General features: G+C 44.0%; 1 protein-coding gene and 2 long non-coding RNA genes across 4 annotated transcripts; 1 reads left to right on the top strand and 2 right to left on the bottom strand.

The window, feature by feature from the left end:
• Positions 1-5,073: 5,073 nt before the first annotated feature.
• Positions 5,074-8,483, bottom strand: LOC121654871. The gene is made up of 3 exons (XR_006013039.1): positions 8,442-8,483; positions 8,257-8,338; positions 5,074-5,085 (listed from the first exon to the last, which is right to left on the bottom strand). It is a non-coding gene; the product is annotated as an uncharacterized LOC121654871 (long non-coding RNA).
• Positions 8,484-24,168: 15,685 nt separating this feature from the next.
• LOC121654608 (arf-GAP with Rho-GAP domain, ANK repeat and PH domain-containing protein 1) lies at positions 24,169-52,529 on the bottom strand. Of its 2 annotated transcripts, none has more exons than XM_042008824.1 (26): positions 52,405-52,529; positions 51,221-51,294; positions 51,088-51,146; positions 49,102-49,554; positions 47,833-47,931; positions 47,570-47,756; positions 47,386-47,490; positions 46,466-46,570; positions 46,210-46,270; positions 45,904-46,024; positions 45,473-45,737; positions 45,195-45,394; positions 44,251-44,336; positions 35,985-36,167; positions 34,696-34,764; positions 34,506-34,605; positions 33,515-33,571; positions 29,175-29,304; positions 28,216-28,315; positions 27,886-28,087; positions 27,494-27,539; positions 27,194-27,408; positions 26,516-26,725; positions 25,701-25,806; positions 25,476-25,617; positions 24,169-24,381 (listed from the first exon to the last, which is right to left on the bottom strand). In XM_042008824.1, exons 2-26 carry the CDS (start codon positions 51,292-51,294, stop codon positions 24,328-24,330), a joined length of 3,429 nt encoding a protein of 1,142 aa, XP_041864758.1. In that variant the 5' UTR covers positions 52,405-52,529; the 3' UTR covers positions 24,169-24,327. The 2 variants fall into 2 exon arrangements, with proteins under 2 accessions (XP_041864758.1, XP_041864759.1); XM_042008825.1 differs by having other exon boundaries at positions 49,102-49,551.
• A 17,128-nt stretch (positions 52,530-69,657) lies between these two features.
• LOC121654609 lies at positions 69,658-70,391 on the top strand. The gene is made up of 3 exons (XR_006012975.1): positions 69,658-69,742; positions 69,825-69,868; positions 70,317-70,391. It is a non-coding gene; the product is annotated as an uncharacterized LOC121654609 (long non-coding RNA).
• Positions 70,392-72,089: the final 1,698 nt, after the last annotated feature.

Genomic DNA, 72,089 nt, shown 5'->3' with positions numbered 1-72,089 from the left:
GACACAGTTTCAGATGGGAGCAGATTTTAGCATCTATGCAGGGTGGATTCTGCAGGGATCTTGGAAAGAATGGCACATTTAGGCTGTGTTGTTAGAAGAGTATATACCCTGTCAGAGGTCCCCACTCACCGTGGCTACAAACCATGAACTAAGCAGGTATGCTTCGTACACAGTGAGCCTTCATATTTGTTAGCAGTTGTGAATTCTGTGTAGGGATGCACTGATACCACATTTATTCAAACCAAGTACAAGTACTTACATTTGAGTACTTGCCAATACAGAGTACCAATAAGAGTACTAATAAATCCTTTTACAGTTCACTGGTAAGGAAATGGGTCATCCTGCCATCCTCTAAACAGAAAGGTTGAAAACTGTCAGAAGTGTCTCAAATAAGGAGGGTGAAGTGGTTTTTGGTGGATTATATTCACCACAGTCACCACAAGGCACCTACATGTCAAAATAATAGGGGCGGCAGTGGCTCAGGCGGTAGAGCAGGTCGTCCAATGATCGGAAGGTTGGCGGTTCGATTCCCACTCCCGCAGTCATCTGTCGTTGTGTCCTTGGGCAAGACACTTAACCCTCCTTGCCTCCAGTGTTGGCATCGCTGGTGTATGAATGTGTGGATGAATGTTCGGTGATGGTCGGAGAGGCCGTAGGCGCAGACTGGCAGCCACGTTTCCGTCAGCCTGCCCAGGGCAGCTGTGGCTACACACGTAGCTTACCATCACCAGGTATGAGTGAGGAGTGGATGAATAATGGATTCACAATGTAAAGCGCTTTGGGTGCCTTGAAAAGCGCTATATAAATCTAATCCATTATTATTACATGTTAAAATAAGCTTCTCTCGCCCAGATAAAGCCAAATTTAGTAATAACTTTGTTTTTCAATGCATAAAAATACTCATTAATTCAACAGATGTGTTCATTTTGGCAGAGCTAGTTTTTTCACATTGGTATCAGGTATCTGTAGTAATGGAATACTTATGAATACAAGTACACGCACATACTGTTGGACCGATACCTGATACTGATTTTGGTGCATCCATAACTGCATGGGTTGGAAAGTATAAAATGACTTAATGAAAGAAACAATTGCTGTAAGCAGTGATGGTCAGTTACCTTAAAACTCAGCTGAAAAAAGTTGAATTAGTTCTGTGGGTACAATGTAGTGGATGATTTTAATTAAACATACCTGCACAGCAAGAAACAGGAGAAAAAAAGAATTATGAAACGGTTAAAAAACTGCAACATTTATGAAAAATTGTGAAGATAGGCCTGGATATGGTCTGGTTTTACTATATTATGTTCAGCTCTTTGTTCTCAGGCTTGTGGTTGTTTGTCTGTTAAATGTGACAAAGCACTTTGAGTTCCTTGCAACTGTTTTTTCCAATGTGGTTTCCTTCTGCAAATGGCAAATAAACTAAACTAAACTAAACTTAGGCCCAATCCCATTTCACCCCTTGGCCCTACCCTTTGCCCCTTACCCCTTAAAATGGAGCTAGAAGGGGTAGGGCTGAAAAGTCCACCCCTACGAATTGGGACACCCCTTCAACAGTCACATACGTCATCAGTAGTCACTAAAGAACATTTTACACAGGAACTGGAAGAAACTTTAAATAAAAAAAAAACAATAAATATATTAAAAAATATTAAACATGGGGCTCAAACAGGAAAAACCAGCAAAACTGCCGGCTGTATTTAAAAAAACTAGGAAAAACTATATTGTGCATCGTTGCTGTTTGTGAAGCTGAAAGTGAGCGAACGCTGCGTCTTTTTGACATATACGCCGGGACACCGGCACAAAAGTAATGCGGCCCACTGGGAATCCTCTAGAACCTCTCCATTAGCCGGCATTGCTCTTAAAGTGTATTCCAGCGTGAGAAATCAGAGGTTTAGCGTGAGAGTGTAAGAAGCCACTCAAATGCACGAGTCTAACGGCCGATGCGTGAGAGTAGCCCTGTAAACAAATGCAGCGTACCGGCTCGCACAGGTTAGTGGTTCACCACGGTCTCGTGCTGCTACATGCTGCTGTCAAACATGACATGAGAGAGATCACTCCACAAGAAAGTTCAGTCCAGATACTGCATAGTGAAACCTGTTGTCATACACAGTCTATGGTGCAGTAAGATGGGGGGCTAATGAAAACTATCGCGGCGGCAAACTTGTTGCGCTCATTTTTTCGTTACCGTGCAATTAATTGACTTATTGCTTATCGACAGGCATATGTGGGACGTAATGTACGTATTTTGCATGCCATTAAAATTAATTGTGTGTGCTGGTATACTCTCTTTTCTCTGTGGCTTTTTTTTTTTTTTTTTTTTTAGCGCGAGTGTGTGTTGTCCTGCACCTCAAGAAAGCGTGATGTGCGTAGAAACACTTGCTTTCTCATATAGAACAGGAAATTTTTCATACCCCTCCGTTTCAAGTGGGCCTCTGAAAAATCTTCGTTTGAAGGGGTATATAGCCCTACCCCTTACCCCTACCCCTCTGTCCTAAAAGGAATTGGGACACCCCTACCTCTACATGTGACCGCGCAAAACGAAGGGGAAGGGCCAAGGGGTGAAATGGGATTCACCCTAAGACATTACTTTTTTTAAAACTGAATATTTATCTAATATAATCAAACAAATACCATTCTAAAGTTTTTTGTTTGTTTGTTTTCTGTTGATACCCTTAATCTTGCAGGGTTGAGCGCTTGTGGCGTGATGTCTGGATGTTTATTACGAGCTGCTTCACAGCTTTGAAGAAGGCTGCTCTTATTCTGTGCCCAGTACGTTTTTGTGGAACGCCTTCAGAAAGACTGAGACATCTTTTCTGATGGGTGGGATAATCATCCACTGTGCACAGAACAAAACCTGACTCCTAACCAGCTTTGGACCAGAGGATTTCTTCTTCTCCTCCTATCAAAGCTTCTGTTCCATGAAATATTAATGGTTTGAGGTTTTTCAACATAATTTATCCCTCCTTCGGGACATTCAGGAACATGCAATCTTGGACCTTGACTGCTTGAGAGCAGAGTGCTGGTGGGGTGATCCTGCCACCAGTCCAGTGCCCTTTGGTACCACAGACCATGGCAAGACCGAGGGCGGCCATTAATCCACCTTCCCTCGACAATGGAGGGGACCTCCACCAAGCTGTACTAAACTATGTAATGTCACATCCAGAAACACATCATGACACACTCTCTGTAGCGTAAGCGAGGTGCTTAGTAAATGCTTTTATTTGTGTTAAATGTTTTAACAGTGCAGTATAGAAACAAGAAAGTCCTCTTGGAAGAGATGTTTGCCTTTCAAAAGCTGTAGGAGTGTTCATGTAGTATTAAGTATTTTTCTTGTTTGTTATAGAGAATTGCATGCACAAGTATTTAAAATGTCATCAAATATCCTTAGCACATGAATTATGTAATATTCACACATCCTGTTGGAGAGGCATTCATGATTTTGTAATTTGAAAGAATTTAACATGTTTGAAATGTCATGTCTTAAATGCTCAAATCAATTTACTGGCATCCTTTCAAAAGTGAAATACTCTTTTATTCAACTGCAACCATGTTTTTCACTTCAACAACAAAAGTTCTGACGCTCTGACACAGGACATAAAATTTCTGGTCGTGGAAAAATACTATTACAACATGTCAGAAAATGTTTGAGATTTTGAAACCTCTCATAAACAATGGTATTTGAAAAAAAAGTCCTCAATAGGATTTTTCAAAAGTGATCAGAAAACAAACAGAAGCTGTTCTTGTACAAATCAAACTTTAACTGTAACATCAGCTGCATCAGTAATTTTCTGTAAATCAAAAAAATATTAAATGTCATGAATGAACTCATCAGTGTTAGTTAATATGTTCATGAACTACTTTCTCAGTATTCTGTTAAAGTCCTGTAAGACTTTTATTTACTTACCCAAGAAATCTACAGCATTACTCCGGATTACTGCGCGGGATTTGGTTGGTTCTAACTATCAACCCTACACTCGGCCAAACTCTAAACATTGTGATTGCTACCGCCATGATACCATTAAACTCGGTGCATGTATTCATGTGTGCAGCAGGAAAAGCGACTGTATTTGTGCAGGCACTTACAAGTGGGTAACAGATGTGGGGTCCAGGTGTTCAAATCTAACGTGTATTTTAAAATCTGCTCTCTCTGATGGAAGACAGGGTTTGTGTCTTTGTCCAGTCAGCCATTGCATGACTGCTGGGACAGACATTTCTGAGTGACTGGATTTGCTGTCCCAATGTCCTTCTTGGTTGTTCTTCTGTAGTCCCAGGTCCACGTCCGTCTTTGTCTTCATCTTGACCTGGTCAATAAAAACATATTAAATGGCTCATAACATTGCCAGAGGCCAACATTGTCTATGACTAAGTCATCCTTATTCTAACTGCCTGATTAATTCTAACCCTTTTATTTAGAATACATTATATAAAACATTTCACAGCACAAAAGCAGATATTCTAACAGCTTTTAGTTCTTTCAGTGTTTATTATCTCAGTGTTCAATCGCTTGTTTCAGTTCAGTTTGTTGGGAAGTGTATTCTGGTTTGTGCATTTTGTTTAGAAAAAATATCAAATGACATGTAAAAAGGTTGTTTTATGTGAGTCAAAGGAGGAAATTTTTAACTACTACTGTCGTAGAATCTGTTAAGAATCTGTTTCTAAGTGGCGGTTTATCTGTTGTTTGCACTGACAATAATCCGTCACCAGCAGTAACAGGAATGGATTGACTTTTCAAACCTGATGCTTCAATATTTTGCAGGAAGTCTTGAAAGAAGTTGATGATGTCATTTTCTTTGGCGTGCCTTGAAATAGAGATGGGATTTATGGCTCTTTCAAGGGAGCCGGATCTTGAGGAGCTTTTCCTTTCAAAGAGCCGTTCAAAAGACTGGCTCGTTCTCACAATATCTCACAAAATTTTACAATATATAAGAATGACAATCAAAATATGTACCTATATAAAATCTACTATACAAGATTAAAGAACTATAGGAAAAATATAGATAAAAAAGGAGAAACCTGAGCAGTCAGTGTAAATTCTAGTAAATGTTTTGGATAGAACTCACAGTATTTGTTTCCAAACAATTCTCTCTGTCCACAGATGCTTCACATGAACGGAGCGTGTTGGACATCACATGTCACATGTTATTTATTTTATTTTCATGTTACTCAACTGTACTACTTCTTATTTACTTATTTATTCATTCAGTCATTTTTAGCTGAAGGGGGGGTTGGGCTTGGCATGTGTGTGTGTGTGTGTGTATACGTATGTGTGTGACTGTGTGAAAGATTTCATTGAGTGTTTTTATTCTTATGTTTTTAATCATGTAAAGAACTTTGTGTTGCCGATGGCATGAAAAGAGCTTTTTAAATAAAGTTTAATTTGATTTGATTTGATGAAGGCAGTGTCAAAAATTAGTATATAAAATGAACGGCTCACAGCTGTGAATCGGTTCCCATCGTTCATTTAAAAGAGTCGTTTAAAAGAATCAATTCGTTCATGAACGTCACATCTCTACCTTGAACTCAGCTCAGGTTCAAGGATGTTCATTATTATTCAGCATCCAGCTAAAATGAGAAAAAGGAAAAAGAGCAACAACCAGTTACTACTGGAGGACATTGTTGAAAAAAGCCAACAGTTCAGTATTTATATTAACTGACAGAAATATATATAAAAGTAGTTGTTTCAAAATCAGAAAAGTAAGGAAATAAAGTTAGAAACAAAAAAGACATTGATGTACAGATACCATTACATCATACAGTTTCATAGCTACTTTTTTTTTAGATCCTAGCTAAAGAGATCACAAAATGTTCAACATTCTTACCCCATCATCATCTTCACTGGGAAATGTTCAGCATTCTTACCCCATCATCATCTTCACTGGGAAATGTTCAACATTCTTACCCCATCATCATCTTCACTGGGAAATATTCAACATTCTTACCCCATCATCATCTTCACTGGGAAATGTTCAACATTCTTACCCCATCATCATCTTCACTGGGAAATATTCAACATTCTTACCCCATCATCATCTTCACTGGGAAATATTCAACATTCTTACCCCATCATCATCTTCACTGGGAAATATTCAACATTCTTACCCCATCATCATCTTCACTGGGAAATGTTCAGCATTCTTACCCCATCATCATCTTCACTGGGAAATGTTCAACATTCTTACCCCATCATCATCTTCACTGGGAAATGTTCAGCATTCTTACCCCATCATCATCTTCACTGGGAAATGTTCAACATTCTTACCCCATCATCATCTTCACTGGGAAATATTCAACATTCTTACCCCATCATCATCTTCACTGGGAAATGTTCAGCATTCTTACCCCATCATCATCTTCACTGGGAAATGTTCAACATTCTTACCCCATCATCATCTTCACTGGGAAATGTTCAGCATTCTTACCCCATCATCATCTTCACTGGGAAATATTCAACATTCTTACCCCATCATCATCTTCACTGGGAAATGTTCAACATTCTTACCCCATCATCATCTTCACTGGGAAATGTTCAGCATTCTTACCCCATCATCATCTTCACTGGGAAATGTTCAACATTCTTACCCCATCATCATCTTCACTGGGAAATATTCAACATTCTTACCCCATCATCATCTTCACTGGGAAATATTCAACATTCTTACCCCATCATCATCTTCACTGGGAAATATTCAACATTCTTACCCCATCATCATCTTCACTGGGAAATGTTCAGCATTCTTACCCCATCATCATCTTCACTGGGAAATGTTCAACATTCTTACCCCATCATCATCTTCACTGGGAAATATTCAACATTCTTACCCCATCATCATCTTCACTGGGAAATATTCAACATTCTTACCCCATCATCATCTTCACTGGGAAATGTTCAACATTCTTACCCCATCATCATCTTCACTGGGAAATGTTCAACATTCTTACCCCATCATCATCTTCACTGGGAAATGTTCAACATTCTTACCCCATCATCATCTTCACTGGGAAATGTTCAACATTCTTACCCCATCATCATCTTCATTGGGAAATGTTCAGCATTCTTACCCCATCATCATCTTCACTGGGAAATATTCAACATTCTTACCCCATCATCATCTTCACTGGGAAATGTTCAGCATTCTTACCCCATCATCATCTTCACTGGGAAATGTTCAACATTCTTACCCCATCATCATCTTCACTGGGAAATGTTCAACATTCTTACCCCATCATCATCTTCACTGGGAAATGTTCAACATTCTTACCCCATCATCATCTTCACTGGGAAATGTTCAACATTCTTACCCCATCATCATCTTCACTGGGAAATGTTCAACATTCTTACCCCATCATCATCTTCACTGGGAAATGTTCAACATTCTTACCCCATCATCATCTTCACTGGGAAATGTTCAACATTCTTACCCCATCATCATCTTCACTGGGAAATGTTCAACATTCTTACCCCATCATCATCTTCACTGGGAAATGTTCAGCATTCTTACCCCATCATCATCTTCACTGGGAAATGTTCAACATTCTTACCCCATCATCATCTTCACTGGGAAATGTTCAACATTCTTACCCCATCATCATCTTCACTGGGAAATGTTCAACATTCTTACCCCATCATCATCTTCACTGGGAAATGTTCAACATTCTTACCCCATCATCATCTTCACTGGGAAATGTTCAACATTCTTACCCCATCATCATCTTCACTGGGAAATGTTCAACATTCTTACCCCATCATCATCTTCACTGGGAAATGTTCAACATTCTTACCCCATCATCATCTTCACTGGGAAATGTTCAACATTCTTACCCCATCATCATCTTCACTGGGAAATGTTCAACATTCTTACCCCATCATCATCTTCACTGGGAAATGTTCAACATTCTTACCCCATCATCATCTTCACTGGGAAATGTTCAACATTCTTACCCCTACAAAAGCATTGTAGCATGCAGAACAATCGCTCTGTTAAGAAAAGGAAACATGACATAGTGATAAAAATTATTTGCTTTTTTACTGGGACTGTAGACTCAGTACAAAACTTTCATACCAAATGCAGCCTTAAAATCTTTTACAATGTTCATATAGTCACATGAAAATGTGACCATGTTACCAGATTATATGGTCCTTTCTTTCGAGTTTGAGAAGTCCTGTGTAAAAATAAATTACAATTTCTTCAGAATGTTGAAAAACTGGCAAAAAAAAAAAACAAAAAAAGGAAAAAAATGTAAACCTGTAGAAACCACAGGTCACTAATGGAGTCGACTGGACATTTTCCCTTTTTGGCACAGCCCTCAAACAGTCGTCTCTCGGTACCATGCATCATTTCTAAACACAAAACAAGATGATAGGTAATACAAGTCAATAATTTACACAGAACTGATTCATTACTGTTCAGTGTCTGAGCTTGTTACAAGTTACATGACATTACCAGTCAAAAACTCTTTGCTTAAAGCACCAGTGTCAATTCCAGCCGCTTGGATCACAGTCACATGGAGTTTGTTAGCTGGGAGCCCTTCTTCTGACTGAAGGAAGCCTCTCTGAACAAGGTCGTCTCTGGTGATGCAAACCTTAAAATTTCTGCTTGTCCTGCAAGCCACTGGAGCACATCATCTTCACTAATGAAAACATTCAAGTTGCTAAACTTGAAAGTAAGCAATAGTAATAGAAGAAAACACTTTGAGGACCATAGTGTGCGCTGGGGTTTATGCAAATCTGAAACACATTGCGTGAAGATATTAAGCCATTTTAGTATTTTTTGACTGAGAAAGCTGAAAAATATTTCATTTATAAGCCTCAAGTATAACATGTAACTCAGCAGTAACAAGCCTTACATTTCTCTGTCACTAAATAAACCAAAGAATGAGAAGAAATTACACATTATATATAAATTAATTTCACTCCAGTAACGACTATATAGAGAAAAGAGAATAGAGCTGCAACATGCAGGAAACCAGCTGAAAACTGCTGAGAGAACTTTTCTAATCTCACAATCTCACTCCATGGAAAACTGCAAAGACAAACCGGGCGTTCCCTCCCGTCCTGCAGACGTCATACCGTACAACATTTTTAATGAACTGCAAAGAAAATGGAAATATATGAAACTGCAGGATGATGGAGATATTTGATAATACCTGTTCCAGGCTACTGGACTCTTTGTTCACAAATGATGAGTTAATGACCGACATCACTCTGCCAGTCCTAGAACGTACACATAATATAAAATAACACATACTGTTATTATTAATAAAGTATAACTATGAAATTTTGTGACTGTTGCATGGCTGAGATGAATGACATTTCTTTAAAAACACAATTAACTTTGACAGACAATGTTAAGCCTTACACGTTTTCTTCTTTAGACTTAATTGTGTTTTTCTGTGTGATAAAAATGTTCTGTGGTTGTTAAAGCCATTGCTCAAATATTAAAATGCATACATGATCTTTATAATAATACATTTTGTTTTTAAAAACCTGTCAGTCAAGTCAGAAAAATGTACAGAATTATATCCAGTACCAGTCAAAGGTTTGGACACATCTACCCATGTTCTTTGAATGAGTAGATCGAAACCTTTAACTGTACTATTTGGGTAATTGTGTATTATGTATGTGAAGTAGAAACATGGACAAAACACTGATTGAGCTATGTTGTGAATTGCACTTTAAAGCCCAGGTATGTGTATAAACAGTCATTAACACACGTTTCACATTATAAGAGGTATGGATTCACCTCATCCTCCTCCTCCGGTGTAGATGGATGCTCCATGCAGTCCTCGACATGAAGAGCTAGAATATGTAAAGGCATGCTCTCTTTGCAGACTTGGCACGCAGCTTTTGGCATATTTTTAACCCTAGGATGCATGTTGGGGTCTTTTTTGACCCCGAGAGGTCTTTCTCTTGCAATATCTTTGAAATGGAAAAATTGTGTTGTTTCATACTCCAGCTAATCCTCAAATGACATGTTTTTTATACTAATCAATTGAACATTCTAAATTATCCCTTGAATGCATGTAGGGGTCTTTTTTAGCAACTTTGGTTGTGAGTCTCACAGCTCATCAGAATGTCATAGTTAGATTTCACAAGAATGCTTTTATGTCTGAAAAATGTTTATTTTAAATTCTCTTATACACTCAACAATTGGAAGTGAGTAATTTCCTTGAAAAAGAACAATGTTACACAGAATATTTGTAACATGCGTGTTTGTATGTACGGTTGTGTCACAGGTAATTCAATAGAACAAAACCAATGTTACACAGAACATGACAAAGAACAAACATACTGTATGTGTGATAACTTTGTTTGTAACAGGTGACAGACATAGGATACCCCGTGTGTGTGTGTCAGTCAGTCTCCTCACGCTTCACATTTCTGACAGACAACTGTTTTCTGGCTGTGATCCTTACACACTGCTGTATCGCACTTCTTACATCTAGTGCTGACTTTGTTATCTTTGTCTCGTGGGCAGAGCTGACACCTCTTTCTCTTCAATGGTTGTCCTCTGTCCTGCTGCGGTGTGACTCTTGCCACCCCACACCTTTGCATTGCATCAATGATTGTGCTGTTCAGGGATCCATTGCCTTCAAGTCGCCGTTGCATCTGTGGGAGGATGAGCTCCCTTGAGAGCTCTCTCAGAAAGAGCCGTCGTTCAGGGATCCCTCCCTTGTCATTAGGGTGCTGGGCTTTGAATATGCTGTATGCATTCAGGGTGGCGACATCGAGCATATTGTACCACAGTACCATGGGCCACCTCTGGGTTTGGCGTTTGCAGGTGTAGGTGCCAACCATCTGGTCGACAAGGTCAACACCTCCTTTGCTTTTGTTGTAGAAGGTGATGATTTCTGGTTTCTTTTTTTCACTGTTTTCGTCCAGCATTTTGTTGTGGTGCATTGTGCTCAGGAGGACAACAACCTTTCCTTTCTTTCTCACATAGCTGGCCATGGTGACGTTGCCATTGAAACCAAATTCTGTGCTGTAGAGCTTTCGGGTCCTTGAAGCCTTCATCACAGCTGGGATGTCTGGTTTGTTCTGACGAAGAGTCCCCACAATTGTGAGACCACTTTCGAGGAGCTCCTGTGCAAGAGGTATAGTGGTGAAAAAGTTGTCCATCGTTATGTTGCGGCCAGTGTGTCGGAGTGCACTGCACAACTCTTTTACAATTTTTTCTCCCAGATTCTTTTGCACTTCATCTCCTGGTTGACGCCCTGTATAAACCTTTGCATCGATAGCGTAGGGGACGCGGGCATCACAAACCCAAAAAATTTTGATGCCATACTTGGCGGGCTTGCTTGGCATATACTACAAAAACTTGCACCTCCCCCTGAATGGGACAAGCTGTTCATCCACAGTCACACAATCATTTGGGATGAATCGCCGCCTGCAGTTGACCAAGAACATCTCCCATATATCCCGAAAGGCTGCCATGTGGTCGGTTGCCAGCCGTGCGGGTCTGGTCCTCTTGTCATCGAATCGCAGGGCACGGCGGATATCTTCAAACCGATTGATTGACATGGTGGCTTTGTACATGGGATTCTGGAAAGGACTTCCAAACAGCTCACGAACAGCCACATCCCAGCTCTTCTCACTTCCAGAGAGAATGCAGAGTCCAATCCAAGCTTTTAGTTCAAGTTGGTCAACTTTTAGCCATGCCTTCCCTCTAGTGTCGGCGATTCTCTGGCCCTCCACATTTGTGCCTTTTATCACCTGTAGAAGTATTTCCTCACTGAGGAAGAGCTCCCATGCTTCTCTGGGTGATGTCGTGGTCACCCCCCGTGCTGGGCCTGGTCGGGTTATGAGCAAATTGTGGCTTGGTGTTCTAGTCTGAGGGGGAGGATTCTCACTCCAGTAGGAGCCCTTCTTGCTCATCCGGTTGGTACTTTGGACCTCATTTTCTTCTTCTTCTGAAGAGTCAGGGGATTCCCCTGTGTCTGATGATTGAGGTTGAATGGCTGGTGGCTGGTAGTCTGGGTCCTCGTCGTCAGAGAGTTCTGATCCTGAGTCTTTTTTTTTTTTTTTTTTTTTTTTTTTTTTTTTTTTTTTTTTAAACCTGTCTTGTCCAGCGTCGTTGCAAACAGAATGATTGTCTGGCTGCCGTCTGGTGCTGGGCAATTTTACTCTATCAAGCAGGGATTTATACTACATGTATAAAGTCCCTCTTGATGACATGAGAAACTTTATTAAATCAGACTCTTAATGCTGGACTCGACCGGAGGGGACAGAGAGAGAGAGAGAGAAAAGAAAGTAGAGAGAAGAGGGAGGGGAGAGAGAGGGACAGAAAGGGTGTGGGGAGTGCGGGTGGGGACTTAAAACATTATACAGAAAACCATGTAATCCATACTACTTGCAACATATATAGCTAAGATCATCCTGGCCAGTAGGTCATTACACAACTAGTTGATAATAGTAACAATAATAATAATAAGAGTAAGAGTAATAATAATAATAATAAGAACAGAAATAATAAAAAAAAGAAAAAAAATATGATAATAGATATAAGTGAAACTGCTGTATTCAAGAACACGCGCAGAGAAACCTGTGTGGATGTGTTGGAGAACTCGGCCACACGGCGACGCAAAGACTGTGTGGAGATGTTCAGGAAGGAGTGACCATGCAGAGTGATCATGCAGATGCCACCTCACTTGAACAGAGGCCAGAGTCAGGCCAGCGGTCCCGAGACCCAGGCCACCAGCCCCCCCCGCAGACCCCAGCAGGAGCCGCCCCGCGGACACAGGGCACCGGCCCCGGCAGGCCGAGGCCAGCAGTCCCCGACCCCCCCGGGCACCGGCCGCCCGGGACAGACGGGGCAGAGGGCCCGGGCCCAGGAGTGCAGGGACCCCCCCCCCCCCCCCAACAGGCCGAGGGCCAGCACGCCACCCGGGGGGACCCGGCCCGCCCAGACGGCCACCACCAGAGGCCAGCCCCACACCCCAGCGCCCAGCCGCACACCCCGAGAACCAGTCCTGCCCCCCCCCAGACCAACACACACACACACCATCCTCCCTCCCATACACCATCCATCCTCCCACACACTCCCCCATCCCTGCACCATACATTCTCCCACACATACCCCATCCTCCCACACATACATCATCCCTCCACCATTCATCCTCCCACACCCACACCACCCCCCCTCCCACACACCACGCATCCACCTCCACACACCCCACCCTCCCACACACCATCCCTCCACCACCCATCCCCCCACACCCACACCACTCTCCCACCCACACACCACCCCCCCCAACACACACACACCACCCCTCCTTCACCCACTCTCCCAAACATACACCACTCCCCCACACACACACCATCCTCCCTCCCATACACCATCCATCCTCCCGCACACACACCATCCTTCCACCATCCATCCTCCCACACACTCCCCCATCCCTGCACCATACATTCTCCCACACATACCCCATCCTCCCACACATACATCATCCCTCCACCATCCATCCTCCCACACCCACACCACCCCCCCTCCCACACACCACGCATCCACCTCCACACACCCCACCCTCCCACACACCATCCCTCCACCACCCATCCCCCCACACCCACACCACTCTCCCTCCCACACACCATCCCCCCACCACCATCCTCCCGCCACCCCACGCCACGGGGGGACAGCCCCAGCCAGGAGGCGAGGAGACACGAGCCAGGCCCCCACCCCCCCACCCCGCCCCCGCCCCCCCACTCCCCACCCCCAAAACAGCACCTTCCAGCCAAAACCCCCCGGGACAGCCCGCCTACGCCCCGGGCCAACGCGACATGCCACCCGGCCCGCCCTGCCCCCGGGCCATCCATGGAGACAGGGGCGCTTGAAGACCCCATCCCCCCTCCCTCCCCCACTAGTGATGGAATATATTATGTGCTGTTTGCAATTAAAAAAAGAGGGTTAAAATTGGGGGGCAGTAACTGCATTGAGGAGGGGGCGGGGCCACCTGAGCAGTCCCACCCACCTGACCTCGCATGTTCCACCCCCCAAAACGTGTTCGTATGTTGCAAATGTTATTTGTGCTCAGTGACTAAGTGGAATTAAAAGCTGGGAGGCATGCTGCCGCTCGGTGAAGCAACGGGGCCACTATGATGACCCCCCTGCCCCGCCCAGCGCAACAAGCACACCTCCCACAGCCCTACCTGTGTATGTAGTGAAGAGTGGGGGAGGGGAGGGGTCAGGAGATGTAGGTCCAGAGGGGAGTAAGCCTCCCCCCTGGAAGACGACCAGCCAGTGGCTTAGGGCGCCCCCGTCCCCCGCCGGCCCCGAAGGGCGTCACAGGCCCGGAGCAGGCACCCCAACCCAGGCACGCCACGAACCCCCCCAGGGGCCAGCCACCAGCCCAAGGGGCCACTTTCCTCTTTCTGAGTGGGAGGGGGGCGAGGCAAAGGAAGGGAACCCCAGGCCCACGCCCCCAACACCCGGCCAGGGCGCCCCCCAGAGGACACGTCCTAACCCCCTGCAAACACACACACACTCTTTTTTTTTTTTTTTTTTTTTTTTTTCCCCCAGCCACTCACACACCCTCTCACACACCTCTATACACCAACACCTCAATACGTGCACATACCTCCACACACACACTTCACGCACATACCTATAAACACACACACCGGTGCCCACATACACACACACTCTCATACCCCTCCATACACATACACCACTACACACGCACTCACATACATACCTGCATATACACACAAGCACCTCCATACATACTTACGCCTCCACCCACTCCTTCACTCCTCCACACACACCTCGACCTCCACGTGCACACACTCATATATACACACCTTCACACACACCCACACACACATCCCACATAGACCTCCACACACACACCCGCACACCACTCACACACACATACACGCACACACCTAGACCTTCATACACACTCACACACACATACAGCACACACATCCCTCTACACCCACCCACACACCAGCATACCTACGGACACACACACACACACACCCACCTATATACAAACACACCCCCACCCAGGTTCCGGGGCTGCGACCAAGCACCAGGGCACGGACCAACCCCCGGCACGGCACATCCGGACGGGCCCAGCCCCCCCCAGCAGCGGCAGACCCCCCACCCCCAGGAGAGGGGGGAGACCTGACACCCCAGAGCCCGGGGCCCCCACCCGGCCCACCCCGGGCCCGACCGGCCACCCGGCCAGGGGCCGACGGACACCGACCCAGGCACCCCGGCAGCCACCCCCCACCGCCACGAGGCAGCCCCACCCCGGGGCCCACCCAATGCCGCCCGCCCAGACCGGAACCCCCAGCCAACCCAGCAGCGGAGCAGCCGAGATCCCCACCCAGGAGACAACCGGAGACCCGAAGCCACCAGGGACCCCCCACCCATATCCACCCCCATCCAAGCGAAGCCGCAATCCTCCACCTACATTAGGTGATGTAGCCAGTCACAGGGGACCAGAGGGAATGAAAGTCATCTGATTGGTTCCTGGAGGAGGCAGACATTGTCTCAATGCTGATGTGATCTAACAGGAGATTTCTAAACTGCTGGATAGACAAATTATTCTTATCTTTCCAGTTCACAAGAATAGTTTTCTTTGCGATGCATAAGACTGCGAGGACCAAGTTTATGGAGTGTATTCCTATGTTAGTGTCACCCAGGTCGCCCAGTAGGCAAAGTGTGGGGTTTGCAGAAAAACTGGTTTTAAACCATTTTGAGAGATCTTCACACACCTTAATCCAGAACCTTTGGACAGGTGTGCAGGACCACAGCGCATGGATGTAGCTATCAGAAGTGTTCTCAGAGCAGTGTGGGCAGATATCTGATGGTGAAAGGCCCATCCTGAACATCCTGTGTCCTGTATAATGAGTTCGATGGAGAATTTTGAATTGTATTAGTTGTATATTTGAATTCTGAGTCATTTTAAACGTGTTTAAACATATTTGTGACCATCTTTTCTGATCAAAGTTATTAGATAAATCATCTTCCCATTTTGAAGTTGGGAGAGATATCCTGTCTTCTAGCTTTGCAAGTAATCTATATATTTTTGATAATAATTTTGGAGTATTAAGATTCAAGAATTCTGCTATTCTGACAGGAAGCTGCAAGTCTAACTGTACAGGGGTATACTTCTTACATATAATTGATTTTAGTTGGTGGTACTCTAAGAATTTATTGCTGTTGATTCCATACTGTGAGACAATTGTGTTGAAAGATACAAAGTTTCCATTTTCTATTATCTGTCCTAACTGTTGTATTCCTTTAGTCTTCCATTGAGTGAAGTTTATCATCTTTTTGTTCTGCAGGATGTCAGGGTTGTTCCAGATGGGTGTAAGTCTACATGGAAAGAGGGAAGATCTGGTTATCTTACAGAATTCCCACCAAGCCATTAAGGAAAAACGGATGTTAAGGCTTTTAAAGCACTTATATGGTTTAATGGTTGAGCTGATGAACGGCAGGTCAGAGATGACTAAGTCCTCACACAAAGCCTGCTCCCCATCTAGCCACGGCTCATCCAGATAACTGGGTTTGAGCCACTTTGAGATGTACTGCAGCCTGTTAGCTATAAAGTAGTGATTAAAGTTTGGTAGATCCAGTCCTCCTCTATCTTTAGTCTGCTGTAAGGTTTTAAGACTGATACGTGACGGCTTGTTTTTCCAAAGAAACTTGGATATGAAAGAGTCCAGAGATTTAAACCAACTGGTGGAGGGTTTAGTGGGTATCACTGAAAATAAATAATTAACTTTAGGTAGAATCATCATCTTAATGGTGGCAACTCTCCCCATTAGTGAGATGGGTAAGCGCCTCCACCGTAAGAGATCATCTTCTATTGTTTTTAGTAGCTGAACATAGTTTAATTTTGTTAAATCTGATAATCTGGGGGAAATATTTATACCTAAATATCTAATGTTTCCTGTCTGTATTTTGATATTAGGGATGTTTTGTAGGTCACAGTTGATGGACATGGCTGTAGTCTTAGACCAGTTAATAGAATAATCAGATATTGATGAGAACTTATTAATAACTGTGATTGTCTCAGAGAGTGATGTTTGTGAGTTCTGAAGGAAGAGTAATACATCATCTGCATAAAGACTTATTTTATGTTCTATATTTTTGCCCTGGATTCCTTTAATTTCTATATTTTGTCTAATAGCAGCTGCTAACGGCTCTATGAAAATGGCAAAAAGTGAGGGGGAGAGTGGACAGCCCTGTCTGGTGCCTCTCTGTAAGCGGAAGCTTGGAGAAGTTTGATCGTTGGTTTTCACACATGCATTTGGGTTATTATATAATATTTTAATCCACTCTATGAAAGCAGATCCAAACCCAAATTTGTCTAGTGTTGCAAATAGAAACTTCCAGTTTACCCTGTCGAAGGCTTTTTCTGCATCTAGAGAAATGATTGTGGATTCTAGATTATGTAAAGTAGAGTAATCTATGAGGTTAATTAGTCTACGCATGTTAGTAGATGAATGTCGACCTTTTATAAAACCTGTCTGGTCCGGATGTATTATAAGAGGGGTTATTTTTTCTATCCTTCTGGCAAGAGCTTTACTAATTATTTTCAGGTCTACATTTATCAAAGATATGGGACGGTAACTGGATGGAAGTGTGGGGTCTTTGCCTGGTTTTAGCAATAGTGTTATATTAGCTAATTTCATATTTTGCGGTATTTTTAGTTTTTCCTGTATTTCTAACAACATATTATAAAATGTAGGAGCTAACGTTGTCCAGAATTCCTTGTAAAATTCTGCTGAGTAACCATCTGGACCCGGGGCTTTATTGTTGGGCATATGTTGGAGAGCTTCGTGGAGTTCATCTACAGTAATAGGTGCATCTAAATTTATTTTATTTTCATTTTTTAGTTTTGGTAGATTAATGTTGTTTAAAAATTGTTCAATATGTTCATCTGTTGGATTAATCTGTGATTCATATAATGTTTTATAGAAGCTTCTAAACGTGTCATTTATCTTGTCTGGGTCATGGCTGATGTTTCCGTCTTGATCTTTAACAGAGGAGATTGTTGTTTTCTCCTTGTTTGTTTTTAGTTGATTTGCTAAAAACTTTCCAGATTTGTTACTATGTTCAAAGTTCTCCAAGCGAAGTCTTTGCACTAAAAACTGTGTTTTTTTATCTATAATTTCTTTAAGCTGCAATTTAGTTTTCCTTATATTATTCATTGTGTGCTCTTCGGGGGAAATGCGGTAAGCCTCCTCCAATGATTTAATCCTGAGTTCTAATTCTAAAACTCTTGCTGTTTCCTTCTTCTTCTTATGTGAGGAGAAGGAAATTATTTTCCCTCGCATTACTGCTTTTCCTGCTTCCCAAAGAAGACACGCTGAAGTTTCAGGCATGTCATTTTTTTCTATATAAATTGACCATTCTTTTTTAAAATAATCAATAAACTCAGGATCTTTCAATAAAGAGGTGTTAAATCTCCAGCTTTTACCAATGGGTTTATTATTTTTGTTTCTCAGACTGAATGAAACTGGTGCGTGATCGCTGATGCTGATTGGATGTATCTGAGTCTCTGAAATGTCGCCCATTAGTGAGTTACTATTTAAAATATAATCTATTCTAGAGAAGGAGTGGTGAACTGAAGAGAAGAAGGTGTATTCTCTTAGTTTAGGATGGTGAGAGTGCCAAGCATCGCAAAGACCAAAATCCTTCATGTACTGTTTGATAGTTTCTGACGACTGCCAGACTCGATGACTGTCTGATGTGCTGCAGCGATCTTGTTCAGTCAAGACTACATTAAAATCACCAGCTAGCACTATTCTGTTATCTGAATAATTCTGGAGTGTAGCAAACAGGGAGTGGAAGAAGGAGGGATCATCTGCATTGGGGCCGTACACATTGGTAATACATAATTTGATATTACAAATAGATAATAAAGTTATCAGAAATCTGCCTTCCGGATCCACTACTGTGCTATCTATGTCAAAATTTAGTCTCTTATTAATAAGAGTAGCTACTCCTCTCTGCCTAGAATTATAACAAGCTGAGTAAACATGAGGAAACTGAGCTGTTTGAAGAAGGTCTATGGTTGAGTTTGTTAAATGAGTCTCTTGTAGTAAGACAATGTCAGCCTGCAGCTCCTGTAATTTATTAAAGATCTTCAACCTCTTCTCCCTGGAACCGGCTCCATGTACATTCCAACAGACGATTTTTAACATGGTTATTGTGAATGGTTTAATGCTTCATGCGTGTTACTGACGCGTGTGTCTTTGTGCTCCCCTTTTGCGTGTTCGCGCGTGTTTGCATGCAGCCTGATTGCGCGCGTTTGTCCGTATGTTAAATGTCCGTATATGTAGTCTACCTTAATGCGTGTTCTCTCATACATAAAACGCGAGTGTTTATATGTATCATGTATGGTGCGGCTGTGCGTCCTGACGGTGTTCGACCGGCTGCATGCGCTGCTGATATTACGAGCTGGATTACAATTAACAGTGAAGACGTGAAATAGAAAGATAGTGAAAAGTGAAAAGTGAGAAGAGTGGTGAAACAGAAAAAAATACATCGATCTAGGTGTAGAGGCTGTGGTGAGACGAGCAGTGTGTTCTACTGTCAGTGATCTATAATGGCGAGTTAAGAGTGATCATTTGGAGAGATTGACTTACAGCACCTGGGATCAGAAGAGCCACGGAGTGATGTCCGGGTCGCGGTACAGTTGTCCATTAATAAACAGTTTATCCACCGCGATGACAGCGCGAGCGCCATCGGCGATCGATTTCCTCCTGATGGGAAACAGGACTCTCCGTCAGTCCAGAATCTCTCTCTGATATTGGTCGTTTACTCCGAAGTTAGTCCCCTTCAGTTCGCGGCCCTGGTTCTTCACCTGCTCCTTCTGTTTGAAGCTGACGAACTTCGCTACTATGGGTCTTGGTCTGCTGGACCCGGGTTTCCTCCCGCCGAGCCGATGGACTCTGTGAAAGGAGATGTTTTTCACCGTTTCCTCCGGGAGCTTCAGGTGGGTTTTGATGAAGTTTTTCACCGTGGTCTCGGGGTCCTCCTCCGTCTGCTCTGGAATCCCTGCAAACACCAGGTTCTCTCTCATGCTCCGCGCCTGCAGATCGATCACCGTTTCCTTAATCTTCTTATTATCCTCCGAGAGACGGGTCAAGCCCTCGGTGAGGGATTTTACCCTCTCTCTGAGACCAGCATTTTCTACAGCCAGAGTTTCCACCTGCTTCTGGCTGAATTCTAATGATTCACGTAGCGCCTGGAACTCCTTGTGGAGAATTTCTACCAGACTCAAACGCGCATCAAAACTACTGAGTTTCTTATCTATAGAGATCAGAACATCTGTTGAGTCGTTCCCCGGTGGTGAAATAGCTCCAGGTGAATCCTCATTTCGCTGTCTCTTGGATTTAGATGAGGTGGAGGGGGTGGACGTGTTGTTCGGTTTCCCCATGACGATTCTGTCGTAACAACGATCTATAAAATCTGTCAGGCTGGCCAAATCCTCCCCGCTGTGCTCCAGAGTGTACCTTTTAAAGACACTATAGTCCTACTTTAAAGAATATTTTGATTAAGTTGGCACAAAATACAATCGAATGAAAGTAGAAATGTTTGGGCGCGCCTAGTTTGAATCTGCCGTCTCCCCCGGAACTACGTCACCTACAGCATTAGCGTCACTTACCTGCCACCAGCGTCACCTACCTGTCACCTCTCCTTACCTGTCACCTCTCTTCCTGAGTCTAACCCCATAACAGCCTGTCCATCGTCTCTATCTAGCACCATTTGGCGGGCCTCTTCAACAGTGAACCTTGCAGCCATGACACCGTAGATGAGAAAATCTAAAAGGGATATTTTGTTATTTGGTATTGTCATAGCACAGGATTGCTAGACATGTTTTATATATTCACACAATAGTCAATAGTCAGGTCTTCTGAATATTCCAATAGATTTTTCTGAGGGTTTCAGCACATGGTAAGGCTACCTAGCTAGCTATAGCAGCTAGCTATAGCTAGCTTAGCTACCTAGCTAGCTTAGTTAGCTACTTACCTAGCTAGGTAGCTTAGTTGTTAGCTAGCTAACAAGCTTAGCTAAGCCGATGACACATAGAATTATAAATGAATTATAATATAATACAGTACTTACATGATTATCAGGTCTTGCTGTGGAAAAAATCTTCCTGAGTGACTTCTGTCTCTCTGACTCTGACAGTGACGTCTGTCACTGGTCTTCTGTGCACTTGTAATATATTCCTGACAGCCTCAACTGCATCATCAGGTGTATCTGATGATTTATACCTGATTATGTATTCAGGTTCCTGTTCCTGAACGAGACTTACTTTGTTTGGGGTAAAAAAAGACCCCCATGTGAAAAGCGGGGTAGTAAGACAATTATCTCAATTTATTAACAAGTATAAAAAAACTAAATCAAAATTGTAAATGAAATGACATATAACATGTTTGTTTAGCTATAGGTGAAATGTCAAATGATATCAACCCTCCAGGACAAAGATATTGCAACCCTAACAACCCTGTTGGATCAGTTTCCATAGGAAATGAATTGGGGTCAAAAAAGACCCCAGAACATAAGAGAACCAAGTCAGTTGGTCATGCATCCTAGGGTTAAATTCAGTTGCATTAGAAGGCAGTGGAGTTAGATCAAGGTCCCACTGAAGGGGAACAACGTACAAGAGGGTCTTCCCAGCACCTGAAACGCTGTGAATTAGTCTTCCAGTATAGAATCTACATCAGGAGGAATTGCAACCAGTTTCCTTCGACCATGGCCACCTAATAAATGAATCTTTTTATACATTGTGCAGCTCAAAGTGCTGTACAACAACATACAAAACATACATAGTGAGCATGTTTCAGCACAATCCAGGCAAAAACCAAACAAAAAAACAAAAAAGACCTAAGCAACAACCAACCCTCCACACCCTCCATGTTGGGACATCCTTCAATAATTATTTTGTTTATCTAAAACCATCACATTAGAGAATAATGTAGTTAAAGTCCAAAGAATTGTAACCATTTTGGAACATATTCACATTTCAGCACCTTTAGTTAAGCCCACCATCACAATTTGACACTGAAAAGGGTTTACAAACGTGCATGCAATAGCTCTAAAGTAAATTATGATTCATTTCAATGTATAATATATTGGTTACAGTACCACTGTAGCCCCTCAAACCAGCCCCCTCCACCCACAACCAGTGATAGAGTCCAAACTGAAAATCACATCATTGAAAGACAACTGAGCGTAAAGAAATGATGTTAACTAGTAAAAACAGTCAACTGTTTGAATTGAAATGCTAATTTTTCATCCTAATGTAACGCCAGTTTTCCTATTTTATTTTAAATATAAATTTCTCAAAGCCAAATTTTATTTTCAGTACCAATAGGAGCTGTCATCGTTATAACCCCATACTTTACTACCTACGACGTTTTCAGCTTAACTTTATTTATAGAGAACTTTAACAGTTGAACGAAGTGCTGAACAGCATAGAATCACAAATTTTAAAATGAAAGAAAATACAAAGTAAAAACTGAAAGAAAGCAGTAAAACCATGAAAATTAAAACACTAAAAACAACAATAAAAACAAGAAAGCCAGAGTCTGGTGCCAGATCATAAAAACTGGGTCTTCACAGTTTAGAAGCAGCAACCTCGAAAGTTCAATCCTCTCTCCCGCCGAGTCCTCCTCTAAAAGGAGCTGATCAGTCGGTCTGCTGTGTTTCAAGGTTTCAGCAGAAAATTGTAATTATAGTTTCTGCTGAGAGAGACAGAGTAGAGGAAACTCATCCTAACAGCTGCTACAACAATGGTGATCATTAACATCTAATACTGTCCAGCAGGTGTGGCGGGACCAGAGGTCCGGATGGTGCTTGTTGGGAAAACTGGATCTGGAAAGAGTGCAACAGGAAACACCATCTTAGGGAAGAAAGCTTTCAGCCTGGTGGCTTCTTCAGAGAGAGAATATCTGTAATGTGTGGAAGTACGTTTGCTGCATATGGTAATCACTTATATATACTAATACTTATATATAATAATCACACGTCCATTTCCTTTATTCATTTATTATTGTTAACCCACACACATCTTCATATTGTGTGTTCTCATTTTTTACGCATTCCAGACTCGGTCATTTTTCTACAACAATTTGGCGTTGTCGGCAGGACAGTGACCACGGAGAAGCTCCGAGACGGTGTGTCTGATCAACCTGAATTCCATTTAACCTCCAGTTTGAAAGGACCCGGACAAAGACTCTGACCTGGACCTGGACAAGGACAAAGACTCTGATCTGGACCCGGACAAAGACTCTGACCTGGACCTGGACAAAGACTCTGACCTGGACAAGGACAAAGACTCTGATCTGGACCCAGACAAAGACTCTGACCTGGACCTGGAAAAAGACTCTGACCTGGACCCGGACAAAGACTCTGTCTAAGAAATTTAAACCAAAATAACTTCGAAACAAGAAGACGCAGATGATCTTCGATCCATCGCCGGCCTCCTGCTTAATGGCTGAGAAACAGTGACCTTCATCAAACCTTGTCTGAAGGGAAGACAGTCTAACATCTGTCTGGACGAGGTGGAGCTCCATGCTGCTCCTGAAAGGAAGTTCCCTGCTGTTGTTTTAGATCCTACACCCAATCACCCCCACCCCCATATAATCTAGTAAAACCTAGTCTTTTTTCATCTTCTGAACTTCTGAAACCTTCATTTATTCTAGGATTTTGTACGTCTCATTACCCAACCAGTCTCTTACATGTCCCACATCTCATACCTGTCCCACAACTATTACCTGTCCCACATCTCATACCTGTCCCACAACTATTACCTGTCCCACAACTCTCAACCCCATGGACGGGTTTTATAAAAGAAAAGAGAAAACTGCATCTTTTCTTTGTTTCATTGTTTCAAGCAGAAGTTTTGGAGTTTTTCTAACCGGATTAATTTAAAAACACTTGGTTTAATGAGGAAATGAACGTTATGCTTCAATCCTTCATGTTTACTCATATTTTATTAAAATTTATTAGCCTGCAGGGTCCAAATACATAAACTGGAGAAAAAAAATTCAGAAAACTGAATCTTATTTCTCAGCTAGAACCAAATCCCAGTTGGGTCCAAACTGGAACCAGGAGAACAACATGTGTGTCTTTTCTGGCTGAAGAACCTCAGTAGTAATAAAGAACCAGATGCACAGCCACCAGCAGGGGGCGCCAGTACCACAGAAAACACCAAAACCTCATTTATTGATCTTAAGAATAAAGGCAATCATTTCAGTTTGGATCAGAACCAATACCCAGAACCAGAGGCAGCCTGAAGGAAGTAAAAAGTTCTACAATCAGCTCAAGGAGACCAGGAACCACAAGTCCATCTTCATCAGAGGACGGTGACCTCCTCATCATCGTCCTTCCTCTGCTCTCCTTCTGGTGTCTGCAGGCAAACAAAGGGATCAGAACCACAGAGTCCACCTTCATCCTCATCTTCATCACAGCAAGTCAGAGAGAAAACGGTTTCACCAGGATGGAGACCCAAACCACAGGTAGAACTGGACCTTTATCATGGTCCAGCTAGAACTAGACACTGATAAAACTAGATCCAGGAAGAACTGGACTCTGGCAGAACTGGACACAACTAAATCTGGATCCTCATAGAACTGGACCCTGATTAAACTGGACCAGGTAGAACCTGACCCTGAAAAAACTAGATCAGGTACAACTGAATCCTGTTATATCGCAGAACCATGTAGAACCTGACCCTGATAAAGCTGGATCAGGTAGAACCTGACCCTGATAAAACTGGATCAGGTAGAACCTGACCCTGATAAAACTGGATCAGGTACAACTGAATCCTGATATAGCTGGACCATGTAGACCCTGACCCTGATAAAGCTGGATCAGGTAGAACCTCACCCTGATAAAACTGGACCAGGTAGAACCGGACCCTGATAAAACTGAATCCAGGTAGAACCGGACCCTGAAAAAACTGGACCAGGTACAACTGAATCCTGATATAGCTGGACCAGGTAGAACCTGACCCTGATAAAACTGGACCAGGTAGAACTGAATCCTGATATAGCTGGACCAGGTAGAACCTGACCCTGATAAAACTGGACCAGGTAGAACCGGACACTGATAAAACTGGACTATGTAGAACTGAATCCTGATATAGCTGGACCAGGTAGAACTAGACACTGATAAAACTGGACCAGGTAGAACTGAATCCTGATATAGCTGGACCAGGTAGAACCTGACCCTGATAAAACTGGACCAGGTAGAACCGGACACTAATAAAACTGGACTATGTAGAACTGGATCCTGATATAGCTGGACCAGGTAGAACCGGACACTAATAAAACTGGACTATGTAGAACTGGATCCTGATATAGCTGGACCAGGTAGAACCTGACCCTGATAAAACTGGACCAGGTAGAACCGGACACTGATAAAACTGGACTATGTAGAACCTCACCCTGATAAAACTGGACTACGTAAAACCTGACCCACACCGCAGGTGTGCTCACTCACCAGGAACAGCAGCGTGTGGTGGATGATGAACTCTTTAGTGAGTTGGATCAGGTCCTGGTTCATCAACTGGAAGACAGACGGAACCAGAACCACAGCCAGGTTGTGAGCCGACATCTTGTTTACCTGAGAGAACACTTGAATCCTGAGACAGAGGGGGCGGAGTCAATTGACAGGTGATTATCATGCTGAATGTTGGTGTGTAAAACGTGTGTGTGTGTTCATTACATGTAGAAGTGTCCAAACAGAGCATTCAGCGTAGCTCTGTTGTCATCAGGAAGTTGCCGTAGCAACCGTCTGTATTCTTTAAACCTGCTGCGTTCATCCGGAATCCCTGAGAGAGAAAAAGGCAGACTGGAACATTTAGAACGTGTGAAAATTTAGAAGAGCTAGAACATCTGGAACATCCAGAATATCAGGAAGTTCTGGAACATTGAGAACATCTGGAAAAACTAAAACATCTGAAACACCCAGAACATCTGGAACACTGAGAACATCAGGAAAATCTGGAAAATCTACAACAGCTAGACATAATAAAACAGCTCAAACATCTAGAAGATCTAGTACATTTGAAACATTGAAGATCCAGAACAGCTAGAACATTTGGAACATCTAGAATATCTAACATACAGAGAAGATAAAAAATATCTGGAAAACTGAGAACATCCAGAACTTAAAACACCTAGAACCTCTGAATTATTATTATTATTAACATCTGGAACATCTATAATATCAGGAACATCAGGACATTCAAGAATATCTGGAACATTGAGAGCATCTGAAAAATCTGGAAGTCTAAAAACATCTGAAACTTTAAACATCCAGAAAATCTAGAACATCTAAAACATTTGGAACATCTAGAATATCTAAAACATCAAGAACATCCAGAACATTGCACTTCTAGAACAGTTAAAACATCTAAAACCTTTAAGTTATCTGGAAAATCTAGAACAACTGGAACATTTCCTAGTAGTGTTATGTTCACCTGTTACCATGGTAACAGAACAGCCCCTCCCTTCTGGATGGACTAATCCTACTTGTACCTGCAGCCTGCAGCCACTGCTGTTGCTGTCCGCTGGGCAGCAGACTTGGCTGCTGGCGAACATATTGTTTGAGGGCGGAGCCAGCGTCCAACACACCCTGCTCATCCTTCTCCAAAGGGGCGGAGTTTGGTGATATCATCAGGGCGTCCACCAGTCGGTTTACTTTGGAAACAAGGCCGCAGCGCCGGTACACGCCTTCCACCGTCAGACCTGACAAACAAAACAAATTGTAAGCCCCACCCACCGCTGTTTCCATGACAACAGGCTGCTTCACCATGATACTCTGACCGGATTGGTCAGTGTGTTCCATCCTGTTCTGCTTCCTGTACAGTCCCAGTTACAGGAGACCGGGATCAGTTAATGGTTTGTGACTGGTCAATGAACTGGTCATTCATCCATCCATCTTCCATCCATCAACCCATCCATCCATTCCATATTTCTCCAGTTTAATCTTCTCGTCTAAGTTCCAGATTTTTCCATCAGAGCTTCACTCAGACTGCAGATTTGCTGGAGGTTCCTAGAGGTTCTAAAAGTAGAATGGAAGGCAAAACCTTCACCTATCGGACCACCCTCTGCAGAAATGGCTCCCAGTTTGGGTTCAGGACGAAGAACCTTCAGCTATCGGACCCCTCTGAACCCCCTGATCCTCTGTCCAGTAGTTTCAATGATTTAACTCACCATAGGTGGTTATGTGGGAGATGCAGCGTTCGATGGCCGGCGGTACAGAACCTCTGAACCCTGCGTCAATCACCGGGTATAAAGACTGACGAGAAGAGCTTTGATTGGCTGCTGGAGGTCGCTGTAAAGCTGGGCTGTGATTGGTGAGAGCTTTCTGCAGGTGGCTGAACCAAGTGTTACAGCTGCGCAGCTCTTCAAAGCGAAGTGACACAGTCCTGATGAAAGAAGTGACAGGATTTTATCTGGTGAAGGCTCAGCCAATCAGGAAGCAGCAAGCCTGAAAACTGTCCTTATACTCACCTGTCTGTGGTTACCATGGTGATGATGTTTTCTGATGGATCCATTTCTGAAGGAGGAAATAAATTCAGACTGGTTCTGGTTTGTCATCACTTTGGATGTAATACATTTTTTCAGTTGTGTGTTAATACAGCGAAAACGTGTTTTTGTAACTCAGCAGAACGTTTGTTATTGCCTCATTATGACCTCATTATCATATCAACAGACCACCTGAACACAGCTGGATGTCATCTGCATAAAAACAAACCATCATCTGAATGAACATCAAGACCATATTTCTTTCTTCATCTTTATCCCTCTTTATTGGATGTTCATTCTGCCTAAATTCAGACTGTGAAGCTGATGTTCATTTTACCACCTGTAACAGGGTGTAAGATGAGAAAATAAAGTGTTACCATGGTGACTGAGTGCGCTCAGTTCGATCCTTAGAGGTTGCTGTGAGTGTCTGTTGACAGGATGAACGCTGATTCCATCCTCCCACAGTAACAACCAGGCGTCCGACTGGTTCGAGGATCCTCCCACTTCAACCATACACACTTTACTGACAGCTGAAGCCCCGCCCACTTCTGCATAAGACACGCCCTTAGGAAGAATCACCTGGAAACAAAGAGTGTGATTAGAGACCTGATCGGCAGTGATATCGGTTGAATCTGTAGGAAGTTTCTGAACTAAATATCAGAACTAAAACCAGAACCAAGCCCTAGGACTTAAACCAGAACATTTACCTTCAGGATGTGGACCAGGTGATTAAGCAGTGTCTCTTTGTTGTCAGCATCACAGATCAGCTGATCGCTCAGTGTCACCATCTCAAACTGATGAATGTTTCTGCAGAAAAAAGAAGGAACTAAATAGAAAATGATCCCATCATGGTTTCATTTTTTAAAAAAGATCTGTCTCCAAACTCCATTTAAACCACTGAAAACTCTGTGTATCTGACAGGCCTGTAGGTGGCAATAAACTGGGAGGACATGGAGCATGCTCAGTAGCATTTGCATCCTGAACACCGTTGCAGCTGTGGGCGGAGCTTCAGCAGGCAGGTTAAGGGAGAGGAGGGGCTTAGGCATCATCGGTTCAGGAAGGACATGTATGGATTGTTACCATGGAAATGAAAATGCTGGAGATTTCAGATTTATTTAATGTCACACATAATATGTGAAGTTTAATAAATCCCAACTAAATTTGTTTCAGGTTTTCATCCCAACTTCTCTCCATCTGACTTTTCTCTTTTTCTGTCCAGGACTTAAGGAAACATTTGTTTACTTTATCTGATCGATGTTTGAGGTCCGACAGGCAGATTTAACTCTTTATATACAACCTATTTAGGTTTTTTTAGAGCCTTTCTTATGAACTTTTGTCCTGGTCCTTCAGATGGTCTGAAAATGATGCAGAAATAAAACCTGATGGGTTGGTTGGCTGGTTAATTAGTTGCTTTGGTCATGGGCTTAATTGATCAACTGGTTAAATGGTTGATTGGTTTAACTGGCTGCCTGTTCGATTGTTTGTTTGTCTGTCTGGTTATTTAGTTGATGAATGGTGGGTTTTATTGGTTAGTCAATTTTCGGGTTATAAAATTTGTTCAGTTGGTAATTTTGTAAATAATTTTCAACTATTTGTTCATCAATGATAAAATCCATTGATCACTCAGGTTTCAGTTTCTGGTATAGTTTTAGTCTTACTAACTTACCCATCTTTGAGGAAGACCGACAGAACCTCTCGCAGGTCGAGGACGTCGCAGGCTGCAGAGTCATTTTCCAATGAGAAGAGAAAACGATCTTCCTCCAGTTTACCATGAAGTTCCTCCTCCTCTTCCTCACCTGTATGCACAAGTAACAGGCACAAACACATACACACACACACAAATATACACACACACACACACACACACACACACATACAAAAACACATACACACACAGTGATAATTTCAGGATATGTGAATCTGATTGGTTAATGTTTATGTTCAGCTTGTAGAAGCAAAGCCAACTTTATTTATAAAGCACGTTAAAATCAATAAGTAGTGACCAAAGTGTCAAACAGTAAGAATACACAAACCGTTTAAAAGGAAAATGCAAACAATGCATAAGAAGACCAAAACTAGATAATCAATCAAGAAAATCAATAATATTAAAATAATGTTCAGCTGATGTGTAGGTGATGTGTAGGTGATGTTTAGGTAATGTTTAGGTGATGTGTAGGTGATGTGTAGATGATGTGTGGGTGATGTTTAGGTAATGTGTAGGTGATGTGTAGGTGATGTTTAGGTGATGTGTAGGTGATGTGTAGGTGATGTTTAGGTGATGTGTAGGTGATGTTCAGGTGATGTGTAGGTGATGTGTAGGTGATGTTTAGGTGATGTGTAGGTGATGTGTAGATGATGTGTAGGTGATGTGTAGGTGATGTGTAGGTGATGTTTAGGTGATGTGTAGGTGATATTTAGGTGATGTGTAGATGATGTGTAGGTGATGTGTAGGTGATGTGTAGATGATGTGTGGGTGATGTTTAGGTCATGTTCAGCTGATGTGTAGGTGATGTTTAGGTAATGTTTAGGTGATGTGTAGGTGATGTGTAGATGATGTGTGGGTGATGTTTAGGTAATGTGTAGGTGATGTGTAGGTGATGTTTAGGTGATGTGTAGGTGATGTGTAGGTGATGTTTAGGTGATGTGTAGGTGATGTTCAGGTGATGTGTAGGTGATGTGTAGATGATGTGTAGGTGATGTGTAGGTGATGTTTAGGTGATGTGTAGGTGATGTGTAGGTGATATTTAGGTGATGTGTAGATGATGTGTAAGTGATGTGTAGGTGATGTGTAGATGATGTGTAGTTAATGTTTAGGTGATGTTTAGGTGATGTGTAGGTGATGTTTAGGTGATGTGTAGGTGATATTTAGGTGATGTGTAGGTGATGTGTAGGTGATGTGTAGGTGATGTGTAAGTGATGTGTAGGTGATGTTTAGGTGATATTTAGGTGATGTGTAGGTGATGTGTAGGTGATGTGTAGGTAATGTTTAAGTGATGTTTAGGTGATGTGTAGGTGATGTGTAGGTGATGTGTAGGTGATGTTTAGGTGATGTGTAGGTGATGTGTAGGTGATGTGTAGGCGATGTTTAGGTGATGTGTAGGTGATATTTAGGTGATGTGTAGGTGATGTGTAGGTGATGTGTAGGTAATGTTTAGGTGATGTTTAGGTGATGTGTAGGTGATGTTTAGGTGATGTGTAGGTGATGTGTAGGTGATGTGTAGGTGATGTTTAGGTGATGTGTACGTGATGTGTATGTGATGTTTAGGTGGTGTTTAGGTGATGTGTAGGTGATGTTTAGGTGATGTGTAGGTGATGTGTAGGTGATGTGTAGATGATGTGTGGGTGATGTTTAGGTCATGTTCAGCTGATGTGTAGGTGATGTTTAGGTAATGTTTAGGTGATATTTAGGTGATGTGTAGGTGATGTGTAGGTGATGTGTAGGTAATGTTTAGGTGATGTGTAGGTGATGTTTAGGTGATGTGTAGGTGATGTTTAGGTAATGTTTAGGTGATGTGTAGGTGATGTGTAGATGATGTGTGGGTGATGTTTAGGTAATGTGTAGGTGATGTGTAGGTGATGTTTAGGTGATGTGTAGGTGATGTGTAGGTGATGTTTAGGTGATGTGTAGGTGATGTTCAGGTGATGTGTAGGTGATGTGTAGGTGATGTTTAGGTGATGTGTAGGTGATGTGTAGATGATGTGTAGGTGATGTGTAGGTGATGTGTAGGTGATGTTTAGGTGATGTGTAGGTGATATTTAGGTGATGTGTAGATGATGTGTAGGTGATGTGTAGGTGATGTGTAGATGATGTGTGGGTGATGTTTAGGTCATGTTCAGCTGATGTGTAGGTGATGTTTAGGTAATGTTTAGGTGATGTGTAGGTGATGTGTAGATGATGTGTGGGTGATGTTTAGGTAATGTGTAGGTGATGTGTAGGTGATGTTTAGGTGATGTGTAGGTGATGTGTAGGTGATGTTTAGGTGATGTGTAGGTGATGTTCAGGTGATGTGTAGGTGATGTGTAGATGATGTGTAGGTGATGTGTAGGTGATGTTTAGGTGATGTGTAGGTGATGTGTAGGTGATATTTAGGTGATGTGTAGATGATGTGTAAGTGATGTGTAGGTGATGTGTAGATGATGTGTAGTTAATGTTTAGGTGATGTTTAGGTGATGTGTAGGTGATGTTTAGGTGATGTGTAGGTGATATTTAGGTGATGTGTAGGTGATGTGTAGGTGATGTGTAGGTGATGTGTAAGTGATGTGTAGGTGATGTTTAGGTGATATTTAGGTGATGTGTAGGTGATGTGTAGGTGATGTGTAGGTAATGTTTAAGTGATGTTTAGGTGATGTGTAGGTGATGTGTAGGTGATGTGTAGGTGATGTTTAGGTGATGTGTAGGTGATGTGTAGGTGATGTGTAGGCGATGTTTAGGTGATGTGTAGGTGATATTTAGGTGATGTGTAGGTGATGTGTAGGTGATGTGTAGGTAATGTTTAGGTGATGTTTAGGTGATGTGTAGGTGATGTTTAGGTGATGTGTAGGTGATGTGTAGGTGATGTGTAGGTGATGTTTAGGTGATGTGTACGTGATGTGTATGTGATGTTTAGGTGGTGTTTAGGTGATGTGTAGGTGATGTTTAGGTGATGTGTAGGTGATGTGTAGGTGATGTGTAGATGATGTGTGGGTGATGTTTAGGTCATGTTCAGCTGATGTGTAGGTGATGTTTAGGTAATGTTTAGGTGATATTTAGGTGATGTGTAGGTGATGTGTAGGTGATGTGTAGGTAATGTTTAGGTGATGTGTAGGTGATGTTTAGGTGATGTGTAGGTGATATTTAGGTGATGTGTAGGTGATGTGTAGGTGATGTGTAGGTAATGTTTAGGTGATGTTTAGGTGATGTGTAGGTGATGTGTAGGTGATGTTTAGGTAATGTTTAGGTGATGTTTAGGTGATGTGTAGGTGATGTGTAGGTGATGTTTAGGTGATGTGTAGGTGATGTGTAGGTGATGTGTAGGTGATGTTTAGGTGATGTGTACGTGATGTGTATGTGATGTTTAGGTGGTGTTTAGGTGATGTGTAGGTGATGTGTAGGTGATGTGTAGGTGATGTGTAGGTGATGTGTAGATGATGTGTGGGTGATGTTTAGGTCATGTTCAGCTGATGTGTAGGTGATGTTTAGGTAATGTTTAGGTGATATTTAGGTGATGTGTAGGTGATGTGTAGGTGATGTGTAGGTGATGTTTAGGTGATGTGTACGTGATGTGTATGTGATGTTTAGGTGGTGTTTAGGTGATGTGTAGGTGATGTGTAGGTGATGTGTAGGTGATGTGTAGGTGATGTGTAGATGATGTGTGGGTGATGTTTAGGTCATGTTCAGCTGATGTGTAGGTGATGTTTAGGTAATGTTTAGGTGATATTTAGGTGATGTGTAGGTGATGTGTAGGTGATGTGTAGGTAATGTTTAGGTGATGTTTAGGTGATGTGTAGGTGATGTTTAGGTGATGTGTAGGTGATATTTAGGTGATGTGTAGGTGATGTGTAGGTAATGTTTAGGTGATGTTTAGGTGATGTGTAGGTGATGTGTAGGTGATGTTTAGGTGATGTGTAGGTGATGTGTAGGTGATGTTTAGGTGATGTGTAGGTGATATTTAGGTGATGTGTAGGTGATGTGTAGGTGATGTGTAGGTAATGTTTAGGTGATGTTTAGGTGATGTGTAGGTGATGTTTAGGTGATGTGTAGGTGATGTGTAGGTGATGTGTAGGTGATGTTTAGGTGATGTGTACGTGATGTGTATGTGATGTTTAGGTGGTGTTTAGGTGATGTGTAGGTGATGTTTAGGTGATGTGTAGGTGATGTCTAAATGAGGTGTAGGTCATGTTTAGGTCATTTCTATTAAACAGAGTAATTACCAGCAACCAATAATTTATCTCATGAAATCAATCACTGCTAATTATTTTAATTTTTTAACCATTTAACAGCCTGTTACATGTGAGTTAGAGGCATACCTGATGGGGCGGAGTCAAGTCTCCTTTTGGCTGACAGGGGCTGGTGTGGCGGGATCTCTGAAAAGGATCAGAGTCACAAAAGCAGGTGAACATGTTGGCCTCACACTTACCACATTGTGTGTGTTACCTGTGTGCTACCTCCCTCCGCCCTCCTCCCTCACCTCCCGTTTACCTGAAATAAAAACTTTGGTGACCTCCGACTTCCTGAAACTAAGCAGTGATCCATTTTATCCAAAGTTAACAGTTTCTTCTGACCGTTGACATCTCCTCATTCTCCCTTCCCCTCAGGTTAGGAGTCTGACACACATCCTCGACACTACACAGTCATTACCTGGTCTGCATATTTCCACCTTCAAAGCCACTATCACGGTCTCGTCGCCTCCTATATTGATTCTTCCAACTCTTTCCTCTTTGGCCTTCCTCAAAAGTCCATAAGCTCCAACTTTTTTCAGAGCTCTGCTGCTGCATTATTAGTAAGACCCCATCTTACCACCTTATCACCCCGTCCTACAGCAACGCCACTGGCTCCAGGTGTTCCCTCCAGTTCTTCTCCTCTATACCTTCAAGGCCATCTATAACCTCACCCCTCCATATCTGCTTGACCTCCACATAATCACCTTATGCGGTTCCCTCGGATCATTCATCCACTGCACTGTGTCCCCTGCCCACGTCAGCATCATGGGGGGCCTTCAGCTGCTCTGTTCCCCAGCTCTGGATCTTCCTGCCATCAGACATCTGGACCTCTGACCCGCTTTCTGTCTTCTAAACCAAACTCATCTGTTCAAGACTAAATCACAGACACGCTGCCATCCATCCCTTTTCTTAAATAGTTTTCTCTACACTTAGTGTGTTTTGCATGTTGATTGTATTCTTTATAGTTTTATTTTTTAATGTAACGTGTCCTTGAGGCACTTCTAAATAGAAGGTATTATAATTACTATTAGTACCGGTGTGTGTGTGTGTGTGTGTTTTACCTGTGTGTGTATGTTACCTGTGTACTCATTGAGCCGCAGCAGCTCGGTCTGCAGTGCCTGATTGGCTCTCTCAGCCAGCAGGATGGGGGAGGGGTTCTGTGGGTCAGAGGGACACACCTGCAGACAGGTAACAGCCGCCAGGTGAAGGACTGGTCAATCATTAAAGACAGAAATCATAAAACAGATCAAAGTGGGACAGAGACGGACCTTTGCTCCGGAGCAGATCAGAGACATGGTCTCCTCTACATCGCTACTGCAGACCACCTGACACAGCCTCTGAAACACACCGTCATCATCATCATCATTTTCGTCATCATCATAATAATCATCTTCATCAGTTCAAACACTTTATGGATGTTCACTGACTGCTGATTTGTCTCGAATAATTTTGAAGGAATTCTGGATTTTACTTGAACTGAACCGGTTCTAGTCAGAACATTTGAGTCTGTTCCAGTCAGAACATTCAAATCTGTTCCAGTCAGAACCTTTGAGTCTGTTCCAGTCAGAACCTTTGAGTCTGTTCCAGTCAGAACATTTGAGTCTGTTCCAGTCAGAAAATTCAAATCTTTTCCAGTCAGAACATTCAAATCTGTTCCAGTCAGAACATTCAAATCTGTTCCAGTCAGAACCTTTGAGTCTGTTCCAGTCAGAACCTTCGAGTCTGTTCCAGTCAGAACATTTGAGTCTGTTCCAGTCAGAACATTCGAATCTGTTCCAATCAGAAAATTCGAGTCTGAACATTTGAGTCTGTTCCAATCAGAACATTCAAGTCTGTTCACATCAAAACACTCAAGTCTGTTCTAGGCAGATCATTCAAGTCTGTTCTAGTCAGAACATATGAATCTGTTCCAGTCAAAACATTCGAATCTGTTTTAGGGAGATCATTCAAGTTTCGAGTTCCAGTCAGAACTTGTACAATTCAGGTCTTGTCAGAATGTTCGATTTGCTTCTAGTCAGAATGTTCAAGTCAGTTCTAGTCAGAAGGATTTAGTAATTTCCAGTCAAAAATGGTTCAGTTCAGAACTGATCAGAATGTTGGAATCAGTTCTAGTCAGAAGGTTCAAATCGATTCTACTCAAACAGTTGAATCGTTCCAGTTATAAACGGGTTGAGCTGGTTCTAGTCAGAAAGTTTCATTCTGTTCTATTCGGAATGGCTGAGTTACTTCCAGTCAGAAAATTTGAGTCGATTCTAGTTAGAAGGTTTAAGACACAGTTAAAGTCAGAACTGGTTCAATTCAGTTCTTGTCGGAACATTTGAGTTGGGTGGGTTCTAGTCAGAGCATTTAGTCTGTTCTGTTCAGAATTTATGAGTCATTTCTAGTAAAAACATTCGAGGAAATTTCACTTGGTTCTGGTCAACATGTGTGAATTGGTTTAAGTCAGAACATTCGCTGAATAAATTTTTACTACACTGGATCAGAACTGTTTCCATGACTGAACAGAGTCGTCAGAGTGATGAAGGTCTACGTTTGGATCAGCAGAACTCTGTCAGACCTGATCCATCATAGAACGGCTGGACGTCAGGGCGTGGATTCGTCTGTAGCGCCCTCTGCTGTATTTGTTCTGGATGAACTTTGACCTCTCCTCATCTGTCGACTCTGGACGCAGCTGCTCAATAGCCGGCACAGCTGGAGCCCACACCTGATTGGCCAGTCTGTTGCCATGGATAACAAACAGCTGAGGAGATGAAAGGGTGAAAGGTTAGACAGGAAAGTTTGCCTTTTGATGACGGTGGGGTTTAAATAAGGACATATCAGATATAATTACAGCATCAGGTGTACATGATCACCTGGATATTGAACATCCCCTGTTCTCACCCCCACGTGTAGCATTTTGGGGTGTTGTGGTGGAAGGGAGGTCCCTTCTATTGTAGCCGCTGGCGGCTCACAAACAGGAAACCCTTGTTTCCTGTTTCCTGGGCACATCAGAGGGTGGAGTTGGTCCAGCAGTGTCTGGGGTTTATATGGACGCACCACGGTGGGCATGGGAAGTGGTGTGTTCTGAGGACAATTTGGTCTACAGGATACTCGCCTGGAGGCATTTGTCTGAACACTGACTCATTTTCCAAGGGGTCTGGTCTTCTTTAGTGTCAACTGGGGCTTCTGCCAGGATTCCCCGGCCCCCTTGGGCTCCTGTTCCATGGCCCCTCTGTTAGGATCTATAGCTTTTCTGGGTCCTGGGCACCTGGGTCCAACTGGACTCAAAGCAGTCTGACTATCGCTTAATTATGACATCCCATCTTGTTTGAATTCATGCTTGTGTTGTTCTTACTCTCAAATGTAAGTCGCTTTGGATAAAAGCACCTGCTAAATGACTGTAGAAAAGAATACCTGTTAGGATCTGAGGGGTTTGGGGCCTTTGGGAGCCTTTCTGTTAGGATTTTTTTGGCGCATTTCTGTTTTTCTTTGAGCTTCTCTGCACAGCTGACTTCTCAGGAGAAAAACTGATTCATTTACAAGTGTCACGGCCTCTTCTTCTTTGTTCTTTAATTATGTGTGTGTGCAGGTGAAGCTGGAGTGTACCTGGCTGTGCATGCGTGCGTCAAGGGTCCGATGCACTGCGCGTATAAAAGACCCGCCTATGGCCGGCCTCAGCCCTCTCTTTTTCTCGTTCCGCTCCCAGGCCGCACCTGCACCCGCTGCACCTTGCCTTTTGCTTTACTTTTAGTTTAGCTTTACACCATACAACACTGCACTCATTATATTCCACACACAACCATGCACGCACTTACACTTCTGATTTTGCAGGCAGCCACACTTCATGGTTATCTTATTTTGCCTTAGTTTTGGTTAATCTTTCGTTAATAAATTATCATAATTGGCCTTATCTGTTGTTTGGCTTAATTTTGTTATAGCCGTGAGCCAGGTTATGACAGATTGGGGGCTCATCCTTAACTGCTTCGGGTTACTGTGGACTGGTTTTGTGCGCCAAAGTTGTGCGTTATCCTTTAGGTGATGCATTTTTGTAGGCCTGTTTTTGCTTGTTCTTTGTTTGGTGTTTGGGCGCGAACAGGTGATCTTTTTGTGAGGGGGAGAGCACCGCAGTGACGTCACTCTGACGTTTTGGTAGGTTTTCCCTGGCGGACGGATCTTTTGGGTGCATGCCCCTTTTTGTTTGCTAGGAGCGGGAGATGCACCTTTGTTTGTTGGCTGGGAGTGGAAGAGTGTTTTCTCCAACTTCAGTTAACCAAGGTGAGTAAAGTGTTTGCCTTGTGCACCTTAACCTATCATCTGCAGGCCTGTGTCCCGGTTAGGAACAGAGACGCTGCTCCTTTGGGCTTCGCCTGTTTGTTTTTTTTTATATAGTGTCGTGGGGCTAGTGTTTGCTGCGCAAGCAGTAATCTCGGGAGCACGTCCGTGGTGTTTTGGGGGGTAGTCTTTACAGATTGCCTCACGTACCCGCTGGTTTTCAGTGCGTAACTACCCGCCGCTGATCTGCGTGAAGACTAGGGTTGAGCTTGGTGATAGGTAAGTTTAGTTAGGCAGGTGAGGTAGCGGGGCATTTGGTCTGCCGCTGTTTGTCTGGTGCCTTTTGGTCGGCGCTTTATCTTGCATTGGTGGCTCTTCTGTTTGTTTTGTGAGGAGAAATCATGGTAAATGTAACAGAGTTTTTTAGTTCTCCCACTGTGGAATTTTTGGATAAATGTACCAAAGATCAGTTGCTTGAGATTGGTAGACATTATGATATTGAAATTGACAGTAAACGCCTTAACGAAAATTTTAAGGCCATATTGATTACTAATTTAATTGAGAAAGGTGTTTTTTTGGCCAAACCACCTGTTTCTTTACCGGGTGCAACTTTGTTACCTCCAGGCTTAACATTTGAGCAACAGAAAGAATTGTTAAGACTGCAGTTTGAAATCAAACAAGTGAAGTTGGAGGCGATTAGAGAGAGCAGACACAATCAAAGTATGGTATGCTCGTTGTCTGGTTCCTCTGGGAGTACTGCTGACACTTTTGACATTATTGGTAACTTGCACCGTTTGCCAAAATTTTCGGAGAGTGACCCGGATTCATTTTTCTTGATTTTTGATGTTTGGCCGAGGCGCGTAATTGGGACAGTTCTGCATGCACCATGCTGCTACAGTGCGTTCTTGTGGGCCGCGTGCAGGAGGCGTTTTCTGCATTGTCTGCGTTGGATAGCCAGGATTATGTTAAGGTGAAGGCGACTGTTTTAAAGGCCTATGAGTTGGTGCCCGAGGCGTACCGACAGCGGTTTCGGTCGTGCAGAAAGGCCTCTGGACAGAGTTATCTGGAGTTCGCTCGGGATTTGAGATTGCACTTCACGCGCTGGTGCTCAGCTGCGAATGTTAAGGATTATGAGCAGCTTTGCGAGCTAATTCTTTTGGAACAGCTAAAGAATACGGTGCCGGACGTGGTGGCAACTTACATGTGTGAACAAAAAGCTGAGACAGCAGCTGTGGCCACGGCACTGGCGGACGATTATATTTTGACGCATAAGTCCCAGTTTGTGCATGGTAGTGGGCTTAATGCAGGTGAAGGGCGCGGTGAGCGCCGAGCAGGGCCCGTGCGCCATTTTGATAGGCCTCCTAGCTGCCGTGATGGGGGTAAAGTATGTAACTATTACCATGAAAAAGGCCATTGGAAATTGGACTGCCCAGTGTTGATATCTAAAAGTAGAAACTTGAAAAAGAATGTCAAACCGGCCGCGTTAGCCGCTCCTGTTACCTGTACAGATCAAGCTAATTTTGAGCGCACTGCATCTGCTTTGTGTGAACCCAGCGTGCTGGCTTCATATGCTCCTTTTATTAGAGATGGGTTTTTGTCATTGACAGGTGGCCCAAAGACCCCTGTTAAAATTCTGAGGGACACAGGAGCGTATGATTCCTATGTGGTGTTACGTCCCGTTTTCAAAGGGGTATGAGCGGGGTGCAACATATACAACAGTCGTGGACAGATGTACAAATGAAACACGGTATTTTATTGTGATGAGTATAAATATAGGATAAAACAGGAAGTCAAACAAATAAAACAGGAAGTGAAACATGAATAGTGTTGGGGTTGGTGAAACTGCTGAAAGAAACACAAAAAGGGGATTACTAAACCTTAACCAAAATCCGCTGAGTAAATTAAACTAAGACAAATTCATATAAACAAAGGTGTGCCCCAAACTCAGCGTCATAACTAAACAACAAAAGTGCAGCAGTTCCAATAAACTAATGTGACCGTTGTCACAAATAAAACACACTAACCTAGCCCAGCACAACCTAAACAAAGTTAAACACCAAAATTAATAAAACTGGCAGAACACATAATAACTCAAAGCACAACTCAAACCAAAACTGTGTGTATACAAAGGGAAGCCCAAACCAACAAGACTATTACAAAATCCCCAAAGGGAACAGTAGTGCCACCATAAGGCTGCCAGAGTGAGAGGAAGCAGCCTGTGCTGTCTAGCTTCTCCCTCCCGAATGAGCTCAGCAACAGTCCTTTATTTGCTGGAGGACTGTGGCTGGAGTTGTGAATGGATGAGTGCTGAGCCAACCAGAGGGGAGGAGACGACGGTGTGACGGCTCCAGCCACTCCAAACAGAGAATCAGGGGCAGGCATTTGCATGGGTGATGAGCCTCAGGTGTCGCCCAATCATACCCCTACTTTGGGTCGTAACATGTGGTGTGCTCGGTTCTGTCGTTCTCCTCCAGCTTGGCTACAGGTGAGTACATTTTGAGTCGAGGCATGGGTTTGACGGTGTTGCCTATTCCGTTACATAAAATGAATTTGGAATGTGAGCTTGTGCAGGGTGAAGTGTCTGTGGGCGTGCGGCCAGCGTTGCCCATACATGGAGTTCATTTCATTCTGGGCAATGGCTTGGCAGGTAGTCGTGTCTGGTCAGATGCTCCTCTCTTACTGCGCTAAGCTGGTTCGCCTGTCTGTGACAGTGACGTCTATGTGTCAGCCTCTCCTCTGGTTATGCTGTCTCCGTCTGCTCCTGGGGGTAGTTTGTCTCCGCCTCCTGGGGTGTTTTCAGCTTGTGCGGTTACGCGTGCCATGCGTAAAGCTCAATTGGATGCAGTCTCTGTTGATGAGGACGTTGTTTTGTCTGTGGCAGATTTTCCTCTGAATGTGTCAGACGAGGAGTTGGTCCGGGAGCAGCGCAATGATTCATCTTTGACAGATGCCTTTGGTCTTGCTGTCCCTGAGGCGGACATAGCGAGCATGGCTAATGGGTACTTTGTGCAGAATAGTTTGTTGTTTAGGAAGTGGACGTTCGTGGGCGACTGCGTGCGTGACGTTGTTTTTCAACTTGTAGTTCCATCTAAATTTCGCACTGCTGTCCTTAGAGTTGCACATAATGACATTGGTCACTTTGGTGTGCGTAAAACATATTTGAGTTTTCTCAAATATTTTTTCCGGCCGAGGGTCAAACACGACGTGTCTGCATTTATTAAAACATGCCATGTGTGCCAGCTAACAGAAAAACCCAATCAAACCATTAAACCAGCACCATTACATCCTATTCCAGCGGTAAGTGAACCTTTTGAATATCTGCTCATCGACTATGTGGGTCAGCTGCCGAGTTCTAAATCTGGCTGTAAATACCTGCCTACAGTAATGTGCCAAAGGACCCGCTACCCGGCTTCTTATCCTTTACGGTCCATTACAACAAGAGCTGTGGTCAAAGCGCTGTCCCAGTTTATTTCGGTGTTTGGGATTCCGAAAATAATACAAAGTGATCGTGGTTCCAATTTTACGTCCCACATGTTTGCTCAAGTCCTCAAAGCACTTGGAGTACAACACAATCAGTCCTCTGCTTATCATGCTCAAAACCAAGGAGCACTCGAGCCGTTTCACCAAACCTTAAAGTCCCTTCTGCGCACATTTTGTACCGAGCTTGATAGGGACTGGGAAGAGGGCCTTCCCTGGCTTATGCTGGCGGCTAGGGAAGCGGTACAGGAGAGCATGGGTTTTAGCCCTAATGACCTTGTTTTCGGCCACTCTGTGCGGGGTCCTTTAGCTGCGTTGAAGGCCAATTTTGTGGACGCAGACCCGCCTAAAAACTTGATAGACTTTGTGAATGGTTTTTGCCATCGTCTTTTTGTGACGGGCTGTATGGCCAAGGATAAGCTGGAGCAGGCTCAGGAAAAAAATGAAGGTTTATGACCGTAGAGCAGAGCGCCATGAGTTTTGTCCAGGCGACCAGGTGCTCGCTCTTACACCTGTGGTAGGCTCCCCTTTTCAGGCAAAGTATTCTGGTCCTTACACCGTGACCGAGAAGCTTTTTGACTTGAATTATTTAATAACGACTCCGGGCAGGAAAAAGTCTACTCAACTCTGCCATGTGAATCTTTTAAGACCTTATTATTAGCGTGCTCCAGATGGCGGTGTGGGGTTTTCGGGTTCTGTGCGTCCCGCTTTGGCTGTTTCCCTCACTGTTGTGCAGCGGGACGGTGTTCCGGAGCCAGACGACAGTCTGTTATTTGGCCGTTTAAAAAACTCGGAGTCCTTGAGTAACTTAGAGCATTTGTTGTCCCATCGGCTGAGTCACAACGCAGTGATTTGTCCAGGTTAATTAATAAATTCCTTGTTTTGTTTGGGGACGTTCCATCTCGTACCACCTGGATAGCGCATGACATAGACGTTGGGGACGCACGACCGATTAGGCAGCGTTTCTATCGCATGGGTCCTGAAAAGTTAAAATATCTGGACACAGAAATTGATTACATGCTCGAAAATAATATTGCGGTGCCTTCTTCCTCAAGCTGGGCCTCTCCTTGTATTTTGGTGCCAAAGTCCGACAAAACGCCACGGTTTTGCACAGACATGCGTAAGGTTAATGCGGTGACCAAAGCGGACTCCTTCCCGTTGCCCCGCATGGACGACTGCATTGACCGGGTGGGGTCGGCTAAGTTTGTGTCCAAATTGGACTTGTTGAAGGGCTATTGGAGGTGTCTAAGCATGCACAGGAAATTGCTGCATTTGTCACTCCTTCGGGCCTGTACTCCTACACCATTATGCCGTTCAGTCTGAAGAACGCTCCCGCCACTTTCCAGCGGCTTATGAACATGGTGGTTGCTGGATTTGAGGGTTGCTCAGTTTATCTGGATGACCTGGTGATTTACAGTGACACTTGGCATTCCCATCTGCGACGTATCCAAGCTTTGTTGGAGCGGCTCGCTGACGCGCGTCTTACTATTAACTTTGCTAAGTGCGAGTTCGCCAAAGCAACCGTAACATATCTGGGTCGCGTAGTGGGACAGGGTGTGGTGGCCCCGTTCATGCAAAGGTTGTTGCTGTTGCTGAATTTCTGCCTCCCACTACAAAAAAGCTGCAGCGTTTCTTAGGTCTTGTGGGGTACTACAGAAGTTTTTGTAGGAACTTTTCTACTGTGGTGTTCCCATTGACAGAACTTCTGAAGGCCAAAGTTGACTTTGTTTGGTCCTTTGACTGTCAGCAGGCTTTCGATAATGTTAAGTCTCTGCTCTGTTCCCGCCCTGTGCTGTCAGCTCCTTGTTTTGACAGGCCGTTCATGCTCCAGGTGGATGCCAGTCAGGTGGGAGCTGGGGTGGTCCTGCTTCAGGAGGATGACCGGGGTGTGGCCAAGCCTGTCTGTTTCTTCTCTAAAAAGTTTAATTGATACCAAGGTAATTACTCTGTAATTGAAAAGGAGGCCCTGGCTTTAATCTGGGCACTGCAACATTTTGAGGTTTATGTGGGGGGTTCTACGCCCTTAGTGGTGTATACTAACCACAACCCCTTGACCTTTCTGAGGTCTCTAAGGTGCCAGAACCAAAGGCTGATCAGGTGGTCCTTGTTTTTACAGGCGTACGACCTTGATATTAGACACATTCAAGGTCGTGACAATGTTATGGCCGATGCGTTGTCGAGAGCTCCTGTGGCTTAGTCTGTGGTTCACTGGTGTGTTTTGTTTGCCCTGTTTCTCGCCTCCTCTTCTCCTCTAGGCACCAGAGTGGTTGGGAATGGCTGAGGACAGGTTCATCGGGGTGGTGGTGGTAATGGTGGTTCAGTCTTGGGTAAATATGCACATTTGGCACTTAGTTTTGGTGTTTTGCTAACTTTTGATTTGGTGATTCATGGGGAAAATCCCCGTCTTTATGAGGGGGGGTGTCACGGCCCCTTCTTCTTTGTGGCCATGTTCTTTAATTATGTGTGTGTGCAGGTGAAGCTGGAGTGTACCTGGCTGTGCATGCGTGCGTCAAGGGCCCGACACACTGCACGTATAAAAGACCCACCTACGGCCGGCCTCAGCCCTCTCTTTTCCTCGTTCCGCTCCCAGGCCGCACCTGCGCCCGCTGCACCTTGCCTTTTACTTTACTTTTAGTTTAGCTTTACACCATCCAAAACTGCACTCATTACGTTCTACACACAACCATGCACGCACCTACACTTCTGATTTTGCAGACAGCCACACTTCATTGTTATCTTATTTTGCCTTAGTTTTGGTTCATCTTTCATTAATAAATTATCATAATTGGCCTTATCTGTTGTTTGCCGTAATTTTGTTATAGCCATGAGCCGGGTTATGACATAAGGGAGACCCAGCCCCGTCAGTAAATGTTTTACTTTTCTACTTGGATTCAAACCTTCAGCAGGAGATTTACTTGTTCTCTTATTCATTGCAGACTCCCTCAGGTCCTTAGTTATTTAGACCTACTTACTCTTTGAACAGGCACCTTTTAATTTACAACCACAGGAACTTTTTCAGAGCTGGGAAGGAATTTAGAAAACAACCGGCTGACATGCATCAACCAATCAGCAGCAGCCTGGAACCTCATCCTCACCTGTAAGAGTGGTTCAGTCCAGATCTTGTTGTCCATCTTCAGACTACGGACCTTAGACAGCTTGCTGCCCAGAGCTCGATGTTGACCTGAGAACAGACAAGAAGACATAACATTCAGGTTTCAGTCGTTTACACACAGAAACACCAAGGAAAGACCAGGTCCAGAGACCAAATCCAGAGACCAGGTCCAGACACCATCCAGAGAATTAGGTCCGTAGTGTCAACAGGACAGAGTCATAAAAGTGACACCCTAAAAACCAAAACATGTCAAAAAGGAATGATGTGACTTTTGGTTTTGGGACAAAATTCATGAAGTTAGAGTCAGCAGATGTTTTCTGTTCATGTCAGTTAAACCAAGAAATTCTCCAAACTGTATCTTCTAGTACCGGCTCATCCTCTTCAGCGGGACCTTCCTCTTGTACGGTGTCGTCCTCATTAACTGGGTCTTCCTTCCCAGTAAATTTTCAGACCAACAACCATACCACGTTTAAAGTCACTTAAATCCCCTTTCTTCCTCATTCTGATGATCAGTTTGAAATTCATCAACTCGTCTTCACCATGTCTACATGACTACATGCTGCCCTGTGATTGGCTGGTTAGATATCTGCGTTAACAGGAAGTTGAACAGGTGGAGCTGATAAAGTGGATGATGGCTGTAGATTATATGATCATGTAAAAACTGTAAGAAGCCCTTTTTTTAAGACTGAACAGATGCTTCTTGTGCAGAAACAACAGGCGCTCAAAGAGCTGAACGTCATTGGAAAGATTTCTGGCCCCATTAGTCGTTTACGAGACAAACAGCTGGAATAATCTGGGAATTTTTGTGTAAATATTTTGGAAAATTTCCTGGAAAACTGGAAGTTTTTATTCCTCTTTTTAAACTTTCTAAATAATGTCAACTGGTGCTGAGATAAAAACTGGAAAGTGTAAATGACAACGTCGTACCTGCGCAGTTCTGACAGATGACCAGCAGCAGGTTGACCGACGCCCATTCAGGACTGGCTGCACCGCAGTCGCCACATACCTTGTTGTATGGGTTTTCCCAGAGACGCAGCGTCACCTGGCTGCAGGACAGAGCATTGCGAATGGTTGAGGACAAGCTGTCCAACCAGACGGACAGATCCTTTGATGAATCGACGGACAGGCTGCAGAGGGTTGGGGAGAAGAATGTAAGAATGACATCATGTGATCATGCACACAGGTAGACAGAAACAGGTGCATACTTGAAGGTCTTGTATGGAGTGATGAGGCTAAACGAGTGTTTTCCTATGCACTTCACTGTGGCCACATTCAGAGGGACGGAGAAGGATGCCACGCCTAGCTGGAAGCTGTCTTTGTTAGGATAAATCCACAGATCATGACCCCACACTGCAGCGTAGGCGCGGCTTCGTGTATCCTTGATGGTGATTTGTCCATGCAACTCTGGGGGGGCGGGGCTTGGCTGGCCTCTAGCTGCCAGCAGAGATGTGACCCAACCTTCCTGAACCTCTGAGGGGACAACCAAGAAGGAGACACATGAGACATCCAGGGAAATGTTCCTCATGAAAACATGACTTCTGTCTAAGACTTCTGTTAAACTCCAGAATACATGAGCTGAAACCTAAACACGGTTCAGATCTAGTCCAGTAGAGTCCAGTAGAAGCTAGTTTCTTACCAGTGTTCAGAGCCATGAAGTCATATTGTTTCTTCCTGAAGAAGATGGAGAACCGGCCTTTGTCCTGGGTCCGCACATTGGTTATACTGGAGACATGAAATAAGACTTCACTGAACCGGTCCTGGTGGACAAACAGACACACCCATTACTCAGGTCAGAGAGACAGGTGATACAGAGTGATAGGTGAGACAGAGAGACAGGTGAGACAGTGATAAGTAAGACAGAGAGAGACGGGCTAGACAGAGAGACAGGTGAGAAAGAGAGAGACAGGTGAGAAAGAGAGACAGGTGAGACTTGTCCACGTACTGTGCGTTTTTTCCACAGATGCATCAACTGTCCATCCAGTGTCGCCCATAAAACACTGTATCTATTTAGAGAGACAGAAAATTTGTTTACCATCCATCCATCCATCCATCCATCCATCCATCCATCCATCCATCTATCCATCCATCCATCTCTGAGATGAAGGTCATCTTCATATATGATATCGCCCAGATGTCTCTGACACAGAGAACCAGGACTTTTTCCAGGTGTCCTCAGCTCATCTGATGAAGTTTGTTACCTGAAGCCCTTCCAGACATCCAACCAGCTGTTTCGAACCACAGCACTTTGAGGAGCAGAGCTCCCACCACTCCCCTTCTTCCTGGAAACTCGGATGGTGGCCGCCCTGCAGAGGAAAAACATCCTTAATGTCCTCACTAAGGTCAAAAAGTCTCTGAAGTCTTAGATATCCATCCATTCATCCATCAATTTGTGAAGTCTATTCCAGCAGCCGTAAGGGCAGGGTACTCTTGGAAAGCCGTAAGGGCAGGGTACGCTCCGTCACAGTAGTTGGATTATGAGAACTTTAAGAACTCAGAGAGAAAGAACTTTGACATCACTCTCCTAATCTTCATTTAATCTGGATAAAAGACTGAGATTAAGAGACTCTACTTTGTGGCCTTACATCTGGCAAAACTGGTCCTAACACTGCCCCCTATTGGTTATTTACATGTTGCAGTTTGTGGATGTGTAGCGTTATGATGTTTCTTCTCTCAATATTGACCTACAATACCACCCCCTCGACACTGGCCTACAGGACCGTCACCTTAACTTGGACCTACAAGACCATCACCTCAACATTCACCTACAGGACCGTCACCTGATCACAACCCAACAGGACCGATTCCTCAGCATCTTCACTAAACCTGTATCATTGAAAGAATGTTGGTTTAAAATTATCAGGACAATGTTTTAGTGAAAGTATCTAAAACACATCTGTCTCATCTGGACTGACAGGTTTAGAGCTGGGTCTTCTTTCATCTCTGTTATCACTTTATCACCAGTTTTCATTTCCCTGAGGTCTTTGGTCAGTCCCATGAACATTGGAGTGTTTTTGTTCATCATAACTGTAGAAATCAAACTGAAATCTGGAATCAGAACCATACAGTTGTGAACCATAAACAGATCATTGACCCTGGCTGAAAGGTCATCTGCATTTACCTTGGGGTCTTCTGTTTTATGGGTTTTTCTGATTGGTTCACTCGATTAGGAGGGGGTGGGGCTGGTCGAGTGGGGATCAAACGTTCAGGCTGATTTAACCGCACACTGCAAAATAAAAAATAAACAACACACAGTAAGTTTCATCTTTGGAAACAGCTTCTGTGGTTTTACATATAGAACCCACCCGTTGGTAGTTCCGGTCAGCTCAGAACCAGTATCTCCCTCCATTGGTCCATCAGAACCAGATAGGGCAGGGCTACCTCCTGTATCATCCTCCTCATTGGATGACTCTTCCTCTTGGCTCATCCAGCAGGCTAACACAGTGACATATGGGTCCTCCTCTTTAGGGGTATGAGAAGACGGACATAAAACTGGAACCAGAACATACAAACCAGGATCAGAAGAATGAAAGAAGGATTAATGTCAACAGAAAAGATCCTTCAGTACCTTCCTCAGTGTACTCTGCAGCAGTCTCCACAGGTGGTAGCTTGACTCCTGCAGCCGGGTCTAATGATGATGTCACCAGCTGAGAGAGCTCTCCAACATCTGGACTCAGAGAGACAGCCAATATCATTTCATGTATTCAAATAAAGTTTTATTTAGAAAAACTTTCTGTCCACTTCAGTTGGTGATGAATAAAATAATTTTACTTATTTGCCTTGGCAGAACAAACACTGTAGCTAGACTGTAACCAGGATTGTAAACTGGACTGTAAACTGGACTGTAAACTGAACTATAACTTGACCGTAAGTGGACTGTAAACTGGACTGTGAACTTCACTGTAACTGGACTGTTAAGTGGGCTATAAATTAGACTGTAACTGGACTCTAAACTGGAGTGTTAACTGAACTGTCAAATGTACTGTTAACAGGAATGTAAACCAAACTAAACTGGACTGTAAACTGGACTGTAAACTCAAACTGTAAACCTGACTGTAACTGGACTAGACTGTAAACTGGGCTGTAAATAAGATTGTAAACTGGATGGTAAAGTGAACTGCAAACTTGACTGTAACTTGATAGTAAACTAAACTGTAACAGGACTGTAACTGTATTGTAAACTTGACTGTAACCTGGCAGTAAGATGACTGTAACTGGACTGTTATTGGGACTGTCAATTTGACTGTAACTGGACTATAAACCTGAGTAAACAGGACTGTAAACAATACTGTTAACTGGACTGTAGATTGGACCATACCATACAATAAACTGGACTGTAACTGGGCAGTAAATGCTCTTTAAACCAGATTGTGAACTGGACTGTAACTGGTCTGTAAGCCAAACTGTAAACTGGACTGTTACTGGTATATAAACTGTAATGTAAAACAAATTGTGAACTAGACTGTTTAATTTGGACTGGAACTTGACTTTAAACTGGACTGTAACTTGACTTTATCATGGACTATAACTGGACTGTCAACCTGAAGCATAAACGTCAGTCATCTAAAACTAGACCAACCAACTGGCACAAAGAACAGTCTGGAGGAGTTTTCATGATAACTGAAGTTTAACAGTCAACACTTTAAACAGGTACAGTCTGAACAGGATGAATGAATGCAGAATACACAGGTAACCACACCAGAACCTGAGGTGAACCATCAGACTCTGCCTGGTTAATACATTCAGTATGTTTGTTTCCTGAATGACACAAAAGCTAATCTATGATAGTGTCCTAAAGTCATATGATCATGATCAGCTGATTGATTGATTACCTTACCTGTGTTACCATCTCTAGCTCTGTCCCCTCTCAGTGATGATTCACCAGGTGAAAGGGACGGGGCTGATGGGAAGGGGCTGACAATAGGATTAGCTACACTGCTAACCATCCCCATGAAACTGGGAATGTTAGCCAGCGAGCTAATAATGTTATCTAAGTTAGCAGCACCTGCAGCAGGTGAGGGTGCAGAAAGGGAGGATTTTAGCACAGGTGTAGCAGGGCTAGCCACAGTGTAAGTAGCTTCTGCTAAGTCAGGTATGTGGGTGGAGATGCTATTAGCCATGCTGCCTCTGGAGAGTGGTGCTGAGGGGGCTGAAGAAGCTGAGGGGGCGGGGCCTCCAATGGCAGTGGCGACTCCGGCAAGTGACGGGATGTTGGTGGCGATGATTTCAGTGATTCCTGACAAGGTTGGAAAGACATCCTGGTTGGAGGCAGCAGGAGGAGGAGGAGCTTCTGGATCAGTGGGGTAAGACACAATGACATCATCATCTGAAATCAGCTGATATATTAGTCAAGCAAACACACCTCTATGGCCAGCAGCAGGTTCTGGTGACAATAAAACTGTTCAGACTGATTGTTCATGAAAAGCCTGTAAAACCTTTAAACTCTGATCCATGGAGTGAAGGTCTTCAATTTCCAGGTGTTTTTGCAGGTTGAGGAAAGCCTGGACCATCAGAGGTTAATATAGACAGGATGTTTGAGGACAAACCGGTCTCAGATAATCTCCAGCAGCATGACAGAACAAACCGGTTTCACACTGAAAACACGTCGGCAGCTAAAAATAATCTGGATCTACAATTTTTACTGTAAATGAGCCGTGACTCATCTCAGGTGTTTGAAGGTGAAAGAGACAAAGTGACAAACAGAAACCAGCCATCAACACGCGGTTTTCTCTCTGACAAATTTAATCTGATTTAGGAACCTAAAGGAATCTTTTTATGAAAGTAATGAATATTTTATATTCTGTTATATTTTGTCCATTGAATAAATATCAGAGATTTTTTGACTAAAATGCATAAACACAGGATATAACAGGATAATAAGGTACAGCAAGGTAACAGGGCAACAGGATATTGCAGGATAATGGTATAGCAGGGTAGAAGTTAAACCGAGGACAGGCCAATTTATGCTCTTCGCTAAAGATGGATATAGCGTCTTTCATTCGTCTTCTGCATTTTTTACGAGTATTTTGGCCTATTTTCAGGGCCCTTGCGTATGCAAAGCCCTAAATAGCTAATGGAGTAGCACCGTTAGAAACCATGGGGGGCAGTGTTGAGCAGTATAGGTGATGTGGAGCCCACGGAAAAAGTGAAGAAACTGCTGTGCATTTAATGGAGGCACAGATCACCTCCGTCTCCTGTGCTGCCTTATTAATGTCTCTGAGGATGAACATCATCATGATCCTCCATGTTTGTTATTGTCTGAAAACTTGGAGGTGAACATTTAACTCTGTACTTCCCTCTGGTTGGATGTGTTGGCTAATAACCATGTTAACATAGGGGGCATGAAATACAAAGTCAGTGGTGTTTGAAACGTACCTATTTACGTATGCAAAGGGAGCATAAATGGATCTTTACGGGGTATCAGGTTAAAAAAGGTTCTTGTAAAGGGGGAACAGGGTACATGTTGTTCTTTTTTTTAATCAACATAGTCTGGCGGGCCAGGTATTATTGACCCACAGACCACCAGTAGCTAAAGACTGGCTTGGAGCTTCAGGATGGAAACTGGTCTCTGTCTGGAAGGTGTTTGACCAGAAAGTCTCTCAGATCCAGATCAGCTACATGGCTGCAGACCGTTTCTATGGAAACGAGACAGCCTCAGATTATCAGCTGATAATCAGACACAGAAACGTCAGAGTTTCACATCTGTGATTGACAGCTTTGAGCTTGTTGGCACGGCAGCAGGTGATGATGATGTCATCAGTCACATAGCATGCATGTTGTGATACCTGTGTGTCATATCTATGTGTGTGTGAGGTATGTGTACCTGTACTCAGGTGGGCTCCGTTAGAGAGAGCTGGCTGCAGGTATTCATTCATCATGTCCCTGGAACACAAACCTTCAGCTGACTTCCTGTTCACCTTCACACAGATGGTCTGAATGGTTACAGGTGAACTCACCTGTCCAGGGAGGAGGTGGAGCTCCAGCTGTCTCTAGTGTAACGAGACCGGGGCTTCGGGACCGGAGGAGGCATCTGTAGATATGGAAAAGCATGAGGTACCAGAACCTGAACCTGGTGAGCCTGAGCTTGATCATGAACCTGAAACTGGGCCTGAACCTGAACTTAAACCTGAACCTAAATGTGAACATGAACCTCAACCTGAACCTAATGGACATAAATATGAATATGAACCTGATCCTTAACCTGAAACTAGACCTGAACCTGGACCATATCCTGATCCTGAACCTGAACCTGGTTAGTCTGAACACAGTTGCATCCCTGAATCATGTAATACTGGATCCTGGTTTGAACTTTGATCTAAGACCAACAGTGAATGTTTTGTGGTTCTGGTTCTGGTTTACATGGATCATCTAAACAAGTTTCACTGTTCTACGTTTCAGGTAAGGTCTGTAACTTTCAACCTATCCAGGTGTACCTATCCAGGTGTACCTGTCCAGGTGTACCTGTATATCGCCTGCTGATTGCTGGGATAGACTCCAGCCCAACCCTGAACTGGACTAAGTGGTGTAGAAAATGGAAGGATTGACATTTCAGGTGTGTAGACTTAAAGCAGTTTAAGTTCCTGGATCCGGTCACAGTGAAAATCTGCAGGTTACAAAAGTCTAGCATTTAAGTAGAAAAACATTTTTCATAAACGAGAACCGGAACCACGAAGGTCTGACCTAAACCATGAAGGTCTGACCAGAACCAGGAATGTCTGAACTGAGCCATGAAGGTCTGACCCAAGCCAAGGTCTGAACTAAACTATTAAGGTCTTACCAGAACCATGATGGTCCTGACCCAAACCATAAAGGTTTGAACTGAACAAAGAAGATCAGCCCAGAGCCATAAAGGTCGTACTAAAACCAGGAAGGTCTGATCCAAACCACAAAGGTCTTCTGGGTGAGAGGAGACAGTAAAAGCTGCTTCTAACAGGAATCCAGACACTCAAAGATCAAGATGAAAATAATCTGCTGGCTCACAGTCACCAAGTCACTGAATCACCAAGTTTCCAAGTCACTGATTCACCTCCCTCTAGCCTGTAGATCCACATTGTTGTTCCAGCACCGATCTGGTTTCTGAACATGTAAAACAGACTCATTCGTTCCCACCAACACAATCACCGACCTGCCGTTGTCTTACCTTTCAGTCTGCTCCTCCGTCAGCTCAGATTCCTGATGTTCACCTGACTCTAGCTGTCTCGACTTGTTTCTCGTTCTATCTGTTCACCTGTGTGTGAGGCTGTTTACCTGACAGCTCACCTGTCCGTCCTGTCGGTTCATGTCGTCACATGCTGGGCGTTGTTGTTGTCTCTGCGCTCATAAACTCTCTCTGTTAAATCAGAGCAGAGTCAGTTGCCAGATGGTTCTGATCCGGTCTGGCTGACCTGTAGTCCAGTCTCTGGCCCAGCAATCTGAACCTGGTCTTCCAGAACCGTTTGATCAACAGAGTAACTTGTTCTGAGTCCATCACTGACTGATACCAAATACATCTCTAATGATCCAGTTCTTTCACCTCCATGCTGGTCCGAACTCGAACTCTGGGCTCCAGTAGCCTAAACAGAACCGGATTACAGAGAGTGGTTCTGATATTATGTCATCAGGTGATAAACTGGACTCCTCAGTCAGTCAGTCAGGTGATCATGTGACAACCAATCAGAGCTCTTGTGGGGGAATCAGCGGAGTGTGACTGATCAATAATCAATTACTGGTGAACATGTTGGTGTTTACAGCAGGTGGTTCTGATCCAGTCATCAAGTAGGAGACTCTGATAGGCCAATCAGAGACGAGCTGGTTAAACAGAGAGTTTTACAGTGAAGCCTCACCTGCTCAACCTGCTGCAGGAATGTGGGCGGAGCTTCACCTGTAAGACTGAGCGTGTATTGTGTCATACTGTTATCCGACTGACTGTGTGTGTGTGTGTGTGTGTGTGTGTGTGTGTGTGTGTGTGATTTACACTGTAAGACACAGAAAACAGAAACGTGGACAAATGAAACAAAAACCTGTCAGAGTGAAGCATAATTCACCAAAAGACAGTGAACACAGCAGGAGAACACCTTACACAGCACAGAGCACCAGAGGGCAGTAAATGCATCACCATTCACTTTTACTTGTTTAGCACAAAGGCAATTAGGAGCAGACTGGGACAACAAATGGGCCTTGGAATACTGGCCCAGACTGGCCAAAATACACTAATCCTTTAGTCCTGAAATGAACATCAACTGTGCAACTCATTAAAACCTCTGAAGCGTGCAGGTAGCAGGAATCACTGAGAGTAGACACGGTAAAGAAGTGTGATCAGTCACAGTGATGAATATTAGAGCAGAGATTTATTTTAAACCTAATGATGCAGTCTGGTCCTGCATTATGGGATTCTCTGGTAAAGAGACAAACACAGAAGCTCTAACACACTGTTAATGTTGACAATCATGGTTAAAAATAATCTTCTCACTTTTAATAAGATGAATTTGTTCTGAAAGATCTGATGTTTTAACCCTAACCTACCAATTAACCAGCTAGTAAACCAACCAGTTAACTAACCAGTAAACCAGCTGTTCTCCTGCTCTGACATCATCAACTATGTCATAAATGTAAAAAGACAAACTAAGGAGGTGATAGAACAGCTGTTCTATTTATGTGTTTTCATCATCATCATCCACGGCCGCTGATGAAGGTCCTGCAGGAACAGACCTCCCTCAGTCTCATCCTCCTTGATGCCGGGTCCATTTCTACTCGAAAGTCCCTGAAGATGAATGAATCAGAACCAGTTTTGGGGTGGCTTGGGTTGGTGCTCCGGGTCTGCTGCTGTGGGCCCTTTCCAGGCCCTGGTCTGCCTCTGGCCTCCGTGGAGGCGTGGTCGCATTTGCATGATCTCACTCACCACTCTTCATCACTGATCACTCCTTGTTTCTCATGCTCTGCATGCTGACACAGTCACTGAGTTGTCTAGTGGGTTTTTAATACTAAGCGATAATTATAATTTTTTTTTTTTTTTTTTTTCCTGTGAGTTAGTATCTGGTTGCTGTTTTGTCTTTTTGATTTGGTTATTATTTAAAAACTCTTAATGACTAGCAGCCCTGTTTTTTCTGTGTGTGTGTTTCTGTTTTTGTAAAAGTTGTAGGAAACTTTCTGGTGTGTTCATGTACAGGTGTAATAGTTTGTTGTCTGGTGATGGTGTGGATTGAAGGGTCGTTTCCTTCTGTCTGTGATCTTTTTGTCTCCTTTCTTCTTTCCCTTTTGCTCTTTTTGCTATTTTCCATCTTTTTCTGTCCCCTCCGGTCAGGTCCAGCAAGATCACATAGAATCCGTGATTCAAAGTAAATAAATAAATAAATGAATCAGATTATCAAGAGGAGCCTTACCCATAGACCTCCCCTTGGCAGAGCAAATTTGTTCAGCACGATACAGCAACCAGATTATCATTTTGCTGCTATGATGCTGGACAGGACAAGTTAAAAAAAAAAAAGAACCAGTTTTACTACTGGAGTAGAGCCAGAGCGTTGGTAGAGACAGGAAGGTTCTAGAACAGACCATGTGACCAGGAAGCGTTCATTCATCCAAGATCAGAACGTTTTGTTTTTTTTTTAAATTTTGCATTTCTTCAATTTAAGATGAAAATTTCCGACTCAGACCTCATACAGGATCGAACGGAACCAGAACCAGGAATTCAGCGCTGTCTTCAGCTGGTGTTTTCCAGCTCTGGTTGGAATGGAAATTAACAGAATGGATCATCATTACCAATCACAATTGTAATGGCATTAAACATGTTGCATCAGTGTGAAAACGAAGCATAGTCCATTGATGCTGAGAAGACACAGCGGCCGTTTCTCAGCACGCTACTCATTTGTTCTTGTGAAATGTCATCGGTCTCAGCCCAAATACTATATAAAGAACGCATCTAGACAAGTACGCTCCAAGTGCCTGGATTTGCCCAGCCCATTTTATCCAGGATGAATTGGAAGTGTGCGGACTTGGAGCAGCTTGCTATCCCAGAATGCAGAGCGGCACAAACAGCAATATGGTGGAGGAGAAAGCTCATCGCTGTAAGTTCTGTAGAAACTATTATTCTGTTTCAGGTAACGAGGGCTTTAATAACTTTATGCAACAATTACATTTTTTTAACTTCAGCTTTGCGGTTGTTGTGATTGTGGTCGCTCTACGAAGTTTAACCTGGTTTTAAAAGTGGCTCCAGCGTTAGCTGAACCGCTAACAGCTGGTGCCCCGTTCACAGCCTCGTCTCAGCAAGTTCCTTCTAACGGCAGTCAAAGCTGGATGTGAGACTTAGACATACTACACTTCTAAAATATTTTCCATGTAAATATTAAAAGGATTATTTTGTTTAAGGAACAAAAGAACCCGGGACCTCATCGAGTGGCGAGCAGCCAATCAGTGCCTTTCCACCGGTCACCACAACTCTTGTAAAAGCAGATGGAGTGAGAATTATTTTAGTTTACCTTTCAGCCGGCTTGAAGCACTTTTGACATTTAGGTTTATATGTACATAGTTTTTTGTTCTTACTCTCAGATTATAAGTCCCTTTGGAGAAAAGAGTCTGCTTAATTACTGTAGAAGAATATAGCATAGAATAGAACATCTTAATTGTCATAACAAGTACGAGATTTAAAGGAGTCATCCAATCAGATACTTCTATGAGTATAAAACATACAAATAAAAGCAGCAGCAGCAGACACCATCACTCAGCCGTACATCCTGTATCATCCTCTTCTCTGAGCAAACATGTTGCATGTTACGTCTTGTTTAGTACCGAGTGTGGTGACTGATTGGGTAAAAACTGGTTTTGGGTCTGTTCATCCTGGTTTTTATTGCACTGTAACGGCAGAAGTTCAGTCAGAGTGTTCAGGGTGGGAATTGTCCTTAATGACAGTCTGGACTATTTAAGGCTAGGGGAACTGTGTGGTTCTTCTAGTGTTCAGAGACAGCCGATGATCTTCTGGGACGTTCTGATGACCCTCCGTAGCGCTTTCCTCTGAGCTGCTGTGCAGCAGCTGAACTACACAGATACATTAGGATGTTCTCAACAGAGCGCCAATGGAAGGATACAAGCAGTCTCTGCTGGGCTTTTTCAGCAGCTCAGAGGTGTTCCCACTGCAGGTCTGGTTCTCCTCAATGTGGACCACAAAGAAGCGGGAGTCTGCCACCCTTTCCACACAGTTCCCACCGAAGTTCAGTGGCATTATGCCCTCTCTGTTCCTCCGGAAGTCAATGATGACCCATTTGGTTTTGGAGGTGTTGAGCTGCAGATTGTTCCCACACTACACAGTCAGTCGCTCCACCTCATCCCTGTAGACGGGCTCATCCCCCTCGAGATGGGTCCTGACACGGCCTGCGGCCGCTGTACAAGGAAGTGGACTCAAAAGCAGAACACTCAGAGAGGCAAGGAGAAAGGTGCAAACAATGTTTATTAATAAGAAGTGCTTGTGGCATGGTCCAGGTCCGGGCAGCTCTTCCTATGAAAGGACAGAGGGTTAATGCGGTTCAGAGAAGATGCCGGGTTGTGTCAGCTAGGCAGCGGCTTACTGTGTTCCAGAGTGAGACTGACGGTAGAGGAGTGAACCAGGAGATGCTTTCTGTGGATGGTGATATGAGCTTGGTTGGAGGCAGGGCGAGCAGGCAGGCAGTCGGCTTGATACGAAGAGTAGTCCAAATCCTGGATGATGAGGTTAACCGAGGGATCAAGGTCTTAGGCTGTAGAACAGAGATGACAAGGTCAGTAATCCAAGAACAAGGTACAAGACAGCTCGTAGAAAGAGGCCTGATTACCACGCTGCATAGAATGACAATCTGGCAAGGCTGGAGCTCCTGCATGAACCTAAATAGCCGGGAGTAGATCCTGCTAACGAGCATGCTGATGATCTGCAGGTGGTGTCAATTGAGGCTCCAGCCTCCGCCCTCCGTCCCCATGGCAACCTGCTCAGCCCTACCTGCAAACTCAGGCACACATACACACAGAAACATGACAAGTCCCACCACCGCGGTATCATCCAGAGCAACCTTTTCAGTGAAGTAGGAAGCAAACATTTCTGCAGTCAGCACAGTGGGAGGCTGAGCAGGTGGTGGAGATAGAAGAGAGTTAAACACCATGAACATGTCGTGTGTTGGGAGCATTGCGGATCTTGTTCTGATCAAAGGCTATCTTGGCCTCCTTTAGGCTGGATGTGAATTATGCAGGTTTTTCGCTGGTACTCAGACAAGTCAGTGTGCTCTTTTGATTTGCGCCACTTTCTGCAGCCCTGAGTCCGACTCTGTTATCCCTTGAACCTCGGTTAGCCATGGACTGGGAGGGTTTTGTCTGGCTGGTTTTGACACCAGAGGACAGAGTTTGTCCAGAGAGGAGGCGAGAGAGGAGCAGAGTGTCTCTGTAGTAAGGAGAAGTCTGAGTGGGAAGGGAGGGTAGAGTAAACCTCATCAGACAGCTGTGTAGGTCTGAGGGATCTCAGGTTTCTGTGGTAGGACATCATTTTTGGGGCCGCTTGACCTATTCTCTCTCTCTCTCTCTCTCTCTCTCTATATATATATATATATATATATATATATATATATATACTTTATATATATATATATATATATTAGAGTTTTTATAGATATTCGTGTGTTTTTAAATGGTTTGTTGCTTCATTGTTCAGCACTTTGGTTGACAGTTTTGTGTTTAAAGAGCTCTATAAATAAACTGGATTGGACTGATTGATCAGAACAAGGACATCACAGAGGATACCAAGAAACATCACTGAATCTGGGAGAAGAATCGTATCTAAGTGCATCTCACTGGAATAGAAAGTATTATTGTTCACATCATTTGTAAGTAGAAACACCTCTCTAGCCATTGGTAGGACTTGTTCATATCCACCACTTCAGCTCTCTGTTGGTGGTACATCCCATGCAGGGCTTGTCCTCCATGATGGTTCCTGTATTTCATTCTCCTCCAGGTTCCATTGCCTAAGGCATTCACTCAGTGCTTCAGCCCTTGGGGCCATCCTCCTGATGTATTCATGGAGCTTGGATGTTTCATCTTGGATAGTGGCCTTGATACTCACTAGTCCTTGGCCTCCCTCTTTGTGCTTATTGTAGAGCATCTGGACACTGGATTTGGGTTGGAACCCTCCATGCCTGTATATGTCAAGGACCACCACACGAAAGGGGAGGCTATCTGGAGAGACACAAAGTTTTTTCAAGATATCTGCTGGAGGGAGGGGAGGTGGGCGCTGGGGCTGGGATGACTGGGTCAGAGCTCGCTGGGGAACTGGTGGGGGAGGATGAAGTGGGATGTTTCAGGGTGGAAAGATGGGACTGGGGCATGGGGTCATTGGTCGCCATAATGATCAATTCCTTCATCTGGGAGGTAAATCCAGGAAGGTTGGGGAGGATGGGGAGAGGGAGGGTGACCTGGATGGAGTATGATGAGATGAAGGGGGTGGGTCCTCTTTGGGGGTTTCTTCAGGAGGTGTCAAGGTGGTTTTTCTCAAGGTTTCCTATAGACTCTGTCTTATCACAAAGTTGTGGTCTCTCTTGTCTGTTCTCCTTGTCCGAGGGAATGGAGTCTGTTAAGAAAATAAACCAGGTTGGAGGAGAACAGCCTCACACCTGACCTGTTCAGCCAGAATCCATCTGGCTTAAAAAAGTGCCTGCGGTCCCAGAAGAAGCTGAAATTGTCTATAAATGAACTGGATGTGTGGTACATGCAGCCGACAGCCATTTATTCAGATAAACCAATTAGCCACATCTGATCCCATCTCCTTGGGAAACTCAGGACTTTAGTATGTTTTCCATACGTTTCTCATGTCTTTCACACCAAAGTCACCAACTGAGCCCGTCTGCTTTTACTTTGAGCTGTTCTTTGATCTGACCCTGGTGTGTAGGGAGATTTCATCCCGGCCATCACATGAAGATCCAGAATCCTGCAGCAGAGGAGCAAACCTGTTCATTAGTTGCATGTCTGCTTGTTGAGGAGGAGACTTGTTAGTTTTCCTTCTGACAACTGGCCATGTCTGTGTCTTGCTAGGGAGAGAGGTTGAGGTCTGGATGGCAGAGTAGGCCAGCCGGTCGCGTTGCTAATCTCAGTGTCAGGGAGTTAGTTTTTATTTCGTTTTGACATTTTGTTTTCAAATTAAATTAGTTTTAATTAGTTTTTAGATCCGATTTTCTAGTTTTATTTGTTTTTATTTTTTGAAAATGCTTAGTTGTAGTTTAGTTTTTATTTTAAGTCTTTTAGTTTTTTTGTTTTTTTCTAAATTAGGGTATTTGTCAGGTGCAAAATTCAAAATAATCAGAATAAACATTATGTTAAAAAAATCAATAAGATACAATTTTTAAAAACTGTATCAGGAGGAAACATGAACAGCCATCGACAAATCAAACACAACAGCCCATAAGATTGCAGCCTAAAGTAAACAAATATGTGCAATGCTGCTTCTGAGATAGTGTGCTAGGTAAAAATCAACATAACCAACATACTAAAGACACACAACAACATAACATGAATCCATTCAAGAGACAGTTCACAGTCCTTGGCAGTCAGGAGTCTAAAGGAGATAAATCTAACTAATCATGAACCTCAAAAACTCAACAAACTCTAGACCAGAGTTTTAATTCATTCATAGTTAACTCATAGTTAACTACATAAAGAACTGAACTAAAGGTGCAGCAGCTTTAGTACAAATCACTGCAGCTGATTATCAGTACAGGACCTCACATGTTATACTGGACATGATAAAGCTGTGAATATTTTAGACGCTGAAAGTGCATGTGTCTGGTAGAACACAGAGCCAGCAGCTGGTTAAGATACTGATGTATGTCAGCTGGATGCTGATGTGCTTTTCTTTTCTATGATAAACGTGTGCTGATGACACAGTTTTGTATGTACACAGAGCCTCTAAAGCCCAAGTAGTTGCCAAACTAACACATGCAATTGTAAAAGTTACAGCATGGTTGAATCAATACTGTCTACAACTTAATGTATCTAAAACTGTAGGAATGTATTTCACTAAATCACATTAGGTAACGGGAGATGCAGACATTTTAGTATCAGGAGAAAAAATACAAATTGTCCAAGAATGCAAATACCTCGGCATTCGTCTGGACTCCAAACTCAATTTTAGATCACATGTAAAGCAAATCTCTAAAAAAGTCTAATTTAACTTAGATAATTTCCAATTCATTAGAAATTCAGTCCACATGTGCACTTGGCACCAGGACACTCTAGGCCGCAGTTCGATGATCGACTTTGTAGTCGTGTCGTCGGACTTGCGGCCGCATGTCCTGGACACTCGGGTGAAGAGAGGGGCGGAGCTGTCAACTGATCACCACCTGGTGGTGAGTTGGCTCAGATGGTGGGGGAGGATGCCGGTCAGGCCTGGCAGGCCCAAGCGTGTTGTGAGGGTCTGCTGGGAACGTCTGGCAGAGTCCCCTGTCAGAAGGAGTTTCAACTCCCATCTCCGGCAGAGCTTCAACCAAGTCCCGGGTGAGGCGGGGGACATTGAGTCTGAATGGACTGTGTTCCGTGCCTCTATTGTCGAGGCGGCCAGCCGCAGCTGTGGCCGTAAGGTCGTTGGTGCCTGTCGTGGCGGTAACCCCCGAACTCGTTGGTGGACACCGACAGTAAGGGATGCCGTCAAGCTGAAGAAGGAGTCCTATCGGGCCTTTTTGGCCTGTGGGACTCCAGAGGCAGCTGATGAGTATCGGCGGGCTAAGCGGAGCGCGGCTTCGGCGGTCGCTAAGGCAAAAGCTCGGGCGTGGGAGGAGTTTGGAGAGGCCATGGAGAATGACTTCCGGACGGCTTCGAGGAGATTCTGGTCCACCATCCGGCGGCTCAGGAGGGGAAAGCAGTGCTCCGTCAACACTGTGTACAGTGGGGATGGGGGGCTGCTGACCTCGACTCGAGACGTTGTGAGGCGGTGGAGGGAATACTTCGAAGACCTCCTCAATCCCACCAACACGTCTTCTGATGAGGAAGCAGAGTCTGGGGTAGCTGGTGCTGGCTCGCCTATCTCTGGGGCTGAGGTCGCTGAGGTGGTTAAAAATCTCCTTGGTGGCAAGGCCCCGGGGGTGGATGAGGTCCGCCCAGAGTTCCTTAAGGCTCTGGATTCCGTAGGGCTGTCTTGGTTGACACGCCTCTGCGGCATCGCGTGGACATCGGGGGCAGTCCCCCTGGACTGGCAGACTGGGGTGGTGGTACCCCTCTTCAAAAAGGGGGACCGGAGGGTGTGCTCCAACTACAGGGGGATCACACTCCTCAGCCTCCCCGGTAAGGTCTATTCAGGGGTGCTGCAGAGGAGGGTCCGTCGGATAGTCGAACCTCGAATTGAGGAGGAGCAGTGTGGTTTTCGTCCCGGTCGTGGAACAGTGGACCAGCTCTACACCCTCTTTGGGGTCCTCGAGGGGGCATGGGAGTTTGCCCAACCAATCTACATGTGTTTTGTGGATTTGGAGAAGGCATTTGACCGTGTTCCCCGGGGACTCCTGTGGGGGGTACTCCGGGAGTATGGAGTGCCGGACTCGCTTGTAAGAGCTGTCCGGTCCCTGTACGACCGGTGTCAGAGCTTGGTCCGCATTGCCGGCAGTAAATCAGAATCGTTTCCAGTGCGGGTTGGACTCCGCCAAGGCTGTCCTTTGTCACCGATTCTGTTCATAACTTTTATGGATAGAATTTCTAGGCGCAGCCGAGGTGTCGAGGGGATCCGGTTCGGTGGCCTCAGGATTGGGTCTCTGCTCTTTGCAGATGACGTGGTTCTGTTGGCTTCATCGGGACGTGATCTTCAGCTCGCACTGGAGCGATTCGCAGCCGAGTGTGAAGCGGCTGGGATGAGAATCAGCACCTCCAAATCCGAGACCATGGTCCTCAGCCGGAAAAGGGTGGAGTGCTCTCTCCAGGTCTGCGATGGGGTCCTGCCCCAAGTGGAGGAGTTTACATATCTCGGGGTCTTGTTCACGAGTGAGGGAAGGATGGAGCGAGAGATCGACAGGCGGATCGGTGCGGCGTCCGCAGTGATGCGGGCTCTGCATCGGTCTGTCGTGGTGAAGAGAGAGCTGAGCCGAAAGGCAAAGCTCTCGATTTACCGGTCGATCTACGTTCCTACCCTCACCTATGGTCATGAGCTGTGGGTAATGACCGAAAGAACGAGATCTCGAATACAAGCGGCCGAAATGAGTTTCCTCCGCAGGGTGGCCGGGCTCTCCCTTAGAGATAGGGTGAGAAGCTCGGTGATCCGGGAGGGGCTCAGAGTAGAGCCGCTTCTCCTCCACATCGAGAGGAGCCAGATGAGGTGGCTCGGGCATCTGGTTAGGATGCCTCCTGGACGCCTCCCTGGTGAGGTGTTCCGGGCACGTCCCACCGGAAGGAGGCCCCGGGGCAGACCCAGGACACGCTGGACAGACTACATCTCTCGGCTGGCCTGGGAACGCCTCGGGATCCCTTCGGATGAGCTGGTGAATGTGGCCGGGGAGAGGGAAGTCTGGGTTTCCCTGCTTAGGCAGCTGCCCCCGCGACCCGACTCCGGATAAGCGGAAGAGAATGGATGGATGGATGGATAGAAATTCAGTTGTCAATTCAAGCTGCCAAACCTCCATGCATTCAATGATCTTCTCTCAACTACTGTTTAACCAGCTGGTCCTAGACTAACTCCACCACTTTAAAATCACTGCAGTCTCTAAACAAGCAGACACTTCTCTGCTGCTGCTGCTACCCTGTATTGGTCTAACACAGTTTTAATACTATGTTGTATTTTATTGTTGTCTATTGTTTTTCCATTCTTTGTTTTAACTAGGGTGCCACTGTACATCTGGCCAACAGGACTAAAGATTAAAACTAGCCCTTGGCTAATTCCAGCATATTACTTGTTTACTGTTGTTAATATGCACTGTCCTGGTAAAAACATACATTGTATAGAAAAACAAATTTAAGCCTCTCAAATTCAGATTTCAAGATTTTGTGTGACAGTGTGTATAGGACTGTGTGTGTGTGTGTGTGTGTGTGTGTGTGTGTGTGTGTGTGTGTGTGTGTGTGTGTGTGTGTGTGTGTGTGTGTGTGTGTGTGTGTGTGTGTAGCTGACAGTGTGTCTGTGACTCACGTTCCCTCCCCATGCTGCTCGGCCTTTGCTGAAGCTTATCTTTCCGGGGAGGGGGGCAGAGAGGCTACCTGGTCCAGGTGCTCCTGGTTAACCTTCTTGTGCAGCTTTTCTAATGGACTTTCAGATTCGTGGTTTTTTCTCCTTACACATTTTGTGTCAGCATCCCGCATGGATCTCCTCCCTCGCCCAATCTGGAGGAGAGGCGGCGCTCTCAATCTGCGCTACTCAGCTGCAGCACATTCCAGATCATTAGAGGACGAGCATAAAGACTCCCAGACGATGTCTAGTCTTCGCTGGATCGTACTGCTCTTGTGGTAACCAGCTCGGCACAAATCCAAGTCTGACTAGTAATCCTGTGTGCTAATCGTGTCTCTTGTCCTCCCAAGCTCTTCACCCTGCGTCCTCTACCCGACTTGTTCTGCCTGCCTGCTTGCCAGCTTTGTTCTCCGCCCTGCCTGCCTGCCAGCCTGTTCTTCGCACCGCCTGCCAGCCTCACATCCTACGGGATTCACCTGCGTGCACATTCTGATTGTAAATAAACACTCACCAGTAACTAACCGTGTGTACATCTCCTTGGATCCTCCCTCCTGATCGTGACATTTTGTACCACCTGCTTCTCCTATACTTTTATCTTTCATAATGAAAGAAATCCCAAATAGGCCTCTGCCGCTTTCTCCTAACTTTCTCTGTAGAATCATGCTAGCCGGCGTGGGTGGACACGCTGTTGACACGTGACGTCACAGAAGTCTGCAGGGATTCAGGTGGTAGAGCAAGTAGTCCAATGACATGAAGGTTGGCAGCAAGAATCTCGCTTCACCAATCAATCTGTCAATGTGTCCTCAAGCAAGACAATTCATCCTCTTGCTTAAGTTTGTCATTGCAAAGAAGGAGTTGAGCCAAAGGGCAAAGTTCTTAAAATACAAGAACAATATCACAAGTACAAGTGGCCAAAATAAGTTTTCTTGACAGGGTGGCTGGCCTCCCCCTTAGAAATACAGTGAGAAGCTTGGTCACCTGGGAGGGGCTCAGAGTAGAGTCGCTGCTCCCTACATCCAGACGAGCCAGATAAGGTGGCATCTGGTCAGGATGCCTCCCAGATGCCTCCCTGATAAGGGGTTCTGGACATGTTGCACCGGGAGGAGACCCTGGGCAAGACCTAGGACATGCTGGAGGGGCAATATCCCTCGAGCTAGTGAATGTGGCCGGGGAGAGGGAAGTCTGGGCCTCCCTGCTTAGGCAGCTGCCCCCGCAGCCCTACTCTGGATAAGTAGCAAGAAAATGGATGGATGGATGGATGGATGGATGGATGGATGGATGGATGGATGGATGGATGGATCCTGACTGTAAGGGGTTCTGTTGCTAAAGTGGAGATCAGAGGGGGCAGTGGGTAGTCTTATATGGTTGAACATTGCTGACTAAACAGTTTGGAAATAGTACTGCTAGCCAGTGCCTTTGGGTTCACATTCAGTGGGTTGCATCCCTTGCCAACTTCGTAATGCCTGTTTGATTTTTGTTTCTCAACCAGCGTATTTAACATTGTCCTTATTTTGTAAAATCCTTTACAATTCCATATTAAACCATTTTGTTCATTGCTAACCAGTTTAGGAAGACAGTCTTTCTGAGCGCTTTACATCATATTCTTACATTACATACCATCTGTTGAGCAGGTTGCTGATGGTTTACCCTTATCATGGCTTGTTTTAATGTTGGTGGGAGAGTTCTTGAGTCATTCATTAAACATGTGTAATAAAGGTTAATGTCTTGTAAAACTTCATTGGTTTCCCTTCAGGATCAGGTGCCTTTCTATTATTTCTGCTTTCTGAAACCGCAGTAAGATCATCTACAGTTAACGTCCTGGTAAATTCATTATGCCACCATGTCTCCTCTAAAGACCTGCAGATAAAAACTTTGTACAATGAAAACTGCTGTGACATAAATTAGTAGCAAACTTTGGTTTATTACATTGTTACATTTTTCTGCAGGAAGAATTGAGGAAGAAAGACGAGAGAAAGAAACACAGGAGCAGGAGAGACGCCGGACAGAAGAAGAGAAGAAGAGGCGTCAACAAGAGGAGCAACGCCGGAGAGAAGAAGAGAAGAAGAGAAGAAGAGAAGAAGAGACGTCAACAAGAGGAGCAACGCCGGGGAGAAGAAGAGAAGATGAGGCGTCAACAAGAGGAGCAACGCCGGAGAGAAGAAGAGAAGAAGAGACGTCAACACGAGGAGCAACGCCGGAGAGAAGAAGAGAAGAAGAGACGTCAACACGAAGAGCAACGCCGGAGAGAAGAAGAAAAGAAGAGACGTCAACACGAGGAGCAACGCCGGAGAGAAGAAGAGAAGAAGAGACGTCAACACGAAGAGCAACGCCGGAGAGAAGAAGAGAAGAAGAGACGTCAACTAGAGGAGCAACGCCGGAGAGAAGAAGAGACGTCAACACCAGGAGCAACGCCGGAGAGAAGAAGAGACGTCAACACGAGGAGCAACGCCAGAGAGAAGACGAGAAGAAGAGACGTCAACACGAGGAGCAGCGTCGGAGAGAAGAAGAGACGTCAACACGAGGAGCAACGTCGGAGAGAAGAAGAGACGTCAACTAGAGGAGCAACGCCAGAGAGAAGAAGAGACGTCAACACGAGGAGCAACGTCGGAGAGAAGAAGAGACGTCAACACGAGGAGCAGCGTCGGAAAGAAGAAGAGACGTCAACACGAGGAGCAACGTCGGAGAGAAGAAGAGACGTCAACACGAGGAGCAGCGTCGGAGAGAAGAAGAGACGTCAACACGAGGAGCAACGCCAGAGAGAAGAAGAGACGTCAACACGAGGAGCAGCGTCGGAGAGAAGAAGAGACGTCAACACGAGGAGCAACGTCGGAGAGAAGAAGAGACGTCAACACGAAGAGCAACGCCGGAGAGAAGAAGAGAAGAAGAGACGTCAACACGAGGAGCAACGCCGGAGAGAAGAAGAGACGTCAACACGAGGAGCAACGCCGGAGAGAAGAAGAGAAGAAGAGATGTCAACAAGAGGAGTAACGCCGGAGAGAAGAAGAGAAGAAGAGACGTCAACACGAGGAGCAACGCCGGAGAGAAGAAGAGACGTCAACACGAGGAGCAGCGTCGGAGAGAAGAAGAGACGTCAACACGAGGAGCAACGCCGGAGAGAAGAGGACAAAAGATGTCAGGCAGAGCTCGAGCAAAGGAGGAGGATCCAGGAGCAGATGTTATGGCCCATGTTCATTCCCACTCCCTGCTTCCTGCTGACCATATTTGGATCACCAATCATCACCACTATTAGGACGGCGCAGCTGGAGGATATCAAGTCATCATTCTCATCCCCATATAAACCTCACCCGGACCTCCAGTCGTCGCTGGATTATACTACTCATCGTGGTAACCAGTCGTGCACCTTATCCTGATCTTGTTGTGTTTAAGCCAACCTAACCTGTACCATCTCTCTCCAAAGATACGCACCTGAACCTCATCCGTGCCACGAAGGAATCCTGTCTGCCCGCTCCAGCCCGCCGTCCAGCGAACCCTGCAGATTCCTCTGTTCAATCTGAATAAAGTGTTCTTTAATCATCCACCAAGTGCTCATCTCCTTGGATCCATACAACCAAACCCTGACAGCAGATGGAAAAGGAGAATGAAGCCTCCAGGAAGAAACTCTCTCGAGCACAGTGGAGTTTTCAGGAGGAACAAAACCTGAAAGAACGAGTGTTTCAGCAGCAGCAGACTCAGGTTCTACACCAGATGGTGGAAGATCATGCAGCTCACATAGAGAGAGATGAGGTAGGTCTAACCCTGGAGACCTGACAGGTTAACAACGCTGACTTCTATATTAAAGTCATTTATTAAAAACAGAAAAGTTTGGGCTTCCTATTTCTGAGGTTCATTGAATGCAGTAGGGCTGCTCAATTATGGCAAAAATGATAATGACAATTATTTTGATTTAAATTGAGATCTCGATTATTTAACACGATTATTAAATAAACACTTTATTAACATGAATTTAATGAACAATAGTTGAAAAAGTGGCTTTTAAACAATGTTGTTTGTAAGATTTCCAACATTTAAGAAAACAGACACATTTCTCCCATAAGACCATTAAAGTTAAGCTTTGTATTGACAAACAAATAAAGTGCAAATGATGATGAATAACAAAAGATAGATATAAAGTTAAAAAATATATACAGTATAAATATATAAACACCTATGTTCCAGTGAACTTCCACAACCTACTGCAATTATTCTAGTATTATATTAAATAATCAAACATCAAGGCCAGTTGTACAGCTACACAATAGTCTAAACAATATTAGAACATTACTACAGCTTTCAAACTTACATTAACAATAGCTCTTTAACAACAGAAGTTACTGTAGAATAGAATAGAATAGAATAGAATAGAATAGAATAGTAGAATATGAAGCTAGTTGTACCGAACATGCTGACTTGTAGATTTATCTAAACGCCAGCATGTTCTCACAGCCAACACATTTTAACCCATATTTTCATTAATGTTTGTTTTCTTTTTATCTTTTTTTTAATACGTAACTTTTACATGTTTATTTCTACATAAATCAAAATAAAATTAAATGATCTGTTTGTAAATATTCAATTTTCTAGGAATCTCCCAACAACACACGGGACTGTATGTCCCAACAACGAGACTGTACCACGACTTAGGAGCAAAGCTTTTGGTGGAAAGATGCTCAGCATCAGGAGTCTAAAACAACAATCAGAGAGAGCAGCTTTCTGAGTGGCTACAAAAAGAAGAATTGTACTTAATGGATACTCCGGAGCATAATGTCACCTTCCAGCCCAACCAGCAGAACAAGAGAAAGAGCATAGATGGAGCAGCTTTCAGCTGCTGGGAGTTTTACTTCCGTCTCCCATGAATTCTGACGCCTTTTGATTGATTTCATGTCTGTTTTCTTTTAAAGCTGTTGCTTCTCAAACTTCCGAGGTTTTTGTTCTGCTGAGATTTCCTGTTGTGTTAAATTGATGGTGTCTGTCAACCTGAATCAGCTAGTTTTCAACTAGTTGCTTAGAAGAGCTGTTGCAAGGGCGGTTTATTAGGTAATGTCTAATCTCTAATTTATTCGGGTTAATGTTCTGTCGCGTTTCATTAATCACTCATTTACAATGTAAATGTGACTCCAGAGGAGTCAGTGCCTCACCAGCCACGAACCCCACCGCATGTCACTGATTAGATTAGAATAATTTATTCTAATTATGTACAGAGTTAAAAATGATCAATTACCAAACAGAATCAAGGTTTTTTCAGTGAATTGAGAATAAATTTAGTCTAAGATAAACATTCATGTTAACACGAGACAACAAACTTCACTGTTTCTCTTCAAGAAGGCTGAATTCTGGAATAACTGCGGTGAGACATGAAAACATGTCAAACAACAGATTTAAATGAATAATAAATTATGTAAATAAAAGACATGAAAGCATCAGCTTCCACCAGGAGGACCGCCTGCCCCTCTCCCCCGGTGCCTGCAGCAGGAACCTCCACCCAAGACCGCATCCTCTCTTTCTGCCGCTGCTCCGGGGGCCTCCGGAACGTCGCCTTCGGTTGCTGACCGGAATGTGTCAGCTGTCAAAACCGGGTCAAGACCCAGACGCTTTCACCGTGGGATCATCTATGGTCCGGCATGTCCGAGTCAACAGGTGCTGCACATTCTGTTATCCAGGTGCACTCGTTAAGGACATCACTGACTCCACCCACATGCTCTCCCATCGACACCCTTCTGTTTCCACATTTATTGTCCATACTGGTACAAACGACATGAAACTACAGCAGTCAGAGACCGTTAAAGAACACTTCATCCACAGCATTAAACATTTAAACAAACAATGTAGAATTTCCGGACCACTGCCCTCCCCCCATTTTGGAGATGTCACATCCAGCCGCCTCCAATAGCACTATATCTGGCTTCAAAGTTTCATCAACTCCATCAGCTTCCCATACGTCTTCTCATCCTTTTCCAATAGGCCGTACCTCTTTAAATCAGATGGCATTCATCCAAATCAAACAGGATCGCAACTCTTCTATGAATACTGAACTCACACTCCCCAGTCCAACCCGCCTTCCTCACCATCATATACCAGTACTCATCCCAACAGGCACTACAAGCCCCCTCAGTCACATATCCCAATCATTCCATGTCTCCGCCCCATTCCCACAGCCCTACCAATTCAACGTATCCTCATTACTGGTTCGTAGAAAATCCTACGAAAAGTGATGGACAATAACTGGTAGGATTTGATACGAACTTCCAGCAACACAAGAGATCAGTGCGCCTGCGTAACCGAAGACGTCATCGCGCCTTCTCGTTTTCTCCTTCCGTAGATCAATTTAGGATGATTTTGGTGCAAGGTTTGGGCATTTCTAATTTATTTTGTGAGTAGCTTTACTAAGTCTTTCAAATTTCAATATCCTGTAAAGCAAGAAACTACATTTAATATCCCGTTTGTCTTGCTAGGTATTTTGCGGTTACGCGTCTTGAAAAAAGAACAGGCTACTTTGGTAAGTGTGGGCTATGCTAACATAGATTTTTAAAGTCTGTGTTCATGAACAGATATTAGCAGACCGAAATAATATAGGCTTGTGTCAGATCGTGTTAAATAATAACACTTTCACTGTGTCACTGTCAGGGTTAGGGTGTGTATGTCTGGTTTAAATTACTTACAACTATATCTTAATAATTTTAACTTTAATGTATCAGACAGTTCGTATTTGACATGATATCTTTGGGAACAGTAACTGGATTATTCAAGATGTCTTGATTTGCTAATAATGAACAAGATAGATATATCATAGTAGAGTCTAGAAATGTACTGTGAAAAAGCAGAAAACTTGTGGAAGGATTTTCATGTAAATTGTATTGATTGTTCCAACTACAGCAATAGAAAGTCAAGTCAACTGTTGGAGCAACTGTCTGCTTGGGGAGGTCATCTTATGTTTTTGTTTTTAGGCATTATGGCTTCAGCTTCAGAAACATCACAGCTTGCTGAGATTCTCAGAGAAGCACATTCTCTGGCAGGAGAACTTGAGTGGTAATGTGATGTTTACTAAACTTTCCTTTTTTTAGTAAGAGTCGTGAACACTTATGTGTAACTGTTATGGATATCACATGCTAACTTTATTTACAAAAATAACATGGTGCTGAACACTAAAATAGTGGATTGAATGATGTATTGTTGGCAAGTTTGATCTGGTCTCTGTGCTGCCTCTCCCAAAAAATGAAGATGAAAACTGTGTAGTCCATGTGCAACTAAATATATTTAACCAAAGCTGTTCTGTAGTGGTCAGTGTGTTTACCAGTATTGTTTGGATTCTGTTGCCATTCTTAGTGAAGAAAGAAAAAAAGGAGAAGATCCAAACATAATCGATGTCGTTGGAGACAACGAGATGATGATGGCAATATCATTCCCCAAACTAAAAGTCAGATTTATCAAACTCACACGGTTAGTTTCTTACGTCTGAATTTCAATAATGTGCAACATCTTTGTTGTTGACACATGACTAGTGACGGCTTGGTCCCCTTATGGACAAGGAGGAATCTAGTGTGGATTTTAAAAAAGAAAGATAAAGAGAGTTCACTGCAGTTTGCAGACAGGACATTGATGAATCAGCAACACACTGTGATTGACACTGTCCTGTACCGTTGACACTGTCCTGTACCGTTGACACTGTCCTGTACCGTTGACACTTACATTACATCATTTAGCAGACGCTTTTATCCAAAGCGACTTCTAGTGGTCCGGCAGCAGCGTTAAGGGTCTTAAGGATCCAACTGGCAGGTATTTATTCATCCCCTGTGGGATTCAAACCCAGGTCTCCCACATGGGCGACTGAAGCTCTACAAAATGAGCTAACCAGCCACTTAACATTGAATTGTATTTTTGTAGTGAGACGATCCAGATCAGTCATGTCCAGTAATCCAGAAGAGCCTTCAGTAGGAATGCCTGATGAGCGAGAAGAAAGACTAGGTAAGTAAAAAGACATTTTTTCCAACCTGTTTCTAATAAAGTGTCATAACCTTAAGCACTATCTGGCCATAATATGTGTGTTAAAATAAAGTTTTTATTCATTCATTCATTCATTCATAGTAACGGATGCACATCACAAATAATATCAGTGTTAGAAGAATAAAGGCTAAGCTACAGAGCATGATTTACTCTTTTGTGCCGTGTAGAATCGTATTCTCTTGAAGAAAAATAGGACAAAATAAAAATTTAACAAGCTGTCTTATTTTAGCAAAAATTACAAAGATTATGGCGACTGAGTTGTTAGCGTAGATTATTAAAAGCTTTCTGATAGAATGACTGTTATCGTGTGTGCATTAGGGATCACATGTGTGTATGTGTAGGAAACACACTTTTCCTCTTCACTAGTTTTAATCCAAACACATTAGTGCATATTTAGCTTTAGTAGTCAGAATTATCATTTTTGAATTATTGCCATTTTTATTGAAAAACATTTTTGCCACAATCCACTAATCCAGGATATGACATATAAATAGAAATTTCTTAGTGGCGCTACAGCAGCTAAATTGGAAGCATTGCACATATTTTGACTTAAGAGAATACTGTCACCTCCTGTCATTTTAATATTTCATTGGCCTAGATGGTGATTTTGATATAGTTTTGGATGATAACTCAGGCCTGATTTTGCTTAATCAATGCATTTTATTCTTTCTGAGACAGACTCTGTCCTTAAAGAGCTGGAGAGCCGGCTCAGTGAT

This window comes from Melanotaenia boesemani, chromosome 15 (genome assembly GCF_017639745.1).
Source record: "Melanotaenia boesemani isolate fMelBoe1 chromosome 15, fMelBoe1.pri, whole genome shotgun sequence".
Classification (NCBI taxonomy): Eukaryota; Metazoa; Chordata; class Actinopteri; order Atheriniformes; family Melanotaeniidae; genus Melanotaenia; species Melanotaenia boesemani.
Note: the sequence above shows the minus strand (reverse complement) of the source record. Positions and strands in the feature narration are given on the sequence as shown.

Excerpts from the sequence above, each read along its gene's own strand:
- LOC121654608 (XM_042008824.1), bottom strand. The coding sequence starts at position 51,294 with ATGCCTCCTCCGGTCCCGAAGCCCCGGTCTCGTTACACTAGAGACAGC. Across the intron at positions 45,738-45,903 it reads CTTCATGGCTCTGAACACTG|AGGTTCAGGAAGGTTGGGTC; the intron begins GTAAGAAACTAG and ends TTGTCCCCTCAG. Across the intron at positions 28,088-28,215 it reads ACCTGGTCCACATCCTGAAG|GTGATTCTTCCTAAGGGCGT; the intron begins GTAAATGTTCTG and ends CTTTGTTTCCAG.